General features: G+C 52.2%; 2 protein-coding genes across 5 annotated transcripts; one reads left to right on the top strand and one right to left on the bottom strand.

The window, feature by feature from the left end:
- Positions 1-19,671: 19,671 nt before the first annotated feature.
- Positions 19,672-37,422, bottom strand: LOC115838251. The gene is made up of 5 exons (XM_030827094.1): positions 37,246-37,422; positions 37,000-37,095; positions 36,331-36,673; positions 36,135-36,236; positions 19,672-20,172 (listed from the first exon to the last, which is right to left on the bottom strand). Exons 1-5 carry the CDS (start codon positions 37,420-37,422, stop codon positions 19,946-19,948), a joined length of 945 nt encoding a protein of 314 aa, XP_030682954.1. The 3' UTR covers positions 19,672-19,945.
- On the top strand, positions 35,827-56,354 carry GPRC5C (G protein-coupled receptor class C group 5 member C). Of its 4 annotated transcripts, none has more exons than XM_030827235.1 (6): positions 35,827-36,939; positions 44,494-45,576; positions 48,582-48,676; positions 51,551-51,700; positions 53,516-53,608; positions 54,029-56,354. In XM_030827235.1, exons 2-5 carry the CDS (start codon positions 44,526-44,528, stop codon positions 53,573-53,575), a joined length of 1,356 nt encoding a protein of 451 aa, XP_030683095.1. In that variant the 5' UTR covers positions 35,827-36,939; positions 44,494-44,525; the 3' UTR covers positions 53,576-53,608; positions 54,029-56,354. The 4 variants fall into 4 exon arrangements, with proteins under 4 accessions (XP_030683095.1, XP_030683096.1, XP_030683097.1 ...); XM_030827236.1 differs by having other exon boundaries at positions 35,827-37,320; XM_030827237.1 differs by lacking the exon at positions 53,516-53,608.
- The last annotated feature ends 13,006 nt before the right edge of the window (positions 56,355-69,360 follow it).

Below are 69,360 nucleotides of genomic sequence, written 5' to 3'. Positions count from 1 at the left end.
TTTCCCCCAGAGAGACTGAAGAGCTGCGGGGAGGAGAGCATCCCTAGCTACAGTTCTTGAAAACTCTGCTTGGTAATGTGGCGTTGAGAGACTCTGAGAAGCTGGCTTCGGGAAGGTGGCCACACCCTGCCTGCCCGCCACCCGGGATGCCACGAGCCGCAACAGTGTCAGTCTCCGGTCAGGGCTGGGGTAAAGATCAGCGGTGGCTCATCTTCCCTCTGACACAGCAGCATGGGACACCTGGATGGAACTGAAATGGGGCCCCAGATACAGCAAACCTCTCTGCCTGTCCACTTCTGAAGTCTAGCTCGGGATTGCCGGCCCCAGCAGAGCAGGCAGGGGAGCTTTGACTGTGGATGGTGTTTGAGCCTAGACTAGGCCCCAGGATCTCCAATGAAGCTCATAGATGGAAAAGACCAGCTCCCAGGGGTCAGAGGCCCTGGAGGTTAGAAAATTACAAGTCCACATCCTTCAAGGAGCTCCAAGATGACTCTGCCTCAGCAATTTCCAGTGCAAATTTACTTTTTGTTTGAGTCAGGAAATAACAGGCTGCAGACTCCCCAGGGGCCCAGGAATCCAGCCACCGGCTTCTCCTGGCTTCTCTCAACCTTCTGTGAGCAAGACTCAGCCAGACGTACAGGGTGGCCCCGAGCTTAAATTACAACCACCTGACCAGAGCTGCCCCGCAGATGCCCAGACCCTGCTTAGAGAGGGTCCCTGTGGAGAGAGGGGCTTCTCCAGGCTTCTGGCTCGTTGCATGTGTGGCCTGAATTCTCCATGCACAGGCAAGAGGCTGTCTCTACTTCCCACCCTAGGCAGCTTTTAGCACTACCCCTGAAGTGACAATGAGCCGCGCAGCCAGGGTGGAAGCTACACAGTGCGTCTTACGTGACTTACAGTGAGAGCTGTTCTCAAGTTTACCATCCCTTGGCGGTGGCTCATCACCCTCTCTGCCCAAAGTCCTCTCAATAACTTAAATCTCTTCCCTCCACTCAGCCGCCTTCCTCTCATTTTGTCACTTAGAGCTTAGGGCTTTGCTCATTGGTTTCTTCCAAATCTTCCTTCTTCAAGTCTAGCTGGGTCCTTTCATGCCTAGTTTACAAAGGTGTCTGGCCTGATCCCTATCTGCCAGCCCCTATCCCTCCCAGGGGGACCAGGAAGCCTGGGTTTGACAGGTGCAATGCACAGGTGCCAGGCGCCCACTGTTAGTGCAAGAGGCCAAGGTCTTCCCAGGACTGGCAGCTCAGATGGCCTGGGCAGAAATAACCTGAGCCTGCTGCCCTTTCCTTCTTGGGAGTGACTCAGCGAGAAGCCAGAAGATAGAAACACAAATCTAGTCCTGGATCTTGCAGAGCCAATCACAGGCAAGGCCACAGCCTTAAGGCTGTGTACGGAGAGGACTTGGAGCCAGCCGTAGGGCTGGACGCTGAAAAGACGCTCAACCTCATTTAGCAGGAGACAAGTGCAAATGAAAACTATACCCAGACCCCATTTTCCACGGAACAAATTGGCAGAGATGCAAGCTTTCAGGACACACTCGCTTGGCAAGAAGGGGAGGCCACTCTCCCCCTTTGCTAGCAGGCTGTAAAATGATACAATCTCCTCGGAAGGCAAGTTGGCAATATCTACCTACTAAATGCACAAATTCTTTGACCCAGCGATTGTACTTGTACAAACGGAACACCTAGCTATGCGTGCACATTTATGAGATGACCCAGGCGGCATTGTTTGCAAGAATGACAAAGGATTGGAGGCTCCTACATAGGTGACGGGTTCCACACTTGCAGTGTTCCCATGCAATGGATCACAGTAGGCAGAACAAATAATTGGAACCACTGATGGACGAATATGGAACCGTGTCCTAGATACATTGGAAAGAGGAAAAACAAAACAAAAGAAATCGAGGAGCAGAACAGGCTGTGGGGCTGGCTGGTTTCAATTCTCGATGAATGGACGAAATGGCACACTCCCATTTGGGTGAAGGAGGGTAACAGAGAAGCAATGTCTATGCTGGTCTAATGTGTGTGCTAAGGAATATCTCTGGATGGATACCCCAAATTGGTTTCATTGGCTATACAGAGGCAAAAATATACCTTTTTGTAGCTTGAGCATTTTAAAATATGTTAGCTGGGCCGGGTGGCAAGTGCCTGTAGTCCCAGCTATTTGGAAGGCTGAGGCGGAAGAATCATTTGAGGCCTGGAGTTCAAGGCTGCAGTGAGCCATGATGGGGTCTATGAATAGCCACTGCATTCCAGCCTAGGTAACACAGTGAGACCCTCATCTCTAAAAACAATAAAAATTCAAAAATATTTTTTTGAACTAGGCAAACATGTTACTTATTTTAAAAAAATAAACAGTTTAAAAGGTGAGGCCAGGCACGGTGGCTCACGCTTGTAATCCCAGCACTTTGGGAGGCCGAGGCAAGCAGATCATGAGGTCAAGAGATCGAGACCATCCTGGCCAACATGGTGAAACCCCGTATCTACTAAAAATACAAAAATTAGCTGGGCACGGTGGTGCTTGTCTGTAGTCCCAGCTACTTGGGAGGCTGAGGCAGGAGAATCGCTTGAACCTGGGAGGCAGAGGTTGCAGTGAGCCAAGATCGCGCCACTGCACTCCAGTCTGGCAACAGGGCAAGGCTTCGTCTCAAAAAAAAAAAAAAGTGGTGAGCGCCAGCTCAGTAATGGAATAAAATGACACCAGTACTTGAGAGGCAAGCAAGTTCCAGGACAGAACGAGGTGGTGGAGGGAAGAGATCATTCCATTTTACATTTTACATTCATATTTTGCAAACAGTTTCATTTCTGTTGCTGCTTTCAATCCAGAGGGCAGTCCTTTCTTTTCAGATGAAGAAATGGAGGCTCAGAGAGGGGAAATGACTTTGTGGAAATCACACAGCAAGTGGCTGAGCCAAGACTCACATCTAGGTGTTTTTGTTTTGTTTTGTTTTTTGAGATGGAGTTTTGCTCTTGTTGGAGTGCAGTGGCGCAATCTCAGCTAACTGCAACCTCCACCTCCTGGATTCAAGTGATTCTCCTGCCTCAGTCTCCCGAATAGCTAGGATCACCACATCTGGCTAACTTTTGTGGTTTTAGTAGAAACGGGGTTTCACCACGTTGGCCAGGCTGGTCTCGAACTCCTCACCTCAGGTGACCCACCTGCCTCAGCCTCCCAAAGTGCTGGGATTCCAGGCATGAGCCACCACACCCAGCCTTGTTTTGTTTTGTTTTTGAGACAGGGTTTTCCTTTGTCACCCAGGCTGGAGTGCAGTGGCGCAATCTCAGCTCACTGCAGCTTCCGCCGCCAGGGTTCAAACAAACAATCCTCCTGCCTCAGCCTCCCTAGTAGCTGGGACTACAGGTGTGCACCACCACACCCGGCTAATTTTTGTATTTTTAGTAGAGACAGGGTTTCACCATGTTGGCCAGGCTGGTCTCAAACTCCTGACCTCAGGTGATCCGTCAGCCTCAGCCTCCCAAAGTGCTGGAATTATAGGCATGAGCCACCAGGCCCGGCTGCATCCAGGTTTTCAGGCTCCCCATCACATGCTTTTTTCTACCTCACCCTATAGCAGACAAGACCTGGGGTCTTGGGTCACTGCTATCCCTATTTCCGCCTAGAACATGATCTAGACCACAGTACATACAGGCTCAGGCACCAGCTGTCAGAGAATGGCGTCAGATTCTAGCTCAGCTACATCCTACCTGAGTGACTTTTCGGGGAGTTACTTTTTGGACTGTGCTGTGGCCTGTTTGTGCCCCACCTAAATTCGTATGTTGAAACTTACTCTCCAATGTGATGGTATTAAGAGGTGGGGCATTTGGGAGGTGATTAGTGCTCTTATAAAAGAGGCTGGAGTGCAGGGTGCGGTGGCTCATGCCTGTAATCCCAGCACTTTGGGAGGCTGTGGCGGGCAGATCACCTGAGGTTGGGAGTTCAAGACCAGCCTGACCAACATGGAGAAACCCCATCTCTACTAAAAATACAAAATTAGCTGGGCATGGTGGTGCGTGCTTGTAATCCCAACTACTCAGGAGGCTGAGGTGGGAGAATCACTTGAACTCGAGAGGCAGAGGTTGCAGTGAGCCGAGATCGCGCCATTGCACTCCAGCCTGGACAACAAGATGAAACTTTGTCTCAAAAAAAAAAAAAAAAAAAAAAAAAAAAGAGGCTGGAGGGAACTTGTTCACTTTTGCCCTGTGAAGACACAGCAAAAAGGTGCTATCTTTGAAGCAGAGAGTGAGGCCAGGTGCAGTGGCTTATACCAGTAATCCCAACACTTTGGGAAGCTAAGAGGAGAGGATCACTTGAGCCCAGGAGTTTGAGACCAGCCTAGGCAACATGATAAAATCCTGTCTCTACAAAAAAATCCCAAAATTAGCCAGATGTGGTGGCACATGCCTCTAGTCCCAGCTATTAGGGAGGCTAGGTTGGAGAATTGCTTGAGCCCCAGGAGGTACAGGCAGTAGTGAGCCGTGATCACACCACTGCACTCCAGCCTGGGGGACAGAGTGAGACCCTGTCTCAAAAAAAAAAATTTTTTTTTCCTTTTTCTTAATTCACCTCCCCTTCCTTATTTCTATTTACTTTTAAAAATTAATATATAGTAAAACTGGCCGGGCACAGTGGTTCACACCTGTAATGCCAGCACTTTGGGAGGCCAAAGAGGGCAGATCATTTGAGGTCAGGAGTTCGAGACCAGCCTGGGCAACATGGTAAAACCCTGTCTCTACTAAAAATACAGAAATTATCCTAGATGTGGTGGTGGGTGCCTGTAATCCCAGCTACTCAGGAGGCTGAGGCAGGAGAATCACTTTAACCTGAGAGATGGAGGTTGCCATGGGCCAAGATCGCACCACTGCACTCCAGCCTGGGCCCTGGGTGACAGACAGAGTGAGACACTGTCTCAGAAAATAAAAATATATAAATATAAATAAATAAATAAAATTAACATATAGTAAAGTTGATTTTTGTTGTTGTTGTTGTTTCGATTTGCATAATCACCATCACAATCAGGATACAGACAGTTCCATCGCCCCAAGAAACCTCCTCAAGAGTCCCCTTCGGGGAGCCACATTCTTTCCCCACCCCAGCCTCTGCCTAGAAATGGCTAACATGTTCTCTGTCCCTGTAATTTTGTCTTCTTGAGAATGTCATAGAAATGGAATTTTACATGATATAACCTTTTGACTGGCTCTTTTCTCTAGAATAATGCCTTTGAGGTTCATCGCAGGTGCTATGTATATCAATAGTTCATTTCATTTGATTATGGGGATACCATAGTTTGTTTATCCATTCATTCATTGAAGGACATTTGGGTTGTTTCCAGTTTTTGGTGATTATGAATAGAGCTGCTATAGATATTTGTGCAAAGGTTTTTGTGTGAACAAAAGTTTTCATTTCTCTAGGCAGTAATTCTCAACTGGAGGCAATTTCGCCTCCCATGGGACATTTGGCAATGACTCTGACATTTATGATTGTCAAGGTGAAGTGCTGCTGGTATCTAGTTGGCAGAGGTCAGGGATGCTGCTAAACAACCTATAATACACAGGACAGTCCCTACAACGAGGAATGATCTGGCCCAAAATATCAATAGCACGGAGGCTGAGAAATCCTGGTCTTGGGAATACACAGAACTGAAATTGTTGGTCGTGTGGTATGATATGGTTTGGCTGTGTCCCCCCACCCAAATCTCATCTGGAATTGTAGTTCCCATAATCCACATGTGTCATGGGAGGGACCTGGTGGGAGGTAATTGAATCATGGAGGCAGTTACCCCCATGCTGCTGTTCTCGTGATAGTGAGCGTGTTCTCACGAGATCTGATTGTTTTATAAGGGGCTTTTCCCCTGCTTCGATCTGCACTTCTCCTTGCTGCTGCCCTGTGAAGAAGGACGTGTTTGTTTCCCCTTCTGCCATGATTGTAAGTTTCCTGAGGCCTCCCCAGCCATGCAGAACAGTGAGTCAATTAAACCTCTTTCCTTTATAAATTACCCAGTCTCGGGTATGTCTTTATTAGCAGCATGAGAGCAGACTAATACACGATATGTGTATGTTTCACGCTATAAAAAATTGCCAAACTGTTTTCCAGAGTGACTTTACCATTTTGCATTTCCACCAACAATGTTGAAGGTTCTAGGTGCTTTACATCTTTGGCAGTGTTTGACATTGTTAGTCTTTTTTATTTTATCCATTATACTAGGCATGTGGTGGTATCTCATTATGCCTTTAATTTGCATTTCCTTAATGGCTAATCATGTTAAATATCTTTTCATGAGCTTATTTGCCATCTGTATATCCTCTTTGGTAAAGTGTCTATTCAAATCTTTTGCGCCTTTTAAAGTTGGATTTATTTCTTACTGTTGAATTTTAAAGGTTCTTTATATATTATGGACACAAGTTTCTTTGTGGAATATGTGATTTGCATCTTCTCTCATTCTATTGTTTTTCCATTCTCTTAACAGTGTCTTTCACACAGCAAAAATTTTTAATTTTGGTGAATTTCAATGCCTTACTCCATTTTGTGCTCCTATAAATACTACAGACTGGCTGGGCATGGTGGCTCACACCTCTAATCCCAGCACTTTGGGAGGCCAAGGCAGGCAGATCACTTGAGGTCAGGAGTTCAAGACCGGCCTGGCCAACATGGTGAAACCCTGTCTCTACTAAAAATACAAAAATTAGCCAGGCATGGTGGTGGGTGCCTGTAATTCCAGCTACTCGGGAGGCTGGGGCAGGAGAATTGGTTGAACCTGGGAGGCAGAGGTTGCAGTGAGCTGAGATGGCACCACTGCACTCTAGCCTGGGCAACAGAGCAAGACTCTGTCTGAAAATAATAATAATAAAAGTTAACATTTGAGGAAGGTGTGAGATTTAGGCTGAGGTCCCCCCCCCACTTTTTAAAATATGGATGTCAATCATTGCAACCATGTGTTGAAAAGATTGTTCTCCTTCATTAAATTATGTCTTTGTCAAAACTGATGGAATTGACGTCTTTGTCAAAAATCAGTTGGGCTTATTTGTGTTTGGTCTATTTCTGTGTTCTCTAGTCTCTCTCCTTGACTGCTGGCCTCTACCCATTTGCCAATAGCACATTGTCTTGATGACTGCCACTTTATCATAAGTCTTCAAGCGGAGTAGTGTGATTGTAAGTCCTGTTGCTTTATTGTCCTTCTTTATCAAAATGGTTTGGTTTTTCCAATTCTTTTGCCCTTCTGTAGACATTTTAGAATCATCTATCTATATCTACAACCTTTCCTTCTTTTTTTTTTTTTTTTTTTGAGACGGAGTCTTGCTGTGTTGCCCAGGCTGGAGTGCAGTGGTACGATCTCGGCCCACTGCAAGCTTCACCCTTGGGTTCACGCCATTCTCCTGCCTCAGCCTCCCAAGTAGCTGGGACTACAGGCGCCTGTCACCACGCCCAGCTAATTTTTTGTATTTTTAGTAGAGATGGGGTTTCACTATGTTAGCCAGGATGGTCTCGATCTCCTGACCTCATGATCCGCCCATCTCGGCCTCCGAAAGTGCTGGGATTACAGGCATGAGCCACTGTGCCCGGCCAACCTTTCCTTCTTTTTAACTTATTTTTACAAAGCATAGGCTTATGATGACCCCATTTTACTCTTTGTTCTAAGTAGGATTTTGACACTCAGAGTTCTAGGTAGAACCTTTGGGTAGGTTCCAAGGAAGGGACAAATGCTGCTTTTATAGAAAACTCAAAAAAAACAGCCATTCACCTGCTTCTTGGGAGAACAGATTGCCTTTTGCCTAAGGAATATGAAGTGTGCAGATTTGCTTTCTTTTCTCACTGTGGAGTTGGTCTGTGCATTTTGTTCTCCACTAGTTTGCAAGGCTAAGTTATATTCACTTTTTTGACAGCAAAATGGTAAGAACACTTCTGACTCGTCCTGGAAGATATTACTTAACCTTTTGAAACATGTTTTTCATCGAGTCAAATAACTTGACTGAAACTGCACATAGAATTTCTTCTAAAGGTGGTGCGAGTGTTCATCTTGTCTTGTTCTGGGATTGTCAGATCTGAACACATTGTCCTCCAATTCTCTGGTTTCTAGAACAGACGAGGCTGCCACTCAGCACCAAAGCTAAGAGAAGGATTGAAGTGAGTGGGAATCACTAAAAGAGTCCTACTGGCCTTCTTCCTGGGACTGCAGAGCCAGCTGTCCTTTGCCCTTCCACTCCCAGCTCCCCAGTCCTGGACCTGGGAAGACTCCCCTGCTCCGGCCCTCCCTGTCTCTCTGAGAGGCCTGGAGAGCAGAGGCCTCTAGAGCTGGTCACTGTCTTGTTTACTACCTGAAACGAAGCCTCTGAGTTTTCTGTTTGTGCAACAAGATGATCTGCTTGGGGAAGAGAAGTCATGGGCCACTCATTAAGACAGCCAGTCCCAGGGGAAAGAGAAATGGGTGAGGCCTGGGATGTAGGAGCTCCTTCTGGCTCCAAGCTGGCCTTGCTGCTATACCTGGGACAAAGAATGACTTCCTCAAGCCCCTTGAGCTCACCTATAAACTGGCAACTATGCGATCTGACCTGCTCATCTCATGGAATTGTCGCAAGACTCAAATGATCAAGCAAGTTTTCTAGAAAACATCTGGAAAGAGGCAGCCCAAACTGTCCAGAATGGCTTCTCTAGGGAAGAGGATATGGGAGCGAATGGAGAGAACTGCAGTTATTCTGCTTTTGTCTTCAATTAATTCTGATCTTGTTTCGAAATATTTTAACAAATATGGATTCCTTTTGTGATTGAAAAAGTTTGTAGGCCAGGCATGGTGGCTCACACTTGTAATCCCAGCACTTTTGGGAGGCCAAGGCAGGAGGATTGTTTGAGCCTAGGAGTTTGATACCAGCCTGGGCAATATAGAGGGACCCCGTCTCTAATTTAAATAATAAAAAATAGGCCAGCACAGTGGCTAATACCTGTAATTCCAACACTTTGGGAGGCCGAGGTGAGAGGATCCCTTGAGCCCAGTAGTCTGAGACCAGCCTGGGCAACAGAGTGGAACCCCATGTCTGTAAGTAATTTTAAAAATTAGCTGGGCAGCTGGGCGCGTTGGCTCAGCCTGTAATCCCAGCACTTTGGGAGGCCGAGGCAGGCGGATCATGAGGTCAGGAGATCGAGACCATCCTGGTTAACACGGTGAAACCTCATCTCTACTAAAAATACAAAAAATTAGCCAGGCGTGATGGCGGGCACCTGTAGTCCCAGCTACTCGGGAGGCTGAGGCAGGAGAATGGCGTGAACCCGGGAGGCGGAGCTTGCAGTGAGCCGAGATCGTGCCACTGCACTCCAGCCTGGGTGACTGAGCGAGACTCTGTCTCAAAAAAAAAAAAAAAAAAAAAAAATTAGCTGGGCATGGTGGTGCGCACCTATAGTCCCAGCTACTTGGGAAGCTGAAGTGGAAGGATTGCCTGAGTTCAGGAGGTCAAGACTGCAGTAAGCCTTCATTGTACCACTGCCCTCCAGCCTGGGCAACAGAGCAAGATCCTGTCTCAAAAAAAAAAAAAAAAAGTCTGTAAATGTTCACATGTATGTTATGTAATAATGTGTTTTGTGGTCTTCAAAAGTCTCCAGCCCTGCTAAGCTGCCAGTTACCCTTCTTAGCCTGTGTTGTTGGTTGCTTAGTTCAGAGTCGCTCACTTCGGTTTCACAGCATGACAGGCTGAGCCCACAGATATTTGAAACCTGAGGGTGTTGATGAAATCAGCTAGGATGGGGACCTGGGTTGAGGTCCCCTCCATGGCTTCCTGTTGATTGTGAGTCTGGCTCCTGCCTCCTTCCTCTGAGCCTCCCAGGCATGGGGCATGTGTTTCTCCCTGGCTATCTGGCGAGTCCAGCCTGCAGGCAGGCACTGTGGTGCCAGAGAGAGCGCTGCTGCTGAACAGAATAGAGTCAGCACAAAACACATTAAAAAATCAATTGCTGGGGCAGCACCCCACCAGAGTAAGGGACCTGGGCGCAGAGTTCATCCTCCCAAGGACCTGGTGCAGCTGGGGGCTCAGGGCATGCCAATGGCTCAGCAGGTGCAGTGGCCAGCCTGGCCAGAAGTATTCCAGGCACAAAGACATAGCCAGGGACTGGCGCAACTTCATCGGGCAGCAAGGAGCAATGGGGTCGTGTACCTCTATACGTGCTTAGTTGCTGTTTGGAAGCCGCTTGCAGGTGAAATGCATGTTCTGATCTCCCCATGTGGCTGAGATCCATCCAGGGCAGGCCTTCCCTTCCCCAGAGCCCCTCCCACATCTGAGGAAATAGCTGAGGGTGCCACCCGTAGAGAACCCAGGATACCCCGGGAGCAAGAAAAGGCACCCAAGAAAGAGACCACCGCTGTTCCTAATGGGGCAGTCCTGACTGTCACTCTGACCAATGACAGGAGCGCAGAACCCCTAGGACCTCTCTGTGGAGTGGGGAGAGAGGGCAGGGAAGGCAAGGAGCCCAGCCTCTCCAGCCAGCCCCACCAACCAGGTCGCATTCACAGATGAGCTCGTTGGGGGCTCACTCAGGAATTCACCTCCTGCCCCCAGGCTCTGCAGACATTTTTGGGTATGGTGGGGGTGGGATTCCTTGTGTGCTGAAAACAAGTTCTTTTTTTTTTTTTTTTTTGAGACGGAGTCTCGCTCTGTCGCCCAGGCTGGAGTGCAGTGGCGCAGTCTCGGCTCACTGCAAGCTCCGCCTCCCGGGTTCACGCCATTCTCCTGCCTCAGCCTCTCCGAGTAGCTGGGACTACAGGCGCCCGCCACCACGCCCGGCTAATTTTTTTGGTATTTTTAGTAGAGACGGGGTTTCACCGTGGTCTCGATCTCCTGACCTCGTGATCCGCCCCCCTCGGCCTCCCAAAGTGCTGGGATTACAAGCGTGAGCCACCGCGCCCGGCCGAAAACAAGTTCTGTCCTGTCGTCCTGCCACTACCTGGACCTGCGGGGGAGGGGGCACCAGGTGTCCTGCGCTAGCGGCTGTTCCGAGCCTGAGGGGGGCTGCAGCTGCTCAGTGAGCAGGGTGGCCCCTGAGAAGGGGCATGAGTCAGTCCTGAGTCAGCACCACTCAGAACCCCACCCCGCTCCCCTCCTGAACAAGTCCAGCACATGGGGTTGGGACACAGACACGAATACTCCATCCAACGAACTGTCTCTGATTGGAAACACAAAACTCTCCCCTCTTCCATCAGGTGCCCAGACAGAAACCATCTCATGCAGAGAGCATCCTGAGGCCCTACCTCCTCTCCAGTTCATGGCTCAGCAAACTTTTTCTGTAAAGAGCCAAATAGCAAACATTTTCAACTTCATTCTTGACCACGTGGTCTCTATCACTATTCAACTCTGCCAGTACAGCATGAAAGCAGACAGACAATAAGGCAACAAATGGGCATGGCCACGTTCCAATAAAACTTTATTTATACAAACAGGTGGCAGGCTGGATTTGGTTTGTGGACTGTAGTTTGCTGACCCAGCTGTAATTCGCCAGGCACCTCCTAGGGCAGGTCTGAGCACCCTTTAGGATCAGCCGTCCTCCCAAATAGCTGGGACCACAGGTGTGTGCTACCACACCCGGCTCATTTTTTTATTCTTTTATTTTTATGTATTTATTTTTTTGAGACAGGGTCTTTCTTTGTCGCCCAGCTAGAGTGCCGTGACATGATCCCTGCTCACTGCAGCCTCAACTTCCCAGGCTCAAGCAATTCTCCTGCCTCGGCCTCCTGAGTAGCTGGGACTACAGGCACGTGCCACAAAACCTTGCTAATTTTTTTATTTTTTGTACAGCCGGGGTTTTACCACGTTGCCCAGGCTGGTCTAAAACTCCTGAGCTCAAGCCATCTGCCTGCCTCAGCCTCCAAAAGGGCTGGGATTATAGGCATGACCAATTATACTCTGCCTGAGTTTGCCTTTTTTATCCCCATTTTACAGGTGAGGAAACTGAGGCTCAGAGAAGGAACAACCTACCCAAGGGAACATAGATTTAGCTGTAGTCAAAAGGAAAACATGGGGCCAGGTGCCGTGGCTCACGCCTGTAATCCCAGCACTTTGGGAGGCTGAGGTGGGCGGATTGAGGCCAGGAGTTCGAGAACAGCCTGGCCAACATGCTGAAACCCCATCTCTACCAAAAATACAAAAATTAGCCAGGCGTAATGGTGCACACCTGTAGTCCCAGCTATTCAGGAGGGTGAGGCAGGAGAATTGCTTGAATCCGGGAGGCGGAGGTTGCAGTGAGCCAAGATCGCACCACTGCACTCCAGCCTGGGCGACAGAGTGAGACTGTATCTCAAAAGAGAGAAAAAAAAAAAAAACACAAAGGAAAATATGAAAGCCAATACACACGAAGAAAAGGACAGGAGTGGGTGAGGAGCCTTGGGAGCTTCCACAGACAAAAGGCAGGTAAGAAGCTTTATTGGGAAAACTACGGCTTCATGTTTTGCAGAGGAAGAGGGCAGTGCCTCTGAGCCACAATGGGCTCAGCTGGGGACCTGTCTCTTGTACACCTGCCAGGCTTTCCTGGGAAGCTGACGGCCCTTGGTGGAAAGGCTCCTTGGGGGTTTGTGGGATGAGCATCCCAGTGGCTGCATAAGGGGTGGGTAGCATCGCTCACTATTTAATAGTCTACCTGGAATCTCAGAATGTGACCAATTTGGAAATAGGGTCTTTACAGATAGAATTAAGGTAAGGGCTAGGTGCAGTGCCTCACACCTATAATCCTAGCACTTCGGAAGGCCTAGGTGGGCAGATAGCTCGAGCCTAGGAGTTTGAGACCAGCCTGAGCAACATGGCAAAACCTCGTCTCCACAAAAAATACAAAAATTAGGCAAGTGTGGTGGTGCACACCTGTAGTCCCAGCTACTCAGGAGGCTCTGAGGCAGGAGCATTGCTTGATCCCAGGAGGTGGAGGCTGCAGTGAGCTGTGACTGTGTCACTGCACTCCAGTCTGGGCAACAGAGTGAAACCCTGTCTCCAAAAAAAAAAAAAAAAAAAAACAAAAGAAGGTAAGGACTAAGATGAGATCATACAAGATTAGGATGGGCCCAAAATTCAATGAGACTATCCCTATAGGAACCAAAAAAGGACATAGTGAGACTTACAGGAGAAGGCCCTGTGACAATGGAGCAGAGATTGGAACACCAAGGATTGCTGGGAGTCCCCAAAGCTAGAGGAATGGAACACGTTCTTCCTAGGCACCTCCAGAAGGAACCCACCCTGCCCACACCTTGATCTTGGACATCTTGCCTGAGAACTGTGAGAGGATAAATGTCTCTGTCTCTGAAGTCACCCAGTTTATAGGAACTTCTTTCATCAGTGACAGGAAATGAATACTTTATGTGTGAACTTTGGGTTTTTTTTTTTTTTCTTTTTGAGACAGAGTCTTGCTCTATCACCCACCCAGGCTGGAGTGCAGCCTCCTGAGGAGCTGGGATTACAGGTGTAGGCCACCACATCTGGCTAATTTTTGTACTTTTAGTGGAGACAGGGTTTCACCATGTTGGCCAGGCTGGTCTCAAACTCCTGACCTCAGGTGATCTGCCTGCCTCGGCCTCCCAAAGTGCTGGGATTACAGGCGTGAGCCACCGCGCCCAGCATTTATGTGTGAACTTTGGAGGGTGGTTCCCAATGTCCCTGGTTCCCAGCCACTCTGAGGTCCCCAATGATGATTGTAGAATGAGAGAATGGACAGAGAAAGGGACAAATAAAGAGAGAAATCAGCTGGCGGGGCAGGGGATGGCTTGGGAAGCCGGGGAGCAGTGCCAGTTTAAGGGAAGCCACTGCAGGGGGCCAGCAGGAGGGGCGAGGCCAGAAATCACACAGGTGAGGCGAGGCTGGCTGTGCACGGCACCGGCACCGGCACCGGCTTCTCTAGGCCTGAGAAATGCAAACAGGTGGAGCTGTGGCCAGTTCTTTAACCAAGAGATAGCCAGTTCAATGAAAGGCTTGTTTGGTTGGCTTTGGTGCCTGTGCCTGCACAGCTGTGCAGTGGACAATCAGAAGCCACGCCCATGTAGCCACCCAACTGCCTGGTCAGGGCTGTGGGCAGGATATGGGAGGGAGGCCAGGCTGGATGGTGGCCAGGGACAGTCCTCTGTATCTTGGCCCTGGCCTTGGTGGCCCAGGGCTCTAATCCCCATTGCACCAGGCAACCCAGCAGCACCTGGACAGCTAGGGAGGGGCTAAGGTTGCTCAGCGGCTTTTCTTTTCAGGGGTCTCTGCTGCTCCCCACACTCTCCAGCCAAAGCCAGGACCCCTACATTGTCACAGTGACAAACCTTCTAACCTGGGCAGCTCAGGAGGCTTAGGAGTGGGACTGGCCCTCATTCTGGGTGGTAGCGGGCATCACTTCCTCCCCTCCCTGTCACTGCCCCATTGATGGGTAGAGTCGCTTTCTCCACCACCCCATTCAATCTGGGGTGTCTTGACCAAGAGAATATGGTGGTATCAGCATGTGACTCTGTGCCAGATGCACCTGGAGGCCTGGAGAGAACTGGCAATGTCTACCTGCTCTTGAAGCCAGGAGCTTACATTTAAGAAGCCTGGGGCTGGGTGCAATGGCTCATGCCTGTAATCCTAGCATTTTGGGAGGCCAAGGCAGGAGGATCATTTGAGTCCAGGAGTTGGAGACCAGTCTGAGCAACAGTGACACCTCATCTCTACAAAAAATAAACAAAATTAGCTGGGTGTGGTGGTACATACTTGTGGTCCCAGCTACTCGGGAAGCTCAGATGCGAGGATTGCTTAGGCCTGGAAGGAGGCTGCAGTGAGCTGAAATTATGCTACAGCATTCCAGCCTGGGCAACAAATCAAGACCCTTTCTCAAAAAAAAAAAAAAAAAAAAAAAGGCAGCAGCAGCCAGGCTGTACTGCTGAGAGGCCACGTGGAGGAGCCCTGAGTCACCACCTTGGACATCCAGCCCAGTTGAGCCTTCAGATGACCACAGCCCCAGCTGCTATCTGCTTGCAACTACCCAGAGATCCCTGAGGAAGAACTGGCCAGTTGAGCCCCATCAACCCACATAACCATGAGAGAGAAAAATGAATTGTTGTGTTAAGCCACTAAGTTTTGGGGTAGTGTGTTCACACAACCGTCCCCTTTCCCATCCTCATTCACTGGCTAGTTGGGGGCCACAAGGACCCCCAAGCTCCAGAATCCACAGCCCCTCATTAATGATTTGACCTAGTGGTATCCCTGGTGAGACCAGCCCGGGTGACAGGGTAGAGTTGCTGGGTGGCACTCCTTCTGGGGTTGATAGAAATCTTTACATTAAAACCCACAAATATTTGTAAAACAGTTGGATGTTTGCAGCACTCTGAGGAGTAAAACAGCACACAATACCTTTTATTTGAAGAGCAGTAATGAGTGTTCCCAGCACTCTAATATATTTCATCACATTTCACCCATGACAACCATGAAAGGCAGCTGGGCAGGCATCCTCTGTTTTGTGATTGAGCAGGAAACTACATTAAGGCCACACAAATAGAAATGGCAGAGCCAGAGCTAGAAGCCAGGTTGTCTGGCTACCGGTCCGCAGGCCTCCTTTCACTGCATCCCTGTTGTCTGCAAACCATCTGGAAAGCAGTTTTCTTTTTTTATTTTTATTTATTATGTATTTATTTTTCTTTCTTTTCTTTTCTTTTTTTTTTTTTTTTTTTTTTTTTGAGACGGAATCTCACTCTGTCACCCAGGCTGGAGTGCAGTGGCACAATCTCAGCTCACTGCAACCTCTACCTCCAGGGTTCAAGCAATTCTCCTGCCTCAGCCTCCTGAATAGCTGGGATTACAGGCAGGTGTGCCACCACACCCGTCTAATTATTTTGTAATTTTAGTAGAGACAGGGTTTCACTATGTTGGCCAAGCTGGTCACAAACCCCTGACCTCAGGTAATCCATCCACCTCAGCCTCCCAGAGTGCTGGGATTACAGGCGAGAGCCACCACACCCAGCCTATTTATTTATTTTGAGACAAAGTCTCACTCTGTTGCCTAGGCTGGAATGCAGTGGCACGATCTCGGCTCACTGCAACCTCTGCCTCCCAGATTCAAGTGATTCTCCTGCCTCAGCCTCCCGAGTAGCTGGGATTACAGGTGTGCAGAGCTAATTTTTTATATTTTTAGTAGAGATGAGGTTGCACCGTGTTAGCCAGGCTGGTCTCGAACTCCTAGCCTCAAGTGATCCGCCCATGTCAGCCACCCAAAGTTCTGGCATGAGCCACCACACCTGACCTTATTTTATATTTTAGAGAATGGGGTCTGGCTATGTTGCTCAGGCAGGCCTCGAACTCCTGGGCTCAAGTTATCCTCCTGCCTCTGCCTCCGTAAGAGCTGGGATTACAGGGGTGAGCCACCACGCCCAGTGGAGAGCAGTTTTCGACTCGGACAGGCCCCCTTTCCCAGGCTGGAGGAAGGACAGGCAGTAGCCATGAGCCCTGGAGTCAACTTCCTGGATCCAGCTGTGGCTCTGCCCTTAGTTAGGATAACTTGGCAGGTAGTTACTGAAGCTGTAAAGGGAGATGCCATTTACCCAGCTGTAAACGGAGATTCACTGCTAGAGAGAGCTCTACTGCTGAGACCTGGTGAACCGGCTCCTCTAGGCCTAAGAAATGCAAACAGGCGGAGGACAGGCTTTGGGGGCTGCCTCAACTGACAGACCACAGCGGAAGTGACCCTCTGTGATGCTGAAAGCCAGATCAAAGAATGCGTGCTGTCTGCCTTGCTCTCCAGGAAGCAGTCGGACTTCCCTAAGGCTGCCACGCACTGAGGAAGTCCTAACTAGCCACAGGGAGAGGCCCTGAGGCCGCATGAAGGAAGCAGGACACACAGATGTCTGCCTGTCCCCTGCTACCTCAGCCCCATGCTGTCCCAGCAGCGTGCACTGCCTGACTGTACCTGTCTGAAAGACCCAGAGCTCGAACCTGGTCTCTACAAAAAACAAACAAAATTAGCTGGGCATGGTGGTGCATGCCTATAGTCCCACTACTCAGGAGGCTGAGACAGGAGGATCGTTTAGGCCTGGGAGAAGGCTGCAGGGAGCTAAGATCATGCCCAGCCAGGCCCTGCCTGGACTCCTAGCCCAAAGAAAGCACAGGAGGTAATAAGACGGTTGTTGCTGTTTGAAGCCACTATGTCTGGATGTTATTTGTTCCACAGCAACGTCACATAACCGGGACAGGGTGGCTGGGGTAGGGTGGGTTGAAATGTGTCCCACCTGCTCCCCTAAAAGATCAAAGAGGGAGAGACAGAGATGTTCACCTGGAACCTCGGAAAGTGACCTTGGTTGGAATAAGTGTCTTCACAGATGTAATTAAAATGTGGATCTTGAGATCAGATCATTCTAGTTTAGGAGAGGTCCTAAATTCAGTGACCAGTGTTCTTATGAGACAGAAAAGGAGAAGACACAGGGAGACACAGAGATGTGGGAGGCACAGAGATGAGTCCACGAGAGCACAGAGGCAGAGACTGGAGTGATGCGGCCACAAGCCAAGAAACACCTGGAGTCCCCAGAAGCTGGAGGAGGCTAGGAAGGATCCTTCTCTTGAATCTTCAGAGGGAGAGTAGCCTGGCTGACACCTTAATTTCAGACTTCTGGTCCCCAGAATGGTGAGAATGAAATTTCTGTTGTTTTAAGCCACTAAGTTCATGACAGTTTGAGTTTTTTGTTTTTTGTTTATTTGTTTGTTTTGGGGCAGGGTCTCGCTTTGTTCCCCAGGCCGGGGTGCAGTGGCATGATCTCGGTTCACTACAACCTCTGCCTCCTAGGTTCAAGCGATTCTCCTGTCTCAGCCTCCCGAGTAGCTGAGATTACAAGTGCCCACCACCACACCCGGCTAATTTTTGTATTTTTAGTAGAGACGGGGTTTCACCATGTTGGCCAGGCTGGTCTCAACCTCTTGACCTCAGGTGATCCACCAGCCTCAGCCTCCAGAAGTTCTGGGATTACCGGCGTAAGCCACCATGCCTGGCTAGTTCATGGTAATTGCTGTGGCAGCCCGGGGGAATTAGCACAGGGGGCTAGAGGTTCCCACACTGCTGTCATCACAGTGACTGTATTTTACAACTCCTAAGTCAGATGCAGAACTGCAAAACAGGATGCTCCTCGGGGAAATAAGAGGACAGCAGCTTTGTAATCAGGTGTCCTGAGATAATGGAAGATGCCTACTGGCCACAGCTAGAGTGAGACCCAGAGGGCCAGAAGGCTCAGGGCAAGAAACACAGGAGAGGCTCGCCATCAGGATGCAGTCTGTCTCTCACAGCTCCTTACAGAAAAGCTCAAATGAAACAAAAATAAGCAAAAGTATGATTGACCCATGGGGGGCCTCAATTTCTTCATCCTAGAGTTTAGATCATCTCTCTCCAATACCCACAGTGCATCTTTTTGGCAGAATGTAGGTAGCCAAAAACCCTTCCCCCAAAGATCTTGTGTGGATTTGGGATTAAATCCCCACCTGGATGGAGTTGGGTGTTTGGTTTGGTTTGGTTTTAGAAATGGGGGTCTCCCTTTGCTGACCAGGCTGGCCTGCAGTGGCACTATGATAGCTCACTGAAGCCTTGAATTCCTGAGCTTAAGCTATCCTCCTGCCTAAGCCTTCTGAGTAGCTGGGACTGCAGGTGTGCACCACCGCACCTGGCTAATTTTTAAATTTTTTTGTAGAGACAGGGTCTTACCATCTTGCCCAGGCCATTCTCAAACTCATGGGCTCAAGTGATCCTCCCACCCCTCCCAAAGTGTTGGGATTACAGGAGTGAGTGAGCCACCGCACCCGGCACTGTGGAGTTGGTTTAACCAAAATACAATTCTCACCATAAATACATTTTGACTTAAAGATATTTCCACCTGTATGGTGGCATTGCACCCGGCCTCGACTTAGACTTTTTCAACTTTATAATGATGTGAAAGCAATGTGCATTCAGTAGAAATCGTACTTCAAGAACCCATACCACCATTCTGTTTTTCACTCTCAGTACAGTACTCAGTAAATTACATGAGCTATTCAACACTTAATTATAAAATAGGCTTTTTGTTAGATGAGCCCAACTATAGGCTGAAGTTAAGTGTTTGGAGCATGTTTAAAGTACGCTAGGCTAAGCTATGATGATTGGTAGGTTAGGTTTAACAAATGCATTTTTTTTTAGAGACAGGGTCACCCAGGCTGGAGTGCAGTGGCACAATCATAGCCCACTGTAACCTTGAACTCCTGGGCTCAGGCAATCCCCCACCTCAGCCTTCAGGGCAGCTGGGACTACAAGTGCGCACCGCCACACCCAGCTAATTTATCTTTAAGTTTGTATAGAGATGGGGTGTCATTTTTTTTTTTTTTTTTGAGATGGAGTCTCACTCTGTCACCCAGGCTGCAGTGCAATTGTGCGATCTCAGCTCACTGCAACCTCTGCCTTCTGGGTTCAAGCAATTCTCCTGCCTCAGCCTCCCGAGTACTTGGGATTACAGGAGCACACCACCACATCTGGCTAATTTTTTCTATTTTTGGTAGAGACGGGATTTCATCATGTTGGCCAGGCTGGTTTCGAACTCCTGACCTCAAGTGATCTGCCCACCTCAGCCTCCCAAAGTGCTGGGATTACAGGCATGAGCCACCGTGCCTGCCTGGGTGTCTCTATCTTGCTCAGGCTGGTCTCAAATTCCTGGCCTCAGGTGATCCTCCTGCCTTGGCCTCCCAAAGTGCTGGGCTATAGGTGTGAGCCACCACAAATACATTTTTGACTTAAAGATATTTTCAACTTATGATGGCTTTATTGGGCTGTAACCTCTATGTGAGTAGAGGAGCGTCTGTTCTTCCTCTGAAACTACAATCCTGTATGTATCTTAATGACTGGTTGACATTTCTGTCTCAGTGATTAGATGAGTGTCTAGGGGGCAGAGGTGGTGACTCAGTTTCCCTGGTAACTTGTGCCTGGCTTGCTGGAAGTATTCATTAAGTATCTGTAGAAATGGGCCTGACACATCGGGAAGCTACAGTATGAAGGGCCAAAGGGACCTACCTGAGCTCACCTCGCTCACTGGAGGCAGAGCTGGGACTAGTAACCAATTCCCAATGCAGTCTTTTCCTGGTGTGCACGTCCAAGTGCCTGGTTTGGCGGAGGAGTCAGTGAGCACCAGGAATGAGGGGCTGGGTGGTGTTTCTTGGAGGGATGCCAGGACTCTGCCTAGAAACAGAGCTTTCAGAGAAATGGTGGCTTCTGAAACATAGAGGAAGACATGGGGCATAGAGATGTTTGGGACAGTCGGGTGGGAAAGTTCTGGAGCCAAATCGGCCTTAGGAGGATAAAACATCCGAGGAAGAAATCAATGGAGACAAATTCTGTGGGCAGAATCCAGAATCCACTGAAAGCCATGAGGACCCTCCAGTAAGAGAAGGCATTCACAGCTTGGAAAAATGGCCTAGGTATCAAGGACTTTCAAAGTGACTTAAGGAGCTGGGTGTGGTGGCTGGTATGTGCCTGTGGTCCCAGCTACTCAGGAGGCTGAAGCGGGAGGATCACCTGAGCCCAGGGGTTCAAGTCTGCAGTGAGCTATGATCATGCCATCGCACTCCAGCCTGTGTGACAAAGTGACACCCTGTCTCAAAAAAATAAAAATAAAGGCCGGGCACGGTGGCTCACTCCTGTAAACCCAACACTTTGGGAGGCCGAGGCGGGTGGGTCATTTGAAGTCAGGAGTTTGAGACCAGCCCGGCCAACATGGTGAAACCTCGTTTCTACTAAAAATACAAAAATTAGCCGGGTGTGGTGGCGGGTGACTGTAATCCCAGCTACTCAGGAGGCTGAGGCACAAGAATCGCTTGAACTCAGGAGGCAGAGGTTGCGGTGAGCCAAGGTCGCACCACTGCACTTCAGCCTTGGTGACAGAGTGAGACTCTATCTCAAAAAAATAAAATAAAATAAAAACAAACAAATAAATAAATAAATACACAAAGTGGCTTAAAAGAATTGCCCGCTTATGCTGCTATCTGTTGATGATGTCACTGACAAGGCAGGCCAGTCTAATCATCACTCTTTCCTCAGCTTCAGGATCATGATTTCTCCCAGCACCACAGTAATGAAGGTGACACTGACTCATAGGTACACAGGGCTTTTCACGTCATAAAGCCTGGGTTGTAGGTTAAATTGTGCCCCTCACCGTCCCTGCCCAAAGATATCTGAAGTTCTAACCTCCTGAAACTGTGAATGGGGAAGTTCTAATCCCCTGAAACTGTGAATGTTACCTTGTTTGGAAATAGGGTCTTTGCAGATAAAATCGAGTGACAATGAGGTCACAGTTGATTAGGGTGGACCTAATCCTATAGGACTGGTGTTGTTATAAGAAGGCCAAGTGAGGAGACACAGAACATAGGGAGGCCATGTAACAACAGAAGCAAGCAAGCACGGAGGCTCACGACTGTAATCCCAGCACTTCGGGAGGCTGAGGCAAGAGGATCGCTTTAGCCCAGGAGTTCGAGAGCAGCCTGGGCAACATGGCGAAATCTCGTCTCTATGAAAAATACATAAAGGAGCTGGGTGTGGTGGTGTGTGCCTATGGTACTAGCCACTCGGAAGGTTGAGGCAGGAGGATCACTTGAGGCAGGAGCCTGAGGCTGCAGTGAGCTGTGATTACACCACTGCACTCCAGCCTGAGCAACAGGGCAAGACTCTGTTTCCAAAAAAACAACAACAGCAGGCCGGGCATGGTGGCTACGCCTGTAATCCCAGCACTTTGGGAGGCCGAGGCAGGCAGATCACGAGGTCAGGAGATTGAGACCATCCTGGCTAACACGGTGAAACCCCGTCTCTACTAAAAATACAAAAAATTAGCTGGGCATGGTGGCGAGCGCCTGTAGTCCCAGCTCCTCGGGAGGCTGAGGCAGGAGAATCGCTTGAACCCAGGAGGAGGTTGCAGTGAGCTGAGATCGCCCCGTTGCACTACAGCTTGGGCAACAAGAGCAAAACTCTGTCTCAAAAAAAAACAAAGTAAACTATTGGCTGGATACGGTGGCTCATGTCTGTAATCTCAGCACTTTGGGAGACTGAGAGGCAGGAGGTTCGCTGAAGGCCAGGAGTTCAAGACCAGCCTGGGCAACATGGCAAGAACCTATCTCTATAAAAAAAATTAAAAATAAAAAATTTAGCCAGGCATGGCGTGCCTGTGGTTCCAGCTACTCAGGAGGATCACCTGAGCCTGGGAGGTCGAGGCTGCAGTGAGCCATGTTTGCATCACTGAGCTCCAGCCTGGGTGACAGAGCAAAACCCTGTCTCAAATATTGGTTGGGCATGGCGGACACCAGTAATCCCAGCACTTTGGGATGCTGAGGCAGGAGGATCACTGAAGGCCAGGAGTTCAAGACCAGGCTGGGCAATACAGTGAAATCCCATTTCTACAAAAGAAAAATCAACTATCACTTGCTAGCTATTGACCTTGAGTAAGTTGCTTCAGCCTTTTCTGAGTCTCCTCATGTGAAAGCATAACTGTATCTGCCTTATAAAACTGCCGGAAGGCCGGGTATGGCAGCTTATCCCTGTAATTCCGGCACTTTGGGAGGCCAAGGTGGGTGGATCGCTTGAGGCAAGGAGTTGGAGATCAGCTTGGCCAACATGCTGAAACCCTGTCTCTAATAAAAATACAAAAATTAGCCAGGCCTGGTGGCTCACACCTGTAGTCCAGGTACTTGGGAGGCTAAGGCAGGAGAATCAGGAGAATCACTTGAACCCAGGAAACTGAGGTTGAGTGAGCCACTGCACTCCAGCCTGGGCAACACAGTGAGACTCTATCTCAAAAAAACAACAACAAAAAGACTGCTGGAAGGACCAAAGGAGTTAATATTTAACTTCTAATGGTCCCTGTGGCATAGTAAATGTGAGTCATTATAATTTGCATGGATGACTAAGGAGCTCAAAAGTGGTGAAAAGACAACTCCAGGGCAACATAGCCCATGACTCATTGGTCAGGCTGAGTCCTGAACCTGGGTCTCCTGGCTCCCTGTACAGTGCTCATGGTTCAATGGAAACCTGGAACTAGAATGTCCAGTGAAATCCAATGCTCTGCGTGACTGTAACTTCTGTTATTCCCTCCTGTGTGGCAGGCTGTTTCAGCAGCTGTGCACTGTCTCCCATCCAAGTACTAATCAGGCCCAACCCTGCTTAGCTTCCTAAGATGAGATCGGGCGCGTTCAGGGTGGTATGGCTGTAGACGTAGCCATGCACTGTCAACAGCTGGCTATGCACCTGTGCTGGGGTGGGGAGGGCAGCCAGTTGGGTCAGACTGTGGCTCTGTGCCTGACCCTGGGAAGAGAGAGCCCCTTGGCCCCTGCAGGAGGGGTGTTAAGAAGGTGTGCTAGGGCAGGCAGACAGCAGACTGCATAGCCTCTGAGAAGGGCTTTTCTGGATCACATTTCACTGCCAGAGTGGGTCCAAGGACAGGGAAGGTGCCAAGCTGCTGCTTGTAGCCCTGGTTAGGAAATGGCCAGGAGAGCAGGACAACTGTTTTGAAAGGCAATACGACATTAGGGCAAAAGGGCTGCTGGGAATAAATCCCTGCTGCACAGGCTGCTTTAGTTTAAGCCGACCAAAATGACCTAGGACAGGCCAGGCACGGGCGCTCATGCCTGTAATCCCAGCACTTTGGGAGGCCGACGTGGGAGGATCAACTGAGGTCAGGAGTTCGAGACCAGCCTGGCTAGCATGGCGAAACCCCGTCTCTACTAAAAATACAAAAATTAGCTGCCCGTGGTGGCGGGCACCTGGAATTCTAGCTACTTGGGAGGCTGAGGCAGGAGAATCACTTGAACCTGGGAGGCAGAGGTTGTAGTGAGCTGAGATCCCACCACTGCACTCCTGCCTGGGCGACAGAGCGAGACTTCATCTCAAAAACCAAAAACCCCAAAATGACTTATGATAAGCGGAGGCCCAGGAGCCACAGTTCCCCTAGAAGTGTCTACTCCTTTCTTCTAAGTCTGTGGCTCCTGCCCCACATCTGGGAACAAAAAAGCAGTGAATGGCCAGAGCGATGCAAAGAAAAAAGAGCAGAAACAAGACAAGCTACTGGCCTGTGCAATTCACCTTTGAATGAGCAATATGCTCTATGAAAATTGGATGCAAAGAACCTCCAGGTGTGCTTGTAGCTCTCTAAAGACTCCTCACGGCTAGGTTTTCCTTAATGGAAAACATCAAGGAAGGTTACTGAGTGTGGTTTCTCTGAAATTGCCATCAGGACCTAAAATGCCCCATACTGAGGAGCTCGGATCATTTCAGCTGATTTACTTTTTCTCTGGAGCCTTACCATTTTCTAGAAAGAGGAAGTTAGGAGTGATGGGGCAAGACCAGACAACAGCAGATAATCATTCCATGATAATTGCCTTTGATATCCAGGAAGAGACAACGTGCAAAGAGTCAGCTCCCAAAATATCTTGATAAGATCTTGCCTTTGGGGTTGGCTCATTTTCTCTGTGCACTCTGCCCCTCCCTCCCTAGGGCTTCTCTTTGTGTGCAGCTAACCAAGGCTTCTCACAGCAAGCCTCCCCACTAAGGATTCCATGCTCTCTGACTCTCACTGCTTCTCTCCCCATCAAACCTCCTTTCCCAGGAGTTGGTTTGATCTGATTGCCATCCTACCACACATCATCCAATCACAGCTACAGCTCCTCAGCCCCCAGACTCCACTTTAACGCTTCTGGGAAGCATTTGCTTGTTTTGAAAATTGATTTGGGCCAGGTGCGGTGGCTCATGCCTGTAATCCCAGCACTTTTGGGAGGCCGAGGTGGGTGGATCACCTGAGGTCAGGAGTTCGAGATCAGCCTGACCAACATGGAGAAACCCCATGTCTACTAAAAATGCAAAATTAGCCAGGCGTGGTGGCGCATGCCCATAGTTCCAGCTACTCGGGGGGCTAAGGCAGGAGAATCGCTTGAACCCGGGAGGCGGAGGTTGCGGTGAGCTGAGATCACGCTGTTGCACTCCAGCCTGGGCAACAAGAGCGAAACTCCATCTCAAAAAAAAAGAAAAAGAAAATGGATTTTCACTGGCTCTCAAACTTTATTAGACGTAACAGTCACCTAGAGCACTTGTTAAAATATAAATTCTGATAGACAGGTTTGGGTGTCAAGAACAGTGCAAGGTTAGAGATAACCAAGTGCATGCGTGCTTGTGTCTTTCCACAATGTCAGGCTTTTACTGATGCCAGTTCAATCACAAAAGCCATGAGCTACATGGAGTTCCCAAAGAGGCAATTCTCCTTAGTACTTCCCATTCAATTCTCCTTAGTACTTCCCGTTCACCTGTACTCAGAGCCGCACATACGGGTCCATCAATACTGGAAACCATACATAATAATACACTTAAGCAATATATACACGTTATACATTAACCATTCCACAACAAACAAAGTAGCACTTAACATCGAGAGGAGAGAGATAGGAGAGAGAGTTAACAAACCAGTCCAGCGGGAGCAAAGAAGGCAAAAGGAGTCCTGGTCTGGGCCCTGCTCTTCAGTCTTGCAAGGAAGAGTCTTTGATGTGGTAGAGCCTTCGAAGGCAGAGACTGGGTTCTTATCATGAGGCAGTGCAAGGCTGTGCTAGGACCACTAGAAGGCCTGCTCTTTTTTTTTTCTGAAACAGAGGTTTCACTCTTGTTGCCCAGGCTGGAGTGCAATGGCATGATCTCGGCTCACTGCAACCTCCGCCTCCCGAGTTCAAGCGATTCTCCTGCCTCAGCCTCCTGAGGAGCCGGGATTACAGGCATGCGCCACCACACCCAGCTAGTTTTTGTATTCTTAGTAGAGATGGAGTTTCTCCATGTTGGTCAGGCTGGTCTCGAACTCCTGACCTCAGGTGATCCACTCGCCTCAGCCTCCCAAACTGCTGAGATTACGAGGCATGAGCCACCGTGCCCAGCCGAAGGCCTGCTCTTTTAATGGTTACAGAATCCTTTGGTGAGGACTGATCGTGAGAGTGTGCTTGTTTGTCCATCCTTATCTGGTTGGGTGCAGTCTTTGTTTGTTGATTTATTAAGCAAAACTTTTCTGGGGGTCAGGGGACAGGGTCTCACTCTGTTGCCCAGGCTGGAGAGCAGTGGTGCAATCTTGGTTCATTGCAACCTCTGCCTACTGGGCTAAAGCGATCCTCCTGCGTCAGCTTCCTGAGTAGCTGGGACTACAGGTGCACGCCACCACACCCAGCTAATTTTTGTATTTTTGGTAGAGACGGGGTTTCGCCATGTTGCCCAGGCTGGTCTCAAACTCCTGGGCTCAAGCAATCCATCCTCCGAGGCCTCCCAAAGTGCTGGAATTACAGGCATGAGACACGGCACCTGGCCAAGCAAAACATCTTATTCTCGTTGGGAAAGTACTCTATGAAATATAAAATGAAATGTTTTTCTAAGGTGGAGTTACTTATATTAAGGGTGTTTTATACAGTGGGTAATAGTCTTTTTAAGATTCATTCATTTTTGTTTCTTTGAGACAAGGTCTCGCTCTGTCACCCAGGCTGGAGTGCAGTGGCAGGATCTCGGCTCACTGCAACCTTGACCTCCTGGGCTCAGGCGATCCCCCCCTCTCAGTCTCCCAAGTGGCTGGAAACACAGGCATGCACCACTGTATCCAGCTTATTTTTGTATTTTTTTTAGAAACGGGGTCTTGCTATGTCACTGAGTCTATTCTCAAACTCCTCGGCTCAAGCAATCCTCCTGCCTTGGCCTCCCAAAGTGCTGGATTATAGGCATGAGCCACCACACTGGCCAGGTTTTTTTTTTTTTTTTTTTTTTTTTTTTTTTTTTTTTTTTTGGAGTTTGCTCTGTCCCAGCTGGAGTGCGTGGCGATCTCGCTCACTGCAGCTCCCCCCTTCACCCATTCCCTCCTCAGCCTCCGAGCTGGACTACAGGCCCGCAACACCGGCATTTTTGTATTTTAGTAGAGACGGGTTCACTGTGTGCCAGGTGGTCTCGATCCGACTCGTGATCCGCCGCCTCCAAGTGCTGGATAAGGCTTGAGCACCGTGCCGCTATGGTCTTAATAAAGCTTGCAGGAGATTGCGAAGGAGGTGAACCTAGAACTCCCAGGAACCATGCCCTCATAGGGATGACTTCAGACAGGCATGGGAAGTATTTTGGGAAGGGGGAAAGAGGGCACAAGAAAGGAGGAGATGCCTAATCCTTTAATTATCTTTTCAATAGAGGTAACGCAAAAAACAGGGAAGAATAGAGAAAAAGAAATGTAAATGTAAGGCTCTCGTTTTCTTTTCTTTTCTTTCTTTTTTCTTTTTCTTTTTTCTTTTTGAGATGGAGTCCCACTCACTCACCCAGGCTGGAGTGCAGTGGCATGATCTCAGCTCACTGCCACCTCTGCCTCCTGGATTCAAGCGATTCTCCTCCCTCAGCCTCCTGAGTAGCTGGGATTACAGTCACCTGCCACTACGCCCAGCTACTTTTTGTATTTTTAGTAGAGATGGGGTTTCACCATGTTCACCAGCTGGTCTTAAACTCCTGGCCTCAAGCAATCCACCTGCCTCAGCCTCCCAAAGTTCTGGGATTACAAATGTGAGCCACCACCCCTGGCCAAGGCTCTAATTTTCTTTTTGAGATGGAGTTTCGCTCTGTTGCCCAGGCTGCAGTGCAATGGTGCGGCCTCAGCGTACCACAACCTCCACCTCCCAGGTTCAAGCGATTATCCTGCCTCAGCCTCCTGAGTAGCTGGGATTACAGGCATGCGCCACCATGCCCACCTAATTTTGTATTTTTAGTAGAGATGGGGTTCCTCCATGTTGGTCAGGCTGGTCTCTAACTCCTGACCTCAGGTGATTCACCCTCCTCGGCCTCCCAAAGTGCTGGGATTACAGGCGTGAGCCACTGCACTTGGCCAAGGCTCTAACTTTCTAGAAGGTTTCATTGTGGATCCCTCCATGCCACCTCACCTTGGCCCTACCCTATGCTGATCCCTCTTTCTCCAAGCAGCAGCCAACCTGAATCCTTCATGGGGCATCCACACTGTTTGTATTGTGGCTGTTTCTCCTTTCGTTCCTCATAGTTAACATCCACAATTCTTAAACTTGCCTCCCTGGTTCCCAAGGCCAGTGTGCATCACTGCATTAGTCCGTTTTCATGCTGCTGATAAAGACATATCTGAGACCAGGCAATTTACAAAAGAAAGAAGTTTAATGGACTTAGAGTTCCACACAGCTGGGGAGACCTCACAATCATGGTGGAAGGCAAGGAGGAGCAAGTCACACCTTACATGGGTGGGAGCAGGCAAAGAGAGAGAGCTTGTGCAGGGAAACTCTGACTTATAAAGCCATCAGATCTCATGAGACTTATTCACTATCATGAGAACAGCATGGGAAAAACCTGCCCCTATGATTCAATTACCTCCCTCCAGTTCCCTCCAGCAACACTTGGGAATTCAAGATGAGATTTGGGTAGGGACACAGCCAAACCATATCAATCATTAACCACATTTGGGGGATGTGGATGTGAAACAGGCTTGGAGGCTCGTCAGCTAGAGATTCCGATTCAATGGTCGAGAAAGGGGCCCAGGAATCTGCTTTCTAAACAAACAATGCAACTGGGTCTGAAGCTGTGCACTGATGCTGAAGGAAGTCGAGGGGCCGACTTCATCACCATTTTTGCAAACTGCTTTCCCCACCACAGAATTGTGGAGCAGAGGATGATGAGCCCGGAGCTAGCAGCACCCAATCACTAAGCTCTGCTACCAGAGGCCCTGGGATCTGTGGTTTCATTTAAGCTCCACAGCAAGCCCCAGAGGCAGGGGTCATTGCCCTGGCGTTTTTTTTGTTTTTTTTTTTGAGACGGAGTCTTGCTCTGTCGCCCAGGCTGGAGTGCAATGGCACAATCTCCGCTCACTGCAACCTCCACCTCCCAGGTTCAAGCGATTCTTCTGCCTCAGCCTCCAGAGTAGCTAGGATTACAGGTGCCCACCACCACGCCCAGCTAATTTTTTGTATTTTTAGTAGTGACAGGGTTTCACCATGTCGGTCAGGCTGGTCTTGAACTCCTGACCTCAAGCAATCCACCCGCCTCAGCCTCCCAAGGTGCTGGGATTACAGGCGTGAGCCACTGTGCCCAGCCCATTGCCCCATTTTATAGATAGGCAAGTTATGTGCTCTTTGGACTCCTCTACTGCCCCTCTAGCTCTAAAACTGTGATTCCATGTGGGGAAGTCAAAAACCCAGGCTTAAGCCTAGGCACAGTGGCTCACACCTGTAATCCCAGCACTTTGGGAGGCAGAGATGGGTGGATCACCTGAGGTCAGGAGTTTGAGACTAGCCTGGCCAATATGGTGAAACCCCATCTCTACTAAAAATACAAAAATTAGCTGGGCGTGGTGGCGGGCACCCATAATTCCAGCTACTTGGGAGGCTGAGGCAGGAGAATCACTTGAGCCCAGGAGGCAGAGGCTGTAGTGAGCTGAGATGGCACCACTGCACTCCAGCCTGGGCAACAAAGCAAGACTCCGTCTCAAAAAAAACAAACAAACAAAAACCCAGGCTTAAGCTTTATGCCCGTCACCATGTGACCTTGGTAGGCTCCTCCCACCCTGGCCTCCAGCTTCCCCACAAGGATAACGAAGTCAGCCCCATCATCTGGGGGGTGCAGCTTCTCAGAGGCCAACCCTGGGGCACTTTGCTTTGTTGGAAGTTGAGTTTGATTACAACTCTAATCATTTGTCCCCCAAAGTCAACTTTCTTTTATTGCTTACACTGCAGAATCATCCAGTCTCAAAAAAAGAGATCCCACATAGTCTAGTGGTTAAAAAAAACAATTTTTTAAATAGGAAAATAGACCCTCAGAGGAAATTGGTCACTGGGTTTAACTGGGAGGGATTGTTTCGTGCCTGTGAATGGGTTAATGTACCAGGGTGGGCATGAGTACAAATTATAAAACTAAAGGAAAATGCCGAAAGGCCATGTGAGTGACAGCAAGAATGAAGGCTGTTGCATCCGAGGGCTGAAGTATAGACGCAAGTCCCACTTTAGCACAACCACAGCTGCTATTAAGACCCTCAAACGCACCATCAGTGGTTCTGAATTTTGCATAATGATTGAACTCTGCTGTATCATCAGAGGGGAGGAGAACGGCGTGGAAACCAAAGGGCTGAAATTTCAGCTCCTGCCAAGCCTTCTGGGGCTCCATCACACTCCCAGAATAGCGCGGCTAGGTTCCCAGCAGCCTCGGGCTGCGCCACAGCTGGGCTTCCGGAGAGCGAGACGAGTCAAGCCCCAAGCACTGCCGGGGACAGCTGGGACTGGACACCACCCAGAAGCCAGCTGGCTGACCCTGTCCTGCCCTACTGGAGGCGCCATCTCTGGTGAGTGGGGGCATGTCTGGCTCCTCTGAGGCTCTCCCACCATTACCTGGGAACCCAGCTGAGTCAGGGGTGGCCTCAAATCCCAGGCAAGAGGGTGGCATCCGTGAGTGGGTCTCCTGAAGTCTTTGGTGGCAGTGGCTGGAGAAGGTGTTAAAGGGCTGAATGGCCCTGCAGGCAGGGGAGGCTGCAGTGTGTGCCAGGCGGATGTGACTTTAGGAGGCCAGTGGCCACCAGCAGAATAGGGATGGGAAATGAAGATGGGCGGGCAGGGAGAAGCAGCCCTGCCACAGGCCAGGCAATTGCCCCGTGCAGAACGGTCTTGAGGCTGGCTTCTGAAGGTGAAGGGATTGTTGGGAGAAGGGAGAGTGGCCAAGCCCACTTCTGGCTTGACAACAGTTATGTGTTTTCCAGTGTCCTCCTTCACTCATTTATTCCCTTGCAAGTATTAATTGAGGCAGGGCCCCAGGGGAAACAAAAAGATGGGTCAGGCACACATCTTCCCTTCCCAAGAGCTTATACCTTGGTTGGGGACATAAAGCATCATAGAAATAACCATCGATAAGGCAGAAAATGTCAGGGCTACATAAGAGATAAGAGTACTGGGGAGCACAGTACAGTGAGGTGCAAGTCCAGCGGGCTAAAGGAAGATAGTTCTAATCCACAGCTAGCCACTGAGCCTCTATGAACCTCAGTCTTTAAATATATAAGATGGAGACAATAACATCTGCCTTATGGAGGCTTATAGGGTTGTAAGTATCAAATATATATAAAAGGTGCTTGAAATTGTACAGCAATATACAGAGGTAAGCTATTATGGGTATCGTATTATCCAACTAGCCAGCATCTCTCTGAACTTCTCCGCCTGGAATTCTGGGAGCCACAGGGAGCCCAGGATCTGAGTACTGGGTTCTTGTCAGCAGCAAAGCAAAGTCTAGACCCTGAGCCCTCCTTTCCCCTTATAGAAGGCTGACAGCCTCTCTCAGCTCTTGGCCAATCAATCCAACTGGCCAAGATCGCACCACTGTACTCCAGCCTGGGCAACAGAGATTGAGAATATGGGTTGCTGGGCAACCAGGCAACAGCCTGGTTGCAGAGATTGAGAATATGGGACATGTGAGTGAAGTCACAGGAAGGCAAGTGCGGGGCCGAGGCAGACTCGGAGCAGGCTTCTCAGGCTGGAGTGACCATTTCCTGTGGGGGAACAGGAAGGAGAGGAGGCTGGAGTCAAGGTTAGGTACAGGCTGCAGAGGCCTTGAATGCCAGGCAAGGGAGCCTGGACTTTCACATAAAGGCACCATGAGCCAGTGAAGGTGTTAGGAGTGAAAGGTGGGTGAAGTCAGTGAAGGTCCTGCCCCAGATGGGGGTTTGCAGGGTGACTGGAGAAGACTGCCACCCGGGGCCATCACTCTGGGGGCTGGTGTAGCCACTGCAGCAAGGTAGAAGGAATGCTCCCCCCTGAACTGCCCACAGATTGCGGTGAGATGCTTCCTGAAGGTAGGGGAACAAATTGCAGTGATGGCTACACATTTCCATTTTGATTTTGATAGAGGCGGGTGGACTGAGTGGCCTGGATCCCTGGACCCTTGGCCTTGAGGTCTGGTTCTCAGGATTTGCGCAGTCTGTGGATGGAGGCTGACCAGATCAGAGCAGCTCAGCAGGCCCCGTTCTCTCCTTCCACAGGGAGTTGGTTAGCGGCCACTGAGCCCTGGGCAGGGAGGGGATGAGGGAGGAGCAGATTTTGCAGCCATAGGGGAGGGTTCAGCATCAGGTGACATTCCAGTGGACTCTGCCCAAGGCTTGCTTCCGGGTACACTTCCAGAGCGATCACCCATGGGCAGCCGGTTGTGGTGAATGAGTGTTTCACTCGCCTGCATCCTGGCCCTGGTTTCCTGCTTCTTAAGGGGCCACGATGGGACCTGAGTCCTTTCAAAAAACTAGGCAGTTCCTGCTGCTCCAAGCAGAAAGTCCTATGAGCCTAAGAGAAAAAGAGATTTGGCCAGACACTGCAGCCAGGGCAGTAACCAGTTAATATGAGCCTGGGAGCAAGGAGAGGTGAAATGCTAACTGTTTACCAGCAGCCGGCTGTGGGTTACAGGGCACCCAGCCACCTAGCACAGGATTCCAGGCCCCAACTTGTCAGGAAGCAGGAGCCCCACCCTCAGCTCAGTGAGGGACTATTCCTCCCCACCTGGGGCCTGGCTGCAAGACCTGGGGCCCTCCACTCCCCAGGTAGAGGGAGCAGGCCTTCTACTCTGTAGAAGAGGAAATGGCTCCTGTTGGAGATTCTGCAGGCTGAGACTGCAATCCAGAACTCCTGCTGCCCAGGCAAACTGGGAAGTCCCTCCAAACAACACAACTGACCTCTGGCTCTCCCTGGGTAGGCCTCTCCATGCCCCAAGCTGGGGTGCCAGGGCCTCTGCCCTCACCTCTGATGCAGGGCATTGCAGCCCCAGGGGAGGTGACTTCTCCAGTAGGCACTGGGGCTTGCCTGCTTCCCAGTAAGTGGGGTACGGGAGGCAGGGCAGGGGTGGTGCTGTTTGCAAGGCTGCTGGTGTGAGGGGGAAGATCGGCCATGGCCAGCCACAGAATAACGGATATTCCACAAGCATTTACTGAAAACATTTACCCACACCCGTCTGAGTGCCAGATGCCAGGGAAAACAAGATGAGTGAGACGTGTCCCTGGCTCTCTAGAAGGGCACAGTGTAATTGGAGAAAAAACAATTTAGAAGGCTAATTATGATACACTAGGATAAATTATAAATAAATGAATGTGTAACAGGCTGTGAGTAAATAGGGCAACTCACAATGGGTCTTTCGTGGGAAGGTGAGGATCGCTTCGCAGAGGAAGGAACATTGGAGCTGAGCTTTGGGGCAGGGCAGATTTTTTAAAACTTTTTGGTCACAAAGAAAAAGGATGGTAAGAGGCATAAAACGTTCGAGGTGGAAGGAACATCACACAGAGCATGGCATGGCAAAGCACTGTTTCCAATCACGGTGAAACAGAACTGAAAGAATGCCAGCTTCTGCAAGAGTTTGGGTTAAAAACCATTAGGCCAGGCACGGTGGCTCATGCCTGTAATCCCAGCACTTTGGGAGGACAAGGAGGGAGGATTGCTTGAGCCCAGGACTTCCAGACTAGCCTGGGCAACATAGTGAGACCCCATCTCTACAAAAAAATACAAAAATTAGCCATGCATGATGATGCACTCCTGTAGTCCCAGCTACTCAAGAGGCTGAGGCAGGAGGGTCGCTTGAGCCTGGGAAGTTGAGGCTGCACTGAGCCAAGATCGCACCACTGCACTCCAGCTGGGGTGACAGAGTGAGATCCTGTTTCAAAAATAATTAATTAATTTAAATTTAAATTATAAATAAAAACTGTTAGACCTGTCAAGGCTTAGAGGGAATGACAATCACGCCAGGAAAGGGGAGGCTGATCGCTGGCTCCCTGTACGCACCAGGCTTGTGTGAGGAACATTCCAGACACAGCTTCATTCTGGGGGTGATGTTATCATCCAGTTTTACAGTTGAGGAAAGCAGGGCTCAGAGAGATGAGGTAACTCACCCAAGTCACACAGCCGGCAGGTGGCACAGGTGTTCCCACTCTTGGGCCTTGTCAAGACCTCAGACATCTCTGAAGGAAGCTTCCAATAAACAAAGGGTTTCTCACTCTGCCAGTAGGAATCCAACTCAGGTGGGGGTGGAGGTAGTTGGGTGGTGGACACAGACATGCTTCTCTACAATCCAGAATCTTTTCTTTTTTCCTTTTTATTTCATATATTAAAAAAAATATTAAATAGGCTGAGCACAGTCGTTCATACCTGGAATCCCAGCACTTTGGGAGGCCGAGGTGGAAAGATCGCTTGAGCTCAAGAGTCCGAGACCAGCCAGAGCAACACAGTGAGACCCCATATCTATTTTCTTTTTTGTTTGTTTCAGTAGAGATGAAGTCTATGTTGCCCAGGCTGGTCTCCACCTCCGGGGCTCAAGCAATCCTCCCACCAAGGACTCCCAAAATGCTGGGATTACAGGCGTGAGTCACTGTGCTGGGCCTCATGATCTCTTTGAACAGTAGCACTCTTTGAATACTTCTCAGAGTGTAGTTTTTTGGTGAAAACAGAGTTCGAAATGGGTTCTACGCCTACTGGGGTATTAAATCAAAGTGAAGGACATTTGGGGGCACAGAGGACCCTGTGGCTGGAGTCTCGGAAAGCAACGCCACCTCCCACAGAACTTCCCTTCTAGCATCACAGGCTCGCTGTGTCCAGCAGCCCCCACCAGGGTCTGACTCATGGTGGAGGGGTCTCATGCCTTCTCCAACTCTTGCCTCCCCACTCTGGACCAGCACAGGCCCCTGGGACTAGAGCAGAGGCCAACAGGGACCCTGAAGGCTGAAGCCCATGTCATCCGCCCCAAAGGACTTGCTTTGTCCTTTAAAGGCAGATCCTGCCCCGGAAGTGAGATGGAGTGAACACAAAAAGAGCAAATAGCTCTCAGGAAACCTCCCTACATTTCCACTGCCATCTACCAAGCAGGGCTGGCGGTGGGCAGGGCTCTGATGCTCCGCCCAGGTCTCAGATGCCCCAGCCTTTCTCCCGCCTGGGTGGGGAGGGAGGGGCAAAGAGTTGCCTTTTTGGAGAATCTAGGTAGGGAAAAGAGATTCCCAAAGCTTGAAAATAAATTGAAACAGATCTGCCAGATCCACAATTCATCTTTGGCTTCTTAAGGTCACACCATTCCACCTTCCTCTAGCTCTTAGCTGGCTTTTCACATATGCTAATGAGCGGCCCCTCCCAGCACACTGTGTTCAGCACTAGTTGCCTGCTTCATGAGAACCAGTTCCAGCCCAAAGTCATGGATGCCCCTCGCCTAGGTCAGACCCACCGTTTGCCTTTCTAGCGTAGGCACTCAACTGCTTGGACCCTACAAGCGTTTGCCTCCCTGGCATGGGGGCCTCTGAATCTTAGGGTGGGAGGTGGAGCTACGGGAGGGAGCCCAGGAGTGAGGAACAGATCAGCAGCACACTGCGCCCCTCTTCTTAATATTGAAGAGACTTGAAACAATTCAGTCTTCGCCACCCCAGACCAGCCCGTGACGGCAAGGCCAGGAAGGGATACAGGGTTCTAGAGAACCAGGGCCTCACCGCCAGCTCCGGCCGCTAAGCAAACATTCCCTCCTGGAGTCAGAGAAGCCGGTGTGCGAGGGGAGGAACCAGCCTGAGGTTTATCGCTCCAGCAACTCCGGGTGATTCATAGAGTTTAGATTCCCGGTTGTCACAGACCGGGGCAGGCACGCAAACAAGCAGCCCGGGAGATACCCTCCCCTTTCCCCGCTCCCGCTCCTCCACCTTGCTACCCCCTAGCCGGTGACCAGCTGCCTCCCCTCCCCCTCGCGGGCGCTCGGGGTTGAGCAAACACTCCGGGCCGCCCGCCCCGCCACCAGCTGGCTCCGACCGGCGCACCGCTGGCGATCCCCCAGGCAATTCGGCGTCATGAGAACCGGCACCCCGAGACTCGGCGCCCTGCCCTCCCTCCGCGTCCCCAGGGCCCTGGCCAGGCCCAACAACCTCTCCCTCCTCCGTGCGCCTCGGCCCCAACGGGCCTCTGGCGCGGGCTAACTAGGCCTCGCTGCGGGCCCCCAGGACTGCGCACCCCACCCCCCGCGAGGCCAGCAGCCCCGGGGGAAGGCGGCCGGAAAATCTCTTGTTTATCGGGCTGGAGAAGTCCCAGCCTGGATTCACTTCCCAATTTCTGCGGTCCACCTTCGGCAGATTCCTGGGGCCGGAGAGGAAAGGGTGGCAACCCACAGATCCATCCCGGGACAGGGGGGAGTGGGGGTGGGGCTGGTGGGAACCTGACCTCCTGGAAAGTTCTCCCGGCCGCTGGAGGGGACGGACTCGGAGTCAGAGCCAACGTGTCCCGGAGCGCAGAGACCGAGGGGGCCGCGCTTAAACACTGTACCTGGGGGAACAAAACCGTGAAGGCTAATTAGGACAAGTCGGAGCGGGGAACGGGGACGCCGGGAGGGGAGCGCGCACTCCGAGTTGGGCAGAACCTGGAACGGTCACAGGAAACCCGGGCGCGGGGTAGTCGGGCCCAGGAGGACCTTTGCCCACGGTCCGGAGTGGTCTGGACTCGGCCCAGGCGTGAGAGGAGCGCTTGGTGACGATCCCACGTACGCTTGGTGACTGGTGGAGGTCCCAGAGAAGGACCGTGCGTGCAAAAGGCGAACCTTGGTGTGCGGTGTGTCCACGTGTGCAAGCTGGGGAGGGGAAGGGGCGCAGAAGGCGTGACAAAGACGGACTCTGTGTCTTGAATGTGCTCCTCGCTCCGGCCCGCTCCCAGCGAACTGTGCCTGAAGTGTGTCTCACGGGAGGGCCAGGACGAAGGTGACAAGGCTAGGTATCCCCCACGGAGACGCGCCAAGGTAGCCCCGCGCGTGTCCGTACGCGCGCTCTCTGGAAGACGCGGTGGGGGTGCGCAGGGCTGCACCCCCACACCGCTTGCCCCGGCGAAGGCCGAGCCCAGAAAGTGAGTGCGCGTGAGTGTGCGCGCGCCCGCGTGCGGGGGCGTGGCAGTCAACAGCAACAACCCACACGCCGGCAGGGCCAGAAACTCCCATCTCCCTCACCAGCCGGAAAGTACGAGTCGGCTCAGCCTGGAGGTGAGTCGGGGCGGGGAGGGCCGGGCAGGCTTTGTTCCTGAGTAAACGGAGCGCATGTACCTGGAGCGCGGCGGGCGCCCGATTAGCGCCCTGAATGGAGGTGATGTAACGGTGATGCAGGCGATAGCCCACCCTCGCTGACACAAGGAGCCCTGCCTGGGGACAGGCCCGCGCGAGAGCGAGCGACCCAGAGCGCCTGGCTCAGCCTCGGTCCCGGGGAGAGGCAGGCCCTGCGTCCCGGCCCGAGCCCCGCCATCCCAGCCAGGACCGGCCCTGGCCCAGCGCCCCGCGCCGCGTCCCTCCCACCCCCGCCCGCCCCCCGCCTGGGGCTGGAGTTGGCCCCAAACGCTGGGCTGGAGCGGGGCCGGCGGCGAGTCCCAGGTAAGGGCTGCTGCCTTCCCGCTCCGCTCTCCTCTCCGCCGCCCGGAAGAGTCGGGTCGGGCCGGCGGGGAGTGGGCGAGGGCAGAGGCGGGGGCTGGACATCCTGCGGGCTGGGGACGCCGCGCCAACTCCGCTCGGTCACTGAAAGTTTTCAAACCCGAGCAGGCTGGGGACTGGGGGGGTGGGGGAGCCCAGCGCTGCGGCTCGGGCTGGAGGGAGGGGAAACGACTCCACAATCGGGGTCTCCAAGAGGAGCCCCTCCACCGCCTGCCTCTCGGTGGGAGTCCGCGGTCACTCTCTCTTGAGGGTCGGCGTCCTCTCCGCCGCCTGCTACTGTGGATGGGGAGGGCAGGTTTCTGTGGCCCTAAAAATGGGAGTGACTGGTTCCCTTGCTCCCCATTCCAGCCACCCGGGGAGCGCAGGTGTAGACCCCAGTACCGTCGACCCAAGTAGGGACGAGAGGGTTCAGAATCCCCCTGAGGGAAGTTTGGAAATTCAGACTATCAAAGCGCCTCCCCTTCTGGTAGCCTGGCCCCTAGATCCCGAACCCCCACTCCCGGCTGGCTTTTCCAGCGTCCTTTGCACCTCCATCCCCAGGCCCGCAGTGTTACACCCAGGAAGACCCAATCACTTACAAACTCCACGATCAAGATCCTAAAGCCCGGGGGAGGAGACTGTGTTGAAGTAGGGTTTTGTGTTCCTAGAGCTTCCTCTCCCCGCCGGCCCCCTACCCCTGTGCCTTCAACTGGACTGGGGGAGGGAGTGCCTTGGGGGGTGGGGCGCATTCCAGAGTGACATTCCAGAGCAGACCCTTGAAGATTTCCAAGTCTCAGAGAGCTCAGGGCATTTTGGCCCAAATGCCTGGTCTTGGTGCGGGGCAGGGGCAGGGGGATAGGGGTAGGGTGTCTAGGCTGAGGTTCGAGGAACCCCAACCCACCCCCCACCAACCTACACACTGAGGCCGCTCCTTCCAGGCACATGCATCTCCTGTGCGCCTTCTTATCGATGGGGTAAACGCCTGAGCGCCCTGGACAGAGGGGTGAGACAGTGGGACCTAACCAGGGACTGGGAGAGAGGGATGGGAGTGGAGGCAGGAAGGCTGTCAGTCGGGCCATCGTCTTTCCCGATAGGCTCTTAAGTGTGTGGGATGGGAGGAAGGCAGGTGCTCTGTGGTATCCCTGGGAGAACCTCCCTGGAGAGTGCCCTGGTCACAGCACCCTTGAAGACAGCCATTGGCCATGGGTCAATGTTGAGTTTGGTTGGCCCTGTGACACGCTGGAGCTCTCTTTCCAGTGCGGTATCCTTTGCCCTGGTGGGTGGAGGGGGTCTCAGGCTTGTGTGTGGATAGTGTTGGAGCGAGGAAGGGGGTTTTGCTCTGGAGAAGTGAGAAGGCCTGGCTGTCTCCCCGGTTGCTGGATGAAGCCACTTGTTGCTGGAGGAAACCAGTCAGGGGTGCCTGGGCCTCTGAGCCTCTAACCCACCAGGCCTCTGCGCCCCCTGGAGAGAGAAGGAAGGAGGAGGGAGATTCAGCAACTAGACTGGACTGACTCAGACAAGAACTGGGGGCCGGGTGGCTGAGCCTGGGGAAAGGCCGATTTCAGAGGCGATTAAAAATATTTGTACAACTGATTCCAGGGAAGTGAAGCAAAAGGCCCTTTTGTCCAGAAAATAATCTGAGGCTGGGGCTGGGCTTCAGCTGTGGGGTGGGGGAGACTCAGGGCAGAAGGAGGTTCCCCTCCTACCCCCCTCCTTGAACCCTCTGAGAATCTTTAAGCAGAAGATGCAACTCCAACATGGAGGGGGCAGCCCTGGGTGTGGAGAAATGCACCTGAGACCATCCAGAGCTGACTTCCAAATGCCCACTGTGTTCAGGCACAGCACCAGCTGTGACAGCGGATTCTAGAAGTCTTGTTCACCAGCTTCAAAGACCTTACAGCCCTGGAAGGGAGACACGGACATGATTTGAACGTTCAGGGATCAGAAGGCTCAGTCTTAGTGCAGGGTCTGGGGACCCACAGGAGGCAGAAGGTTCCTCCAGGGTCCTGAGGAAAAGCCTCTGACCAGAGCTGAGTCCATCTTGTCAGTCCCTTAGCCACCATCTTAAAAGGTGGCATTGGGCTGGGAATGGTGGCTCACACCTGTAATCCCAGCACTTTGAGAGGCTGAGGTAGGTAGATCACCTTAGGTCAGGAGTTCGAGACCAGCCTGGCCAACATAGTGAAACCCTGTCTCTACTAAAAATACAAAAATTAGTCGGGCATGGTGGTGGGTACCTGTAATCCCAGCTACTCGGGAGGCTGAGGCAGGAGAATTGCTTGAACCTGGGAGTTGGAGGTTGCAGTGAGCTGAGATCACGCCGTTGCACTCCAGCCTGGGCCACAAGAGTGAAGTTTGGTCTCAAAAAAAAAAAAAAAAAAAAGGCCAGGCACGATGGCTCACACCTGTAATCCCAGCACTTTGGGAGGCTGAGGCAGGTGGATCACGAAGTCAGGAGATCGAGACCATCCTAGCTAACACAGTGAAACCCCATCTCTACTAAAAATAGAAAAAATTAGCCGGGCATGGTGGCGGGCGCCTGTAGTCCCAGCTACTCAGGAAGCTGAGGCAGGAGAATGGCGTAAACCTGGGAGGCGGAGCTTGCAGTGAGCCAAGATCATGCCACTGCACTCCAGCCTGGGCGACAGAGCAAGACTCCATCTCAAAAAAAAAAAAAAAAAAAAAAGCATTGGCTGAATGTGCACTCCTGGCATCAGAGGGCTGGAGCTGTGCTCTTCTGAGCTTCTCTTTAACTCTCTGAGGGTCCCTGTCCTAGGCAGTGGATGAGAGCCACGCCCAGAAAGCCCAGCTTTCCCACCTGAGTCCATGTATTTCTGTCTTCCCACCTGCCCTTCCATTTCTGGGGGAACCAGAGAAATAAGGTATTTCAGGATGGGACCAGGTCGTTTCCTCTGAGGCTATTAAGTTACTCAGCAACTTACTAAAAGCAGCAGCCTGGTACCTGGATGCGGTGAGGGGCTGATACAGGCTCCTGTCTCATTCCTTGGAAGTTTCTATATTGAGGGGGTTGGCAGGAGAAGCAAGACTTGAAGGGTCAGGTGCAGAAGGAGGTTGCTGGTCACCAACCACAAAGTCAGGGGGAAATTGGAGGTGGGGGCTTGGGGACAGAGAGCTGTGAAGCTTTCCTGACCCTGGCCCAAGTGCCTGTGGGTTTCTGGGAGCCAGCAGGGTACAGGCAAGTATTTCTAGGACAAGATGGATCAAGAACAATGAGTGACATTGGTCCCTGGCTTGGTTTTCTGTAATGACTTGGTTTTCTGTTAGATTTGAACTTGTAGTATGGGCTTTAGTATCCTTTTCCCCCACCTCCACCATCCAACAAGTCCTTCGATTGTTTTTTGGAAAGGATCTTTCAGAGCTGGCCATTATGGCTTTACCTTTGGCCTTGACCTTTAAACTGGGATGAATGTGCCCCCCAACAAATCGATTGCCTGTGCGTTTTTGCCAGACTCATTTCTTAAAAGGACAACCCTGGCTATGCCCCCATGATGCTAAAAACAGCCTTCAGTGGCTGCCTGTTGCCTTTAGAATAATGCCCTCAGCCTTTAGAATAATGCCCCCAGCCCCACCCCTGTAGCATTTACAATGTGTCAGCCAGCAGCTGCAGCCTCCCTTTGCAAACTCAGCTGATACTTGGCAAACTGAATTCTTTTTTAACTTGCTCTGGACTTGGGCTCAAAGGGCTTTGATTCACACCATCTTTTCTGCCTTGCACGTCCCTCTCCTTGTTCCCTTCACCTGCTCAGCCCTTCCTCACATTCTTCAGGGCTTAGCTTTTGGGTGTCCCTGTCTCTTGGCAGTGTTTGGGACCTGGTATGTTTTTTTATCAGATTCTGAGTAAAACTGCGGAACCGTCTTTCTCTGCTCTGCCCGTTTCTCTTCGGTGTTCCTGTAGCCCCTGTCTCTCTCCTACAGGTAAATTCCGTTGTGTGGCCCTTAATCATATTCTTCCTTGTGTAATTTTTGTGAGTACCCACCTTATCTCTCTTGATAGATTTTAAATGCCATCAAGTCTGGGACTATGTTTGTTCATGTTTGTATTTTCCACAGCTCTGGGAACAACAGGGCCTTTCCTTCCCAGGCGCACAGTCAATATTTGCTGATTTGGAGTAATTGCCTGTTCTAAACTGGGCCCTGGCCGAGGGAGGTCGGTTGAAAAGCCCTTGAAAGTGCAGGTGTGTGGAGGTTAAGTGGAAGTTCTGAGGGTTCTCTTCCCTACGTCCAGCTTCAAGCCCAAGTTCTGGCTGGTTTGGCTGTGGAGCCCAAGATGGAGTTGAATATTTAGGATCCCACAGCTTGTTGTTATCCATAAATCATCTCCCAGGAGTGGGTCCATATTACGCCTTCCCTTTTTTTTTTTTTTTGGTTTTTGAGACGGAGTCTCGCTCTGTCACCCAGGCTGGGGTGCAGTGGCACAATGTCGGCTCACTGCAATCTTCTGCCTCCTGGGTTCAAGGGATTCTTCTGCCTCAGCCTCCTGAGTAGCTGGAATTACAGGCACATGCCACCACACCTGACTAATTTTTGTATTTTTAGTAGAGATGTGGTTTCAGCATGTTGGTCAGGCTGGTATGGAACTCCTGACCTCGTGATCTGCCTGCAAAAAGTGCTGGGATTACAGCATGAGCCACCGCACCCAGCCTACTCCTTACCTCTTAGCCCTCTATTACTCCTCTTTCCAACACTTGTAAATAAAATGCAGTTGGTGCTTTATTGATTTACAAAGTCCCCTACAGAAGCTTATTTAAGTCCTGCATTAGAAGTGAAGAGAAACTAGCTGTTACAATGCCAGTTATTTAGGAAAACAACAGTACATTTACATGAGATGGTTAATTTTAAGAGTTAATCTTAAGCAGGCTTAATTGAAAGATGAGGTAGCTGAGATGGCTAAGATGACCTAAATATTTTCAAGTGGCATGCAGACTATTTAAAGGGACTTTGAAAATGGATCCTCTTTATTGTGTCCATTTCACTTAATTTTATGAGTTGCATTGCCCCTGATTTAGTAAGTGTCTTTCACATATCAATTATGGACAGAATTTTTTTTTTTTTTTTTGCTTCTGTGTTGAAAAGAGGGACAATTTCTATCAACTGTGGGATTTAGGGCTTTTGTTTACCTATTAGAAATTAAGTAGCCAGGAATGGTAGAACACAGTAAGGAGGTAAACCATGTATAAACAATCTTGCAGTCCCCCTGAAAAAGGAACAACGGTGGCAGCCTCACAGAATAGAGTTAGATAATGCCATTCCCCTGCCAGCCACTAGTGGTCACTGTCAGACCAGGAAAGCTTGGTTGCTGTTTTCCCAGACAGTTCCTGATGAAGTGGGGTTACAACTAGTCATTTGAACACGTGGGGTGACTTAAATGTGGACTACCTGCGTTCATAGAATTTTGAAACGTATAACCTGCTTCTTTAAGTGTTTAAATTTTCTCTTTCTTTTCTTTCTTTTTTTTGGAAACAGTCTCGCTCTGTTGCCCAGGCTGCAGTGCAGTGGTGCAATTGCAGCTCACTGCAGCCTTGATCCCCTGGGCTCAGATGATCCTCTGACCTCAGCCTCCCAAGTAGCTCAGACTACAGGTGCACACCACCACACCCTGCTAATTCATATATATATATATTTTTTGTTTGTTTGTTTTTCATACAGAGTCTCACTCTATTGACCAAGTTGGAGTGCAATGGTGCAATCTTGGCTCACTGCAACTTCCTTCCACCTCCCAGGCTCAAGCAATTCTCCTGACTCAGCCTCCTGAATAGCTGGTATTATAGGCGTGCACCTCCATGCCAGGCTAATTTTTGTATTTTTAGTAGAGATGGGGTTTCACCATTTTGGCCATGCTGGTCTCGAACTCCTGACCTCAAGTGATCCACCCGTCTTGGCCTCCCAAAGTGCTGGGATTACAAGCGTGAGCCACTGCGCCCAGCTGCTAATTTTTGTATTTTTTGTAGAGATAGGGTTTCGCCATGTTGCCCAGGCTGGTCTCAAACTCCTGGACTCTAGCAATCTGTTCCTTGACCTCCCAAAGTGCTGGGATTATAGGCATGAACCATCGTGTACAGCAGCATTTAAATTTTCAGTGTTAGATTTCCTCCAAGTACATTTAAAACTTTTGATTGGAAAAAAACTCATTGATTTGGTCTTTAATATTTCTTAACCTGTTAAATCTATTACCTCCACTTCACGTGGGAAAATCCAATCGGTATTGGGAGCAGGAGTTTGGTTTTCTTCTCTGGCACAGATCTGTGGCATTTGGTAGAGCGGCAGTGAGTAGACGGAGTGAAAATTACCTTGCCGGTGTTAATAAAAGCTAACTTTCTTGCCCTCTAGCTACAACGTCTTAAAGTCTTCTATTAAAGATTAATTCCTTTGGGTTTTGCATTGCCCTTGCCTGGTTCTTGCTTTTAAAATGTTAATGCTCCAAAGGAAAATTTTTGCATTAAGTCATTAACTCCTTAGCTGGGGACTTCGTTTATTTTACCCTTGACTTCCGCTTCTGAGCTAGGCAAAAAATGTAGGATTCTGAAGTGGAGACTTGGCACTAAAAGTGGGAAAATGACTGTCTCTTCATTTTTCCTGGCTGTTGGTTATGCCTGCTGCAGCTGCTTGTTAAGTCTATTGAATGAAAGAATGAATGAATGAATGAACTCATAGCTGACTGGCTGTGGATTGAGGCCTCACAGGAATGGAGTTTAGGGGCATAGCAGCTGACCTCCTGAAGCCTGGAAGTCCCAGGGCAGAGAGGAAGTGCTGGGTGGGTGGTATGCTTGGTCTTGACTTGTTCACAAGCCCCTTCATCCTCCACCGTAGCCACCAGAACTCAGGGAATATCTGAACCCAGGTTATGTTTGGTGGAAGGGAGGGAACTGAAAATTCAGTGACAGGTTTTTCATTTGCCATGGCTAGGAATAGGGCTGACAAATGGGCTTCATCTCATTTGCCTCTCTGGCCAGTTGAAATGCCTCTCGGGAGTTCTATGTTAAGAAGGATTCTGAGGTCCAGAGAGCCTCATGGTCAGCTAGCACTGTCTGCCTGGGTTTACGATGGGGGAAGCAGCACCATGTATGTTGGAGTCTGACCTTGGAGGACTAATTTTATCCCTTTTCCTTCTGTCTCTAGGGACCCAACCAGAGCCTGGCCTGGGAGCCAGGATGGCCATCCACAAAGCCTTGGTGATGTGCCTGGGACTGCCTCTCTTCCTGTTCCCAGGGTCCCGGGCCCAGGGCCATGTCCCACCCGGCTGCAGCCAAGGCCTCAACCCCCTCTACTACAACCTGTGTGACCGCTCTGGGGCGTGGGGCATCGTCCTGGAGGCTGTGGCTGGGGCGGGCATCGTCACCACGTTTGTGCTCACCATCATCCTGGTGGCCAGCCTCCCCTTTGTGCAGGACACCAAGAAACGGAGCCTGCTGGGGACCCAGGTATTCTTCCTTCTGGGGACCCTGGGCCTCTTCTGCCTTGTGTTTGCCTGTGTGGTGAAGCCTGACTTCTCCACCTGTGCCTCTCGGCGCTTCCTCTTTGGGGTTCTGTTCGCCATCTGCTTCTCTTGTCTGGTGGCTCACGTCTTTGCCCTCAACTTCCTGGCCCGGAAGAACCATGGGCCCCGGGGCTGGGTGATCTTCACTGTGGCTCTGCTGCTGACCCTGGTGGAGGTCATCATCAATACGGAGTGGCTGATCATCACCCTGGTTCGGGGCAGTGGCGAGGGCGGCCCTCAGGGCAACAGCAGTGCAGACTGGGCCGTGGCCTCCCCCTGCGCCATCGCCAACATGGACTTTGTCATGGCACTCATCTACGTCATGCTGCTGCTGCTGGGCGCCTTCCTGGGGGCCTGGCCCACCCTGTGTGGCCGCTTCAAGCGCTGGCATAAGCATGGGGTCTTTGTGCTGCTCACCACGGCCACCTCCATTGCCATATGGGTGGTGTGGATCGTCATGTATACCTACGGCAACAAGCAGCGCAACAGTCCCACCTGGGATGACCCCACGCTGGCCATCGCCCTCGCCGCCAATGCCTGGGCCTTCGTCCTCTTCTATGTCATCCCTGAGGTCTCCCAGGTGACCAAGGCCAGCCCAGAGCAAAGCTACCAGGGGGACATGTACCCCACCCGGGGCGTGGGCTATGAGACCATCCTGAAAGAGCAGAAGGGTCAAAGCATGTTTGTGGAGAACAAGGCCTTTTCCATGGACGAGCCAGCTGCAGGTGGGTCTCTATGGATGCCCCCAGTGGCCCCTTTCTCCATCCCATGTCTTTTACTGCAGGACAGGGAGCCAGTCTCTTGAGCAAAATGGAAAGTTTTTGAGGTTTTCTGTAGTTTTCTGCCTAAGTGTCTCTAAATTCCATTTAATTTAAAGATTTTTTTTTCAGTTGGGCATGGCGGATCATGCCTGTAATCCTAGCACTTTGGGAGGCCAAGGCGGGTGGATCACTTGAGACCAGGAGTTCGAGACCAGCCTGATCCACATGGTGAAACCCTGTCTCTACTAGAAATCCAAAAAAATTAGCTGGGTGTGCTGGCACATGCCTGTGATCTCAGCTACTCGGGAGGCTGAGGCAGGAGAATTGCTTGAACCCAGGAGGCGGAGGTTGCAGTGAGCCAAAATTGAGCCACTACACTCCAGCCTGGGCAACACAGCAAGACTCCATCTCAAAATAAATAAATAAATAAATAAGTAAGTTTTTTCTATATTCATATAATTCATGCATATATTCTCACTGTAAAATTTCAAACATTATAGATAAAATGAAATTTTCCCCAGCTGCCTCCCCAGTCCTACCCGTCCCATCCTGTTCCATCCCCAGAAGTGACCACTATCGACTGATATAATATCTATGTGCCTCTGTTTCTCCATTTGTAAAGTGGGGATAGTGACAGTACCAATTTCATAGGGTTCTTGTGAGGATTAAATTAATTAGTGCCGGCTGGGCACCATGGTTCACACCTGTAATCCCAGCACTTTGGGAGGCTGAGGTGAGTGGAGCTTGAGCCTGGGAGTTTGAGACCAGCCTGGACAACATAGTGAGGCCCCATCTCTACAAATAACTTGAAAAATTAGCCAGGTGTGGTGGTGCACGCCTATGGTCCCAGCTCCTCGGGAGGCTGAGGCAGGAGGATTGCCTGAGCCCAGGAGGTTGAGGCTTCAGTAAACCGTGATTGCACCACCACATTCCAGCCTGGATGATCTCAAAAAAAAAAAAAAAAAAATTACTTAGTGCCTGGCCCATGAAAAGCACTCTTGAAGAATTAGCTATTTGCTATGTGTGCATGTCTATTATTTTACATATTTTACTAATACTATCCTTCCAGAACTCGTTTTTCTATTATGTATGTATCCATAATCACCTTAGTTTTCTTTAAAAGGAAGTATTTTTCAGGTAATTTTTTCTCTTTTTTTTATTTTTATTTTTTGAGACAGAGTCTCGCTGTGTCACCCAGGCTGGAGTGCAGTGGCGTGATCTCGGCTCACTGCAAACTCCGCCTCCAGGGCTCAAGAGATTCTCTTGCCTCAGCCTCCCAAGTAGCTGGGATTACAGGTGTGTGCCACCACACCCGGCTAATTTTTGTATTTTTAGTAGAGACAGGTTTCACCATGTTGGCCAGGCTGGTCTTGAACTCCTAACCTCAAGTGATCCTCCCGCCTTGGCCTCCCAAAGTGCTGGGATTACAGGTGTGTGCCAGTGTCCCTGGCCTTTTTCTCTTTTTAATAAAAGTACTTGGGGTGCCACGTAGTGGTCTCAGCAGCACCCTTGTTAGCTGTGCAGCCCACTAGCATTTCCTCAGCACCTGCTCTGTGCCAGCCCCTGTGCTAACCCCCTTACCGATGTGGCCCATTGCACGTATCCCACCTGCTCTTTCCTCAGCCTGCTGGCTGTGGCCCCTCATCTGACATGACCTGGAAATTTGGGGGTACCATCTCAAAGTCCTGACCCTGCCCCCAGACTGTGCTGATCTGGAGGCCTGGGGGCTTCAGACTTTCTTAACTGCCCGGTTAACAAGCACCGGCTCTGGGGTCTCTGCTGGGAGGTCAGAGTCAGGCGGTGGAAGTTCCAGAATCAGAGACATTTCTTTCTCTTCTACAAAGTGTGAAATCCTCATAATCCCTGCTTTAGAGAAACAGATGACCCTTGTCCTGCCAGGCACTTGATCTTTGATCTGCCCACCTGGGCTGAGGTGCTGGCCGCACCCCTGGGTGGCCCCTGTCACACGCACAGTTTGCATGGTGGGGGTGGAATTGGCAAAACCCACCGGAGAGGTGGGGCTTATGGACAAGTGATGGGCGGAGCATCAGGCCCCGCCCACACCAAATGGCCATCAGGGCCAAATGGTTCTCAACCTTCGGGCTGAGTTTTTATTTATTTATTTATTTTTTCTAAATGGAAAAATCAATAGAGTGAGCCCAGCCTCAGCACTTAGGAAACCCTATATAGGTTGCGGTCCCTCAGAGCTGCAGGACCGTCAGCCTTGCCGGAGCCAGACATCCGCTGTGCCCTCCTCACAGCAAGGCCTGCTCCGAGACCCTGGGGTGGGTCAGCAGCCCTCCTCAAACACCCTGGGAGTGCCCAGCAGGGCGGAACACATCGGGAAACCAACACCCCAAAGGCACAGGGAAGTATCCCTGGAGCTAAAAATAGTTCTGGAAACTTGCCAGGGGGCCACAGGCTGGGACGTGCGTTAAGGCTCCCTGGCCAGGCTCTGGGTTGGTGTAGTGGGGGAAGGGGCGTCCAGGTTGGCCCTGGGAGGACATGAAGAGGCTTAGGCCGAGGGGTCTCAGATGTATTTACCTCTGCGCCTGGCAGCTGGCCCGTGGTGACAGGCAGAGCTGGAGGCTGGCCATCTTGGAAGGCGGCCGAAGGCCCATGTGTCCTCTTGGCCCCTGGCCCCGGAGGGCGGATGGGGTTGTGGAGGTTGCTGACAGAGCATTTTCTGAGCTGTTGGGTCAGGGGCTGGGGGGTCTACACTGCAGGGAAGCCCAGCAGTGTTGTTCGTTCCCATGCATCTGTACAAAGGGGTGCTAGGCTTGGGAGGGGGCACCCGTGTTCACAACCTCACCCCCAAGTTGGCCACTCCTGGGTTAGAGACTATGCCAGGGTTGGCCTGCCCCCTTTACCTCTTCCTTGCCCCCAGAGAGCCTTGCTTGGCTTGTGGGAGGTGGGGAAGGGAACTGAGAGCCCTGGGATCTTCAAATTGTTCCTGCTTTTCTTTGTAGCTAAGAGGCCAGTGTCACCATACAGCGGGTACAACGGGCAGCTGCTGACCAGTGTGTACCAGCCCACTGAGATGGCCCTGATGCACAAAGTTCCAGTAAGTGGGTTCCCCAGGTCCCCACGACACAGCTGGGCTACAGAGACCTCCCTTAGCAGGCCAGCGGGAGAAGGCCATGTGGCCAGAGCTGGGTTGGGTGGAGGTGGTAGGGGGAAGGCAAGCTTCTCCATCTGGTGCTTCTACCTGGGGAATCCAGAGCCCCAGTTCTTAACTTCCTTGTCCTGGAGTCAGTGTACCCACCACCTTCAGCTGCACTGCAGTGGGACCCGCCCTGTGTCACTGGGGCATTGCACACAGGCTGTGTCAGGATGCTAAAGGGAATGCTGGGTGAGCTCTCCCTGGTGGGGCCAGCTTTACCCTGGAGAGCTTGGGGAGGGACAAAGGAGGGTCTCAGCCAGGTGCTCCCAAAATGGACAAGGGTCCAAATGTCGCAGGTCTGGATAGGTGTTTACTTCTCAACCACAGCTGTGCCAAGGGGGCCCACACTCCCCTCCCTCTCCGGCAGGCAGCAAGTCTCGACCTTACACCTCCCCTGGGTTCTGGAAACTAGAAGCTCCATTAGCCAGAGGAGGGGGAGGGAGCAGGAAGACGGTGGGTTGGATTCCACTCACTCCTATATGTGTTCCTCCTCCCGGCTGGCAGAGGCTGTGGGGAGAGGTCAGTGACCCGTCTTGGCAGGACACTGGGAACAGGAAACAAGGAGGTCAGCCGGGTGGCGTTCTCATCCCCCTCCCCGCCCGCTCTGTGAGAGCCGCAGGGCAGGGGGAGGTGAGTGTGGCTGAAGCTTCTAATCCCAGCCCTCCCCTCTCCCTGAGCCTGAACCTGAGCCTGGGCAGAGGAGAGCTTCCGGAGCACCAGGAGTGGAGGCTGCGGGCTGTCAGCTCTGGCAGGGAGTGGGCAGCCACAGAAGCCTTTGCTGAATAGCTTCCCTCACTGTTGCTGCGCCTCACTCCCCAGCGTGTTTGGAATCTGCTTCCTGGGGGATGATCTCGATTAACAGGGATATTTTATCTGACCGGTTCTCAAAACATGGTATCCAGACCACCAGCACTAGCCTCACCTGGGAGCCTGCTCAAAGTGCAAATGGGGGCCGGGCGCAATGGTTCACACCTATAATCCCAGCACTTTGGGAGGCCGAGGCCGGTGGATCACCTGAGGTCAGGAGTTTGAGACCAGCCTGGTCAACATGCCGAAACCTCGTCTCTACTAAAAACACAAAAATTAGCCAGGCATAGTGGCGCATGCCTGTATCCCAGCTACTAGGGAGGCCTCAGCCAGAGAATCCCTTGAATCTGGGAGGCGGAGGTTGCAGTGAGCCGAGATTGTACCACTGCGCTCCAGCCTGGACAACAGAGTGAGACTCTGTCTCAAAAAATAAGTCAATAAGAAATTAAAAAAAATAAAAGTGCAGATGGGACGGGGCCAGAGCTGGGATGGAGCTGACTGTTAGCATCCGTTCAGGGCATTGGCACCATGGGGGCACTATCCAGCGCAGATCTGCAAGCCCAGCATTCAGCACTCCCTCCCCCAGCCCCAGCTGTTACCAGCTGCGTGGGGCCCACTGCGTGGGGTCCAGCTATGAGTTGGTGAGGCTTAACGAGCAGTGCAGGTGATTCCAATGCGCACTCATCTATGGTTTGGGACCACAGATGTAGATGTTCCAGGGACCACATGGACAGGAGCCATTGCAGACAGGCCTGAGGACCTCCTGGGCCTGATTGACTTGAAGGCTGGTTTGGGGCCTGGGAGCTACAGAGATTTGGTGGCAGCTCTTTCCCATAGGGCTAAGACAGATGGGGCCAGGAATACACCTTCCCTCCAGCATAGGAGCCAGAACAGATACCTCAGGACCCTCTTCACCCCACAGCTGGTGTCTCTCACCCACATGGGAGCAAGACCCAGCGCCAGGCAGAGAATTCAGGTTTCAAGACTCCAAATCAGGGCTGGGTGCAGTGGCTCATGCCTTTAATCCCAGTGCTCTGGGAGACTGACATATGAGAATTGCTTGAGGCCGGGGGTTCGAGAGCAGCCCTGGCAACGTAGTGAGACCCCCTTCCCCCCATCTCTAAAAAAAAAAAGACTCCAAATCAGACCGGCCAGCCTAGATGCCTAGAGAGATGTGTGGGCACACCCAGAGCCATGTCCTCAGCCAGGGAAGCCAGCAACTGTGATGCTGGGGGTATGGTAGTGATAGGCGGTAGACTCGGGGTAGTATTCTCGGAGGAGCCGGGCGCGGTGGCTCACGCCTGTAATCCCAGCACTTTGTGAGGCTGAGGCGGGTGGATCACGAGGTCAGGAGATTGAGACCATCCTGGCTAACACGATGAAACCCCGTCTAATAAAAATACAAACAATTAGCCAGGCGTGGTGGCGGGCTCCTGTAGTCCCAGCTACTCGGGAGGCTGAGGCAGGAGAATGGTGTGAACCTGGGAGGCAGAGTTTGCAGTGAGCCGAGATCACGCCACTACACTCCAGCCTGGGCAACAGAGCGAGACTCTGTCTCAAAAAAAAAAAAAAAAAAAAAAAGATTCTTGGAGGAAGGGGGCCTGGGAGCTATGTCAGACAGGTAGTAGCAGCTCTGTGTGGCTGACCCTCCACTGGCCCTAGCATTTCCCTAAACAGTTAGTTGGAAGCAGGAGGGGGCTTGAGAAGGGGATCCCCCTCTGTGAAGCACCAGCACCATCCAAGGTCAGCAGGGGCCTCGTTCCCATGCCCAGAGGCAGGGCGAGATAAGGGGCTCAGGTCTGGCTGTCCCAGGCTGCTCCTGGGGCCCAGCCAGAGGGGGCAGAGGAGCCGAGGGGGGAGTTGGGGGGGATCTGGCAGTCCCAGCCCTGCAGGAAGCATTTGTGCATCCGCCTCGGCGGAACCTGGCTCCTGATCCCCGACTGTGAGACCGCCTGCTCTTCCTTCCAGTCCGAAGGAGCTTACGACATCATCCTCCCACGGGCCACCGCCAACAGCCAGGTGATGGGCAGTGCCAACTCGACCCTGCGGGCTGAAGACATGTACTCGGCCCAGAGCCATCAGGCGGCCACACCGCTGAAAGACGGCAAGAACTCTCAGGTCTTTAGAAACCCCTACGTGTGGGACTGAGTCAGCGGTGGCCAGGAGAGGTGGGCGGATTTGGGGAGGGCCCTAAGGACCTGGCCCCGGGCAAGGGACTCTCCAGGCTCCTCCTCCCCCTGGCAGGCTCAGCAACATGTGCCCCAGATCTGGAAGGGCCTCCCTCTCTGCCAGTGTTTGGGTGGGTGTCCTGGGTGTCCCCACCCACTCCTCAGTGTTTGTGGAGTCGAGGAGCCAACCCCAGCCTCCTGCCAGGGTCGCCTCGGCGGTCACACTCCAGCCAAATAGTGTTCTCGGGGTGGTGGCCGGGCAGCGCCTATGTTTCTCTGGAGATTCCTGCAACCTCAAGAGACTTCCCAGGCACTCAGGCCTGGATCTTGCTCCTCTGTGAGGAACAAGGATGCCTAATAAATACATTTCTGCTTTATTAACTCTCGCTCTGAGATTGTGGTTTCTGACCTGGGCTCCTGGTTTCTGATGAACCTCTCCTCCACCATGGCCTGTGGGTGACTTCTCTTTCTTCCCTCCAAATCCAGCTCACATTTAAAGCTGCTGCAGATTTTTCCTGTGCAATTAAGTAGCTGATGCCTCTCCCCAGCGAGTGGTTCTTTAGCAGGTCCTCTGTCTGTATTGTGTGTGATCAGAATGAACACCCAGGCTCAGTGCATGCCTAGGACGCAGTCCCGCACCTGGGCTTGTCTGAGGCCAGGCAGCTTTCCTCTGGGAACCCCCCTCCAGTGGCTGTGGGGACAGGACTGGGAAGGTGGGCCTTGAGCAGGTGGCTCTGTGGGTAAGGGAAGATGAACTCATTTCAGCTTCTCCTGGGATGAATGACAGTGAAGGTCCCATAGCGGACAAAGTGGAGACTCATTCTGCTCCATGCTTTGAGATCACACCATGTGATACGTGCAAAGGAATGGCCTAGAGAGGGTTGACAAAAGTGCAAAGGGTTGGGCCAGGTCCTGGTTGGTTTCGTTCCCGAGTGGTCATTAAAATGTCCATTGATGCAGGGCACGATGGATCATGCCTGTAATTCCAGCACTTTGGGAGGCCAAGGTGGGAGGATCGCTTGAGTCCAGGAGTTCCAGACTAGCCTGGGTAACGTAGTGAGACACTGTTTCTACAAAAAAAGATTTTTTTTAATTAGCCAGACATTAGTCCCAGCTACTCATGGGGCTGAGGTGGGAGGATCTCTTAAGCCCAGGAGGTCGAGGTTGCAGTGAGCTGTGATTGCACCATTGGACTCCTGCCTGGGCAACAGAGCGAGACTCTGTCTCAAAAAAAGAAAGTCAGTTTGCTCAGTACTTATACTAAGCAAAAGCCTTTCTTCAGCAGCTCATTTTTTTTTTTTAATTTAATTTAATTTTTTTTTTTTTTTTTTTTTTTTTGAGGCAGAGTCTTGGTCTGTTTCCCAGGCTAGAGTGCAGTGGCGCAATCTCAGCTCACTGCAACCTCCGCCTCCCAGGTTCAAGCGATTCTCCTGCCTCAGCCTCTTGAGTAGCTGGGATTACAGACATGTGCCACCACACCTGGCTAACTTTTTGTACTTTTAATAGAGACAGGGTTTCACCATGTTGCCCAGGCTGGTCTTGAACTCCTGGCCTCAAGTGATCCGCCCACCTCAGCCTCCTGGAGTACTAGGGTTACAGGCATAAGCCACCACTCTCGGCCCATCAGCTCATTTTAATCCCCAAGGCTGCCCTGGAAGGTGGGAAGGACTAGTATTCTCTCCCTTTTCCAGACTCAAAATCCCAGAACTGTACCATTTTGGGGTGAGACAGGGCCTCAGAGTAGTTCTACCGCCCCCTTTTACAGGTAAGCGAACTGACCCAGAGAGGCCAGGCCAACACCAACCAGGTTTTCCTAAGACTCTGACGTCCAGCAGCCTTTCTCCATGGCCCACTCTGGGTAAGCCAGTCCAGTGGGTGGCACTTCCAGCCGTGTGGTTGAGACAGCAGGGTCCTGACCTTTGGACACTGGCTCAAGGCTTTGCCAGGGGGCTGCCAGGCCGGCCCCGGGGAACCTGCTCCTCCCAGGCTTGGGAATGTTTCTCCCCAACTAGTCAGAAGTTATTTTCTGATACCAGTTGTAGGGGAAAAAAATGTTTTTGTTGAAAGGGAGAGAAAGGTTGCTGGGAAAAAAAAAAATAAACTTGAAGGGGAGAGAAAGGTTGCTGGGAAAAAAAATAAACTTCTCCCAAACTTCTCCTTCTATGCTCAGATTGCATTAGCCTCCTGGGGACTGAAACACTATTTTTAAGTAAAAACCAGTGCTTGGGCCCTGCGTGGTAGAGTCCCCTTTGACTCTTGTTCTTTCTGGTCACTTTAGGCTCAGTCCCCGCAAAGTAAAACGAGATGGTAGAAGCCCTCTTCCCGGGACTGCATGGCATCCTGATCCTCATTCCTCTGTACCCAGGCTGGGCCGGGCCCAGCATCTTTCCCATCCTTGTCATTGGAGCTGGGAGGGGCCGGAGGCCACCGACCTGAAGCAGTGGACCGAGCGGGTCCCCGTGAAGTCCTGAGTGTGTGACTGGAGTGCCTAGGGCCACCTCCCTTTCCTGCCCAGCCCATCTTCCTGGTCCCCAGGTGGCTGCAGCTTCAAGGAGCTGTCCGTGGGCCCCCAGGCTGCCTCGAACTCCCCTCTTGACACGCCCCCCCAAATCATAGCCCCTGTGTCCCCAAGCTGTGGTTCTTCAGATTTGCCATCCTCCCCTCTGTGAACAACAGGCCTCAGTGCCCTGTCTTGACTCTGGACCTTCCTGGCCCTGCCATCTTGGTGTCTGGCACTGGCTTGTCCCACCCTCTGCCTAGATGGATCTCCTCCATGAGTCTTTGGAGCCAAGCCAGGGCAGAAGTTGTCCCTTGCCCTTCTCACCAGGGCCTCCTGCCACCACCTGGACTGTGGAAGGCCACTGAGATGGGAGCAGAGCTCAGCCCGAGGCTTGGGCACACTGCTTCTCTCCATGGCCTGTAGGTCCCGGATCTGAGCCCCTGGGGTGTTTCACTCAAGAGCCCCTGAGCCGTCCCCATCTTCCATGAAGCGGTTCCCACAAGCAAGCCAGGGCCAGCCCTTCCTGCACTCTGCCGGCAGTGCCCTTCGCTGTCTGGGACGACGATGAGCCTGCTGAGAGGAGGGCAGCTTTCTCCATCCAGCAGTACCTCATGGAGTGCTCACTGAGGAGTTAGGAATGGCAGGCCATGCTGGCATCTGGGGTTCAAGGTGGCTCCTGTGGCAGGAACAGGTGTCCATGGCCCTGATTACCCGGATCTCACAGGTTCCGGGAATGCAGTAGGGGCCTGCTGTGGCTATTCCAACATCTCTGGTCAGGGCCTGGAAGTACCTTTAGGACACATGGGGTTGGGGTCAGGACTGCATTCTCAGGGACCAGTGGAGAGCCCTGGACCAGATGAACTGGAGTCTAGTCCTCTCTCGTGACTGGGAATTGTGGGACGTGGGAGGCCCGCGAGATCCAGGACTAAAGATTACGCTATTTCCTAATGGGCAGATATGTAAGTAGGTAAGTGGGATCCTCAGGTAAGTGGGATCCAGGACTAAAGACTGCTATTTCCTGATGGGCAGATGTGTTGTTTCTACCTCATCTTGGGCAGCACCTGGATATGCTGGCGCTGGTTCATCACTGGAGGAGCCTCTTGTATTCTGAGCCCTCGAACATGCTCCAGAGGGTCCCGACGGTCACCCAGCAAAGAGGGGGTCTTCTCAGGACCTCCATGGTGCTGGCACCAAGGACAGAGATGGGCACAGATCCAGGCTCGTGAACATGAGCTCTATAGCACTGTCTTCCTGAGGTTTTTCCTGCCCTTATCCAAGGTGGGCCCTAGAGCTCAGTCCCAGCCCAGTAGCACCTCTGGGTGCCAGGGTGGAGGGTGACACCAGAGCAGCTCTCTGGGGAGGTGCCCTGTATTCAGTCCCACAGCTCTCCGGTGCTACCCCCGTCCCCAGCAGCCTGTGCCTTTGTCACTGGTGTACTTTTCCAGAGCTAAATGGAGCAAGCGATCCCTGCAGAGTAGGACTGCAGCTCTGACTGTGGCCCTCGACCTCTCTGTGTTGCCTGCTGAAGTCCATGAACAGAATGCTATTTCCCTCCAGCGGAAGGGAAGCAGGGAGCTCTGTGGACCTCAAGCTGCTCTTGGTCTAGCTTAGCGGCCCCAAGATCCCCTAGTGAATCAAGGCGCTGTGTCACTTTCCTATGTGATAATTTCAAAGGAGTCCCTGGCAGGGCCTGATGCGCAGAGGCTGCAGTCTTCAGTGGATGTGGGTTTGTGTATAGCCTGAGTCCTCTGGGGGTCTGCGTGTGAGGCTCAGGGAGGGATGGGCTCCTAAAAGATGCAGGCCTGCCTATATTCAGGAGTACCCATTGGCCCTGCTTACTCCCGCCCGGGCCAAGTGGAGAAGAAGTTAGATGAGTTCTTAGGAGGAGAGAGGCGGCTTCTTTGAGGTAGTCGAGTGGCATCACAAACAAGCGTTGAATGGAAGAAAACTAGAAGAGGCAGAGCCTGTCGCAGGTTCACCATCATCCAGCCAACACCGTGGGAAATCTCACACCCACCACTGTCAAACCGAGGACTTTGGACTTCATAACTGCTCAGAATTAAATGACCTTACCTTCCATGGGTGAGGGCTTACTGCCATTGAATTCCTGTGTGTTCATAAATTCTTCTGGGAGTTACTAGTTTTTATTTTTTAAAAAATAATTTTTAGAGACAGGGTCTTGCTATGTTACTCAGGCTGGTCTCGAACTCCTGGCTTCAAGCGATTCTCCCATCTCAGCCTTCCGTGTAGCTGGGATTCCAGGTGCCTGCTCCCCCACCCCCCACCCTGCCTCTGGGATTTTTTTCATGTGTGTTTCCCTGCTAGACTTCTTGCTTTTTACACCAGCAAAGGCTGTTTGATTCCAACTAACCTTTTTCTCTGTTGGGGATTTATTTTAAGGGGAAAACCAGGCCTCCAAAAACCACTGAGCTCTCAACCAGTCAAGGCCAGAGAACCCTGACATCTACACAAAATATGGGTGGGGAGGGAGGCGACCCCGAAAGTATCCCTGTTGCTGCCTGGCGTGGCTGGAAGAGGCAGCCAGGACACACACTGGGTGAAATTCTCGGTGCACAGAAAGGCATACCAGAGCCAGGGATGGTTGATAAATCCCCCAGGCCATGAAGACCTGCTGAGTGCCATTCCTGGCTTTCCAGTTCACTCAGGGCCCTGCACTTGTTCGTCAGCCCCCCACAGCTCATAGAACAGAGCAAGCAATGGAGGCTAAGTGCCTGCCCCGTGGGGGTGCTGCTTGGAAGGGTCTCTTGGCCCTCCAAGCCATTATCGCCAAGGCCAGCGTTTTCACTAGCCCCGGAGGATGCACCAAGGTCAGGCACAGGTGCCAGGGACCACGATTTGTTTCCTGTCTGCCGTCTCCACTCTGGGGCCTCCAGGAAGCTGCAGCCCCTGTTCACAGTAGCTGCATGAATTATTTAGCATCTGCACCAGACCGGGAGTGCTCTGACCTCATCCTCCTTGAAAAAAGGTTGTTGATCGGCAGAGGCTGGAGCGGCGCGTCCCTCTGGGGTGTGGGTGATTAAAAGGGAGACACCAGTACCCTCAGAGAAGGAGATGGGGAGCAGGGACCCATGCCCTTGCTGCAGGAGGCAATTCTGCAGCACGGAGAAAATATGACTTTGGAATCAGAGGCTTCGGGTTCACATCCTGGCTGTTAGTAGTTCTGTGACCTTCAGCAGCTCCCTTGGTCCTTCCTCAGTCTTCTCATCTGAAAAATGGGGGTACCAGCCCTCTGAGTTTGTGTTTGGCATTCTGTCCCCTCCAGGTAACCCCCACGAAAGTCACAGCCAAGGCAGAGCGTCCAGGCACCATCTGCCCAGGGTTTCCTGCCCAGACCAGCAGGTCTTCTGGCCAGATTTCAGTTTGGCACCTCCTGGTGCCACATCCTCCCTTCCCTCTGCGCTGCCTCATGCCCTGGGTCTCCAGAGTGGGTGGCTTGGCAGGTTGCCGCGATTGGAAGAGGATGCTAAGGAGACAGACCCTTGGCAGTGCCCGCGCCCTGACTGGCAGGGGAGAAGGGCTAGCAGAGGCGTTAGGAGGGTCACCAGGTGCACAGGAAGTCTAAGAAGCTAGGCTGAAGAGCTGGGACGGAGCTGCTTTCTGCCAGCAAATGTCCACTGTCTACTGGGTGGACAGGAGGGAGTGGAGATGAGAGCGATCTGGTCCCTGCCCTCCTTTGCCAGGGCAGGCCTGAGGGCTGAAGTGGGAGTGGCCATGTGAGTCCCCGCAAATGCGTTTTGGGATTAAGCAGGCAGGTGCCTTCACAAGCCTCCCCAGGTATCCTCTTCCCAAGCGGCACCTTTGTGGCGGGCAGGGCATCTCGGACCAGGGCCTGGCTCCAGCTAGCTCTGTGGCCTTGGACAGCTCCCTTGACCCCTCACCCCCGCAAGGGTTTCCTCATCTGTAAAATACACCCCGATGTCTCCAGCTCTGTCTAAGCCCTGGAGTTGGTGTCCGCAGCAGTGGAGAGGGGACCTGAAGTCCCAGGGCTGTGCCGCAGATGCACCCTCAGGGGTTCCAACTCAAAGTCTAGAGCAGAACTGGGCGGACACAGGGTCACCGCCTGGCTGTGCTTTGGAGAGAGAAGTTGGGTCCCGTGGGGGTGAATGGGGCCGGTCCCAGCCGGTTGTCCGCCCCATCCCCCGACCCCTCACCCCCGCAGACTCCTCCAAGCCAGGGGCCTGGAAGTGGCTCCTTCTTCTGATTCACCTAAAGGCTACGGTGGCTTGCCCCACTCCCAACTCCACCGACGGCAGGAGAGGGCCTGCGGGGGCCCGGGCCCAGGGAAGGTTTTACGCTCCGTCCTTAACCCAGCGTCCTAACCTCACCGGGCTGGGAGAGGGCGCGGGGCTCCGGAGCCCCACCCGCAGACAGCCCACTCCTCCGCACGCACCTGGATGGGGGGAGGGGGGAGGTGGGGGAAGGTGGGGGTGGGCCCGAGCAGCCGGCGAGCCCACGTGCCTCTCCAGCGAGGGCCCGGCCACCCCAGCTCCAGCCTACCCGAGGCCGCCTCTCGTGCCCCACCCCAAGCCCCGCCCCGGCCCCTGCAACCCGATCCTCGCCGCGGGGCCGCGGCCGGAGCCAGCTGTCCCAGCTTCTGCTGTAGTCTGGGGGCCGGGCCGCCGCGCTCCGCCCGTCCCCGCCCTCAGAGCCCGGCCTCGCAGCAGCCGGGGATTGCGGGGGCCGCATTCATCCCTGTGTCTCTCAGGCCCCGCAGGGACGGGGTGGGGTGGGTGACGCCAGGGAAGCAGGCCCCTTTTCCCAAGGGAAGAATCCCCTTCCGGAGGCCCACCGGGTCGTGGAGTTTCCGCGGGTGGACGTAGTGAGGCCAAGGGCAAGGGGAGCCCTGCCGCTGCCTTCCGTCTGGCTCTAGGCCAGGGTTCCTCGGCTCCACCAGCGACATTTGGGGCCGGATCGCTGTGTAGTGGAGCTGGCCCGGGCACTGCAGGATATTGAGCGGCATCCCTGACCCCCTCCACTGGATGCCAGGAGCACAGCCAGCCCCCTAACCGTACAACCACAAATGTCTCTGGACAGGGCAAAATGTCCCCTGGGGGCAAACTCTCGGGTGGAAACCCAGTCCCCCAGGGTTTTACGGTGGGCATTTGAGGCAGCCACACGGGCTGGGGGCCTGGAGCCGGAGGTCCCTGCAGCCAGAACGCTGGTGCTGGCCTCCCCTTCTCCCCGCCGCTGCCAGCTGCTTCGGGCTGGCCTGGGGACTGTGACCCTGGGGACTGTGACAGTATTTCGGCAGCATGTGACCTGCCAGGCTTTCTCACCGTAGGGTGCCCCCACCCTGATGTGGGTGCTGGGACAGGGGATGGGACAGGGGATGCTGGGGACAAACCCATCACTAGCAGTCAGGCCAGCTGGGGCACCAGAAAGAGACTCAGGCACTGGGTGTCCTTGGGCAGCCTGAGGTTCCCAAGGAGAAGCTGGGCCAAGGCCACCGTGTGAGCCCAGGGGCTGTCAGGGCTGAAGGTCAGGGGGCATCCTGGCCCACAGGGTCCACCCCTTACACACACACACACACACGCACGCACGCACGCACGCACACGCACACACTGGGTGGGGCGTGGGAAAGACAAAACGAGTCGGTCCCAGCTGGGGAGGATCCCGCCCTGTCCTTTCACCAGGCCCATTTGGGGGCAGTCATCAGAGCCAGGAAGGTGGTGAGAGGGCTGGGGCAGGGCACTGTTGGCCCCAACCCCCACTGCATGCCACCCTGACATGCAAAGCAGAATTTTCAGAAGAATCCAATTCCAGACTTAACGGGGGAGGTTTTAGTAGTCCCCCCTCCCCCTGTGTATTCACAGTTGGCTGTATTTGCATAGGAAATCTGGAAAGAGACAAAAGGCGCCACAGCAGATGTTAAAGTGGACCATTCGGGGGTTGGCCGGGGGCAGGAGGGGAAAGGGGGCCGGATGTGGGGGTGAGAATCCACTGGTACCAAGCAGATGAGGGACAAGAAGATTTTTTCTGTCTTCTTTTGCTCTTTCTCTCTCTCCTTCCTTTCTGTCTTTTCCATAAAAATAAATTACATATTTTTTTTTTAAAATTCATCTGAAAGAAAGAAAAGGGGCCAGAGGTAGCAGTGGCCCCCCACCAACAGCTGCAGTGGCCTGTGACGTCCCTGTCCCAGCCCTCACAAAGACCAGACTGAGCTACCCTCGGCCACACTCCCTTTCCTCATCTCTCCCCCAGAGAAAGATGGGCCAACTTTTAGCCTGCCTAGATTTTCAACTCATTCTCTCCTTGGGAGCATTTTCAAGGAGGCTGGGGCGGAGAGTGTATGTTCACTGCATGTAAGTGGCATGGGGTGCCCACCCTCCACCCAGCCTTGCTGAATGATTCTTCAAAGGCTGAATTATATTTACATCCGTGGAGCAGATTGGTGTGCTGTTTCTCAGTGTGCAGCTCATCATTATAAAACATGCCGTGTCCCATGGGGCAGACAGCAACAGACATGGGAATAGCATTTGGCTCATTAATTCATTCGTTCATCAGGTTTTCATCCATATTTATCAAAGGCTGCTCCATGCCATCATTCTAATTAACATTAATTCCCACACTGATCTCTCTCCTAGTATCCAAGTCTGTCTGGCACGCAATTCTGTCACCTCCTCCAATCTGAGGCTTCTATCTCCCCAACTCACTGCAGCCCGGTGTCCTGGTCTCTGAGGGGAAACTCTTACTGTATGTGCCAGTTCCTCAGCTACTTGACAGTGTCCATAGATGCTGACCTGCTCTGAGGTCTGCAAGGGCAAAGTCCCCCCCCATCCCTGCATCTGTGTTCATGTCCCTGTGTTGGGGATGAGGGTTCACTGATGGGGACTTTGGTCACCTGAGGACAGCTGTGTCCCGGCTTTGAAAGTGAGGCTAGTTGGCCATGCATCACAGCTCACACCTGTAATCCCAGCACTTTGCAAGACCAAAGCAAGGGAATTGCTTGAGGCCAGGAGTTCGCAACCAGCCTGGCCAACATGGTGAAACCCTGTCTCTACTGAAAATACAAAAATTAGCCGGGCGTGGTGGTGCTCACCTGTAATCGCAGCTACTTGGGAGGCTGAGGCAGGAGAATCGCTTGAACCCAGGAGGTGGAGTTTGCAGTGGGCAGAGATTGTGTCACTGCACTCCAACCTGGGTGACACATTGAGACTCTGTCTCAAAAAGAAAAAAAAAGAAAAAAGAAAGTAGGCCAGGGAGATGGCCTAGGTTGCGGTAGGGGACTCTCTCCTTTGGTCATAGTCAGAAAAGTTAAGAGGGTGCTCTCCTGTGCACCCGTGAAGTGCCAGGTGTTCTCATAACCCCCATGCACTCCAGTTCCTAAACTTGTCTGATTTTAGAAATCATCTGAATGCATTTGTTAAAATGATAGATTCCCAGTCCCCAACTGGAGAGACACCTGATTCAGCTGGTCCGAGGCAGGCCCCAGAATCTGCATTCTCATCCAGTACCCCAGGTGTTTGTTACATCAGCCAAACTTGGGCCCCACTACTGTAGGAGAGGCTGAGATGGGTTAATGCTGCCTCCACCACTGCCTGGGGGAGTCGGGAGAAGGAGCTGGGTGATTGAGTGACCAAGAGGCCTTTCAAGCCATCACCTTCTCACCTTTTCAGTGGTGGAGGTGGGAGCTTGTGGAGGGACTGTGGTGCGGGGTTGGGGTAGGAGAGAGAAGAGTCAAGAGATCTAAGGCTGTGGTCCCCCAGCTTCCCCCACAACTGAGGACCCATTTGAGGACAGGCTGGACGTTTTTTCCGTATTTTTCAAGAGTTCTGTTCACCCTCCTTCCCGAATTCCTCAAGGGGGAGAGTGAGCAAGTGGGCTGAGAAGGAGGCACGGGGCTGGTGTCCAGGATTCCCGGGCCACTGTCTCCGGCCGTTTCCCTGCATCTGATAGAAGGGGCCCCTTCCTACCCAGGCCCCTGGGATTTCTGCCTCTCACCTTTTAAGGCAATCCTTTGTTTTCCCATCTTTGTTTACATGTTTCTCATGAAACCATGAGCTCCTGAAAATGAGATATTGCGGTATTTTTATCTTCATGTCCCTATCTTTGGACCCAGTGCCTGGCTCAATGGGGGCAGCCATTAATGTTTGTTGAACAAATTGGCAGTGCCTGGGCACCGAGCGCCACCTGGTGGCATTAGCGGGCATGGCGGTGCTTAGATCTCAGTTGGAGTGGCGGACCTGGGGGGACGCGTCCTGGTCCCCTGGTTTGGGGCGGCCCGTCCAAGTGTGAGGTCATGTAGGGGTGGGGTAGGGGTCCCCGAACAAGGTCTGGGGGGAGGCGAGGGGTGGGCCTTTGAAAGATGTGACTCTCTCAGGATAACAAGGGGCAGGTGGGAAAGGGAGCCAGGGACACTTGGGATGGAGAAAAAAGAGGTCTATTCATCCATCCATTCATTCATTCATTTATTCACTTTCAGAACCAACTTTATGGGCAGGATTCAGCAGGAGGCTGGGACTTGTCATGCTGAGTCCTCCCTGAAGGGACCCCCTCCTTATCTGTGGAGAGCTTAGGTAGTCCCGCGTTGGAGAATATCTCCCTGAATTGGAATGACCAGTCGACTTCTGCACTTCCTCCACCCCCTCCTATGCACTGTCTGGTGTCTGAAACCTCTTTTCTCCCACTGCAGTGCCCTCGCACCCTCCCTCTTCCTCAGGGCATGGAATCTCTGCCAGGGCTCCACTCATGGACTCAGGCGTGGATGTTTTTATTCTTCTTCTTTAGAGACAGGGTCTCCATGTGTTGCCTGGTCGGTCTAGGACTCCTGGGCTCAAGCCATCATCCTGCCTCTGCCTCCTGACTGGCTGGGATTGCAGGTGTGGGCCGCCATGCCCGCCCCCAAAGGCCCCCCAAGAATTTTCATGTGCACCCAGGTTTGAGACTTCTGCCAGAATCTGTGTAAGCAAATGTGGTCAGCGGGACCAGGAAGCTGCATCGGAGTTATATGTCTCTTTCTGCTTCACCCCACAGAGCTCTCTCCAGGTCGCTGCTGTTTTTGCTACACTCTGAGTCCCCACCCCAACATATACACTCTGACCTCCTGTGATGGTTGATATTGAGTGTCAACTTGATTGGATGGGAGGATGCAAAGTATTGTTCCTGGGTGTGTCTATGAGGGTGTTGCCAAAGGAGATTAACATTTGGGTCAGTGGACTGGGAGAGGCAGACCCAGCCTCAATCTGGGAGGGCACCATAAAAGCAGGTATGAAAAGAGCAGACTGGCTGAGTCTTCCAGCCTCCATCTTTCTGCTGTGCTGGATGTTTCCTGCCCTCAAACTTGAAGTCCAAGTTCTTCTTTTGGTCTTTTGGACCTACACCAGTGGTTTGCCAGGGGCTGTTGGGCCTTTGGCCGTAGACTGAAGGCTGCACTGTCAGCTTCCCTGCTTTTGAGGTTTTGGAACTTGGACTGGCTTCCTGGCTCCTGTGCTTGCAGATGGCCTGTTGTGGGACCTCACCTTGTGATCGTGTGAGTCAATACTCCTTAATAAACTCCCCTTTATATCTACATCTATGTTAGTTCTGTCCCTCTAGAGAACCCTGACTAATACACTCCCCAAAACCACCCATGATAAAAGTTGACTCTCCTATTCTCTAGAAGCTAGAGATCTCAGCAGTATTTGTTTATTTATTTTTTAATTTTTGAGATAGAGTCTTGCTCTGTCACTCAGGCTGGAGTGCAGTGGCGCGATCTAGGCTCACTGTAACCTCCGCCTCCTGGGTTCAAGCAATTCTCCTGCCTCAGTCTCCCAAGTAGCTGGGATTACAGGCGCCTGCCAACATGCCCAGATAATTTTTTGGTATTTTTAATAAAGACAGGGTTTCACCATGTTGTCCAGGCTGGTTTCGAACTCCTGACCTCACGTGATCCACCTGCCTCAGCCTCCCAAAGTGCTAGGATTACAGGTGTGAGCCACCGTGCCCGGCCCCTCAGCAGTATTTAAGGTCACAACCCTGGGTTCCTGCACCTATGGCCAAAACACATGTTCACAAAGGGGGAACACTGCCAGCTGGGAGCCCTGGGGCAGTGTCCCTTGACCCCAGAGCCTTAAGGTAAAGCATGTAACCTTACTCAGGGGAGGGGAGGGAGGCGTGAAACCCAGGTTCCTGTCTTTGTCCTCTCAGTCCTAGAGGCAAGGCGGGCATTTCCCAACTCCCCACCTACAGCCTAGCCCCTCCTCTTTCCTGGAACAGTCCAGCGGAGGCAGACAGTGGAGTCACAGTGCCGCAGCCTGCTTACGCTAATGGCGCAGCTGGACAGTCCCAGGTCGGCCTCAGGGCTACAGGCCTTCTTGGGCATTGAGAGCCCCCTGGGTCTCCTCGACTGCCAACCAGGAGCTCAAGAGACCACAGAGGCCAAGTCGTGGCACGCTTGGTCCCTCCTGGGTGGCCTGGTCTGAAGGCTGGCCTCTGTGCCATTTCCTCCTCTGTGACATCTTGTTAAAACATTTTTATTATTTTTTTAGAGACAGGGTTTCTCTCTGTCTCCCAGGCTGGAGTGCAGTGGCACGATCGTAGCCGTCTGCAGCCTCCACCTCCTGGGCTCAAGCGATCTCATGCCTCCGTCTCCCAGAGTGTTGGGATTATAGGCTTGAGCCACTGCACCCAGCCCTCCCCTGTGACTTCTGCCTCTCTCTCTCCTTTTATCCACTCCTCCTCTCCCTTGGAGGGCTTCACCCTCTGGAGCCTTCAGATAATCTTCCAAAGGGGCTGGAGCCTTCCCCTGTTCCTGGTCTACTGGCTGGGGAATCTGGAAGGATCCGCATACAGCCGCCTCTCCACTTCTAGACACGCAGAGATAGAACAGATTTGCCTGTCCAAGAAAGCGGGCAGTTCTAGCAGCCACCATCAGATGGCGACAGGAGCTGCTTGTGATAAGCCAGTTTAGACTTCGCCTGGGTTCCAAGGAGAGCAGCTTCTTTAGGGGGCTGCAGACTGCACCCCTTCCTGGCTACTGGGTCCCACTGCCTGATTTGCATCCCCTGGCTCCAGCCACTTTGGGAGTTAGGAGCAGGACTGTGGGACCCCCCTCAAGCACCTCCCCACAACCTGCCTGCTCCAGGGCTAAGTTTCACCGTCTGGCTCACCCCAGCTCCACTCTGTCCAGTCTCTGCTCACTCCCCTCCCTGCCACCCTAAGTTTTTCGGGTCACAATGTGTCCCCTTGGGACCAACCAATTATGGACAGACAACCAGGGATGGGTGGGGGGCGGGGACAGAGCCAAGGTGGAGCCAGGGTTTTTTTTTTGTTTTTTTTTTTTTTTTTGAGACAGAGTCTCACTCTGTTGCCCCAGGCTGGAGTACAGTGGCGTGATCTCGGCTCACTGCAACCTCCGCCTCCCGAGTTCAAGTGATTCTCCTGTCTTAGCCTCCTCAGTAGCTGGGACTACAGGCGTGCACCACCACGCCAGGCTAATTTTTTGTATTTTTAGTAGAGATGGGGTTTCACTATATTGGCTAGGCTGGTCTCGAACTCCTGAACTCAAGTGGAGTTCCTGCCCACCTCAGCCTCCCAAAGTGCTGAGATTACAGGCGTGGGCCTCCGGCCTGGCCCTGGAGCCAGGGTTCTGAAGCCAGGTGAGCCATCAGGAGTTGGAGCAGAGAGAAGGTGCTGGGGTTTGGGGTGCCATGGAGCCAGATAGGAATATGTTGGGCACACCTAGGTGCAGGCTAGGCCAGTACTGGCCAGTAGACCTTGCCTTCAGCTGTGTTGACATGCAGCACCTACACATAGCACTCAATTCCTCATCCCCAGAGAGGTAGGGAGCCCCATTCCTTCTGTTGGGAGTTTCTAACTACTTTGGTACTTGGTTAGTTGACAAGCTTCCCTGTTTCCTCTCACTTTGCAAGAAGGAGGGAGTCAGCTCTTTGAAAAACTAACAACTAATTAGTGCCAGGAAGGGTCTAAGGGGGTCTGGCAGCGGAGGTGACAGAAAAAAAAAAAAAAAAAAAAAAAAAAAACAAGGGGAAAGGCTAGTGGAAGTCCCCCCCTAGGGAGTTACTGCACAGTGGGCTGGAGTTTGGGGTTCAATATGGTGGACAGATGTGGGTTCTTACAGGCAAGTGACCTCACCTGTCTGAGCTGTGAGGCATATAGATTCACATGTGTACATGATGGGAGTTCAACAAACACCTTCAAACAGCCCTGAAGTTTGCGCAGGTGCATTCACATCTCTGATCTCATCTGAGGCCTCCCAGCAGCCTGAGGAATACAGGGCAGGCTGTAGCGCTATGTTCCCATTTCACAGCGAGGAAACTGGCTCCAAGCAAGGACGCACCTGCAGCTCAGGACTCTGACCTTCCCTGCCGTGCGGCACCATTTTCATGGTCGTGGGGCTTCCCTGAGGCAGGCACCCTTTACCCGCCTCCCACCCCATCCTGATCCATGATGCTATCCCTGGTAATTACTTGGGGCTCATCAGAGACACCAAAGGGCAGTGCCAGACAGAGGCCGCTCTCTCTCCACCACCACCTCTATACATCCCTGGAGATGGGCCTGGGGTGAAATTGAGAAGTGGCTTGATGCTCTACCAGTTCTTTTTCTTTTTCTTTTCTTCTCTTTTTTTTTTTTTTTTTTTGAGGCGGAGTCTCGCTCTTGTTGCCCAGGCTGCAGTGCAGTGGTGCGATGTCGGCTCACCGCAACCTCTGCCTCCCAGTTCAAGTGATTCTCCTGCCTCAGCCTCCCAAGTAGCTGGGATTACAGGCACCTGCCACCATGCCCAGCTAATTTTTGTATTTTTAGTAGAGACGGGGTTTCACCATGTTGGCCGGGCTGGTCTCGAACTCCTGACCTCAGTTGATCCAACCCCCCGCCCCCAGCCTCCCAAAGTGCTGGGATTACAGGAGTGAGCCACCATGCCCAGCCTGATTCTTTTTCCAGGTATGCGGACCACTGGCCTCTGGTTGAATCTGGTTTTTGTTGAGTTGTAACTTTGGTGAAATGCACAGATCTTAAGTGCTTCTGGTGTGCTGCTGAGCTCCACGGTCCCCGGGCTATTGAGCCAGGTCCCGTGCCAGGCTCCTCTCTCCAAAGCAGAGAAGTTATTTCCAGGCCAGGCCCCTGTGATTGAGTTTGGGGCCTGCATGGAGCAGTGGCACCATGGACAGGAAACCCTGGGGGACGCTGAGGCTCCCAGGCCTCTGACTGTGACCACCACACATCTGCCTACAGCTTCCTCTTCCTCTTCCTCTTCCTCTTGACCACAATACACCCAGGACCAAGCAGGAGAGCAGGTAACCAGTCATCGTGACCAGCTGGTGTGGACCATGTATGGCCCGGGGACCATGGGATGTGCTGGGGCATGGGTTGCTGAAGCTGCCTCAGCCTCTGGGGGGTGCAGGAGGGGTGGGGAAGCTTCCCCAGAGATGGGCAGGAGGCCAGGGCATGGGCAGGCCCCAGGTATCATCAGGCTCTTGCAGCTGGTCTCACCCAGGCTCCTGGGGAAAGGAAGCGAGATCTTCCTAGTCCCCAACCTCTGTCCTTCCCTAACGCCCCTCCCCCTGCAAATCTCATTCAGACCCTGAGTACACAACTTAAAAGTACACACAGCAAGAGCACCAAGAGGCCGTAGGTTTCCCCCAGAGGTCAGCCTGCCCCCACTCTCCATCCTGTGCTCAGCAGCTGTCAAGCTGTTCGTCCCAATGGGGTGGCCACAGTCACGCCGCCCTGATCCCACTTCTCAGCTCTGCGTGCCCAGCCTCTGGGCCACCCTTGAGTGGCACCCATGGGGCCAAGGCCCTCCTTACTTCAAGCTCAGGGGGAGGAAGGAACAGAGTGGATGGGGAACAGAGTGGATGGGGAAAGAGATTGGGCTGCTTTCAAAAGGGAAGTTCTGCTGAGAAATGCCACAGCCCGTCCACTCCCCAAATCTTTTCTGAGGACTGGGTGGTTCACAGGACTCAATGCTGCTGCTGCATGTCTTCTCAGAAAGCTCCCAACCCCGCATTACCACCAGCACCCCTCACTGGCCTCTGAGCACGTGTGTCCACACCAGGAAGAGACTCCAGAGCTGATCAGAAGTTTTGTGGCTGCTGTGGGACCACCTCCCACCCCCACCCCGGGAAATGGGCCTCAGCCCTGTGGCCTCAGCTCCTCCTCCCCTAGTCACGTCACCTGATGGCTAGCGGGACACAGCCAGAATGTGCAACTTCCTGAATTCTCTCATGTTTTGTGGTTATTTTGCACCATTTTGTTTCTTCCTCTGGGTTTGTGGACAGGATGGGGTGAGCAGGATGGGCGTGGCAGGGTCTAAGTCCCCTGATCCCTTCTCCTTTGCAGGAAGTCAGGTGCTTCTCTATGTGCCTAAGGAGAATTGCATCCCATAGATTAAAGTGTAAAGCACACTTCCTGTAGAATCCAATTTTCCTATTACCTTTCATCAAAAGTAGAGATGTATTCCCTCAGAAAAAACTGACCTGAGGATGTTAAGGAACACTGACATTTCAGTATTTGTATAATCATTATAATATTTATTCCCGCAGAGGAGCTGTCATTATTGACGTTTTACAGAAACCACAGGCTTTGCTCAAGGTCATTCGGTGGTAAGTGGACAAGCCACGCCAGAACTTAGCCTTCCGCTTCTCTGTCTGGCCTGGACGTTCAAGACTGCAGCAGTGCCTTTTTGGTCATAGTTGACTCAAAAAATAATTTTTGAGAAACTTTGCAATGATCAGGCCACATAAGCCACCGAATATGACGCATCTCCTGCATTTTTATGTTCAGCTCAACAGTGTCATGATCCAAAGGGTCTTGGATCTTTTTTTTTTTTTTTTTGAGATGGAGTCTTGCTCTTGTCACCCAGGCTGGAGTGCAATGGCACGTTCTCGGCTCACTGCAACCTTTGCCTCCCGAGTTCAAGCGATTCTCCTGCCTCAGCCTTCCAAGTAGCTGGGATTGCAGGTGCCCGCCACATTTTTTTATTTTTAGTAGAGACAGGGTTTTGCCACGTTGGCCAGACTGGTCTCGAACTCCTGACCTCGTGATCCACCTGCCTCAGCCTCCCAAAGTGCTGGGATTACAGGAATGAGCCACCGCGCCCGGCCCCAAAGTGTCCTGGATCTTAATGGGTTTTAGTTAATCTATGACTGCAT

Source organism: Nomascus leucogenys, chromosome 14, assembly GCF_006542625.1.
Source record: "Nomascus leucogenys isolate Asia chromosome 14, Asia_NLE_v1, whole genome shotgun sequence".
In the NCBI taxonomy this organism is placed as follows: Eukaryota; Metazoa; Chordata; class Mammalia; order Primates; family Hylobatidae; genus Nomascus; species Nomascus leucogenys.
This window is presented reverse-complemented; position numbering and strand designations above follow the sequence as displayed.

Excerpts from the sequence above, each read along its gene's own strand:
- GPRC5C (XM_030827235.1), top strand. The coding sequence starts at position 44,526 with ATGGCCATCCACAAAGCCTTGGTGATGTGCCTGGGACTGCCTCTCTTC. Across the intron at positions 45,577-48,581 it reads CATGGACGAGCCAGCTGCAG|CTAAGAGGCCAGTGTCACCA; the intron begins GTGGGTCTCTAT and ends TTTTCTTTGTAG. Across the intron at positions 51,701-53,515 it reads AAGACGGCAAGAACTCTCAG|GTAAGCGAACTGACCCAGAG; the intron begins GTCTTTAGAAAC and ends CCCCTTTTACAG.
- LOC115838251 (XM_030827094.1), bottom strand. The coding sequence starts at position 37,422 with ATGTCCAGCCCCCGCCTCTGCCCTCGCCCACTCCCCGCCGGCCCGACC. Across the intron at positions 36,237-36,330 it reads GTTTCCTGTGACCGTTCCAG|GTACAGTGTTTAAGCGCGGC; the intron begins GTTCTGCCCAAC and ends TTGTTCCCCCAG. Across the intron at positions 20,173-36,134 it reads CCGGGAGAACTTTCCAGGAG|AAGCCACCATTTCTCTGAAA; the intron begins GTCAGGTTCCCA and ends TCTATGTTTCAG.